The 62,500-nt window shown below is 44.8% G+C and overlaps 3 protein-coding genes and 1 long non-coding RNA gene across 4 annotated transcripts; 2 read left to right on the top strand and 2 right to left on the bottom strand.

Moving 5' to 3' along the window:
- Positions 1 to 6,970: 6,970 nt before the first annotated feature.
- Positions 6,971 to 30,973, top strand: LOC139394384 (interleukin-1 receptor-associated kinase 3-like). The gene is made up of 13 exons (XM_071142439.1): positions 6,971 to 7,111; positions 11,171 to 11,353; positions 11,659 to 11,735; positions 13,523 to 13,592; positions 15,126 to 15,277; positions 15,478 to 15,542; positions 16,560 to 16,674; positions 19,453 to 19,571; positions 23,041 to 23,236; positions 23,470 to 23,532; positions 23,663 to 23,830; positions 26,772 to 27,243; positions 30,613 to 30,973. The coding sequence occupies exons 1-13, from the start codon at positions 7,009 to 7,011 to the stop codon at positions 30,747 to 30,749; spliced, it is 1,920 nt and encodes a 639-aa protein (XP_070998540.1). The 5' UTR covers positions 6,971 to 7,008; the 3' UTR covers positions 30,750 to 30,973.
- Positions 27,988 to 29,527, bottom strand: LOC139394385 (uncharacterized). The gene is made up of 3 exons (XR_011629820.1): positions 29,500 to 29,527; positions 28,571 to 28,653; positions 27,988 to 28,025 (listed from the first exon to the last, which is right to left on the bottom strand). It is a non-coding gene; the product is annotated as an uncharacterized lncRNA (long non-coding RNA).
- Positions 30,974 to 32,587: 1,614 nt separating the features above from the next.
- LOC139394386 (DNA helicase B-like) lies at positions 32,588 to 50,933 on the top strand. The gene is made up of 14 exons (XM_071142440.1): positions 32,588 to 32,818; positions 33,603 to 33,962; positions 35,268 to 35,506; positions 35,812 to 36,030; positions 36,168 to 37,004; positions 38,374 to 38,551; positions 41,940 to 42,081; positions 42,363 to 42,508; positions 42,587 to 42,671; positions 46,714 to 46,773; positions 47,651 to 47,936; positions 48,045 to 48,203; positions 48,463 to 49,251; positions 50,748 to 50,933. The coding sequence occupies exons 1-14, from the start codon at positions 32,605 to 32,607 to the stop codon at positions 50,859 to 50,861; spliced, it is 3,828 nt and encodes a 1,275-aa protein (XP_070998541.1). The 5' UTR covers positions 32,588 to 32,604; the 3' UTR covers positions 50,862 to 50,933.
- A 6,238-nt stretch (positions 50,934 to 57,171) lies between these two features.
- On the bottom strand, positions 57,172 to 60,609 carry LOC139394387 (glutamate receptor-interacting protein 1-like). The gene is made up of 3 exons (XM_071142441.1): positions 60,382 to 60,609; positions 59,474 to 59,620; positions 57,172 to 58,285 (listed from the first exon to the last, which is right to left on the bottom strand). The coding sequence occupies exons 1-3, from the start codon at positions 60,604 to 60,606 to the stop codon at positions 57,968 to 57,970; spliced, it is 690 nt and encodes a 229-aa protein (XP_070998542.1). The 5' UTR covers positions 60,607 to 60,609; the 3' UTR covers positions 57,172 to 57,967.
- Between the last annotated feature and the right edge of the window lie 1,891 nt (positions 60,610 to 62,500).

Raw genomic sequence — 62,500 nt, 5'->3', positions numbered from 1 at the left:
AGAGTTGAAAGTTTTCAACTGAAGAGTCTCTCTCTGGACCTAAATGCTGCCGTTCCATATGGTCACCGTACCATGTCGTGAGACCACTGAGACCAGAGGCCATTTCAGAAACGACGAGTCATGATTAATTTCAACTTGTGTGGGGACAGTTGGTCAACTCCCTTGAATCAGGACAGGCCTGCTATTGCCACCCGGTGGCTGGATGATAGTACTACAGCTAGGACCTGCTTGAAATGCATAACAAACATAAACATGCTATTTATTGTTATTAAACCAAACCAACAGAAACAAACAGGTGGTCCTCACCCTGACTGCCTTCGCCAGCAGAGCTACAGACCAGAGTTACAGACCAGAGCTACAGACCAGATCTACAGACCAGAGTTACAGACCAGAGTTACAGAGCAGAGTTACAGACCAGAGCTACAGACCAGAGTTACAGACCAGAGCTACAGACCAGAGTTACAGACCAGAGTTACAGACCAGAGTTACAGAGCAGAGCTACAGAGCAGAGCTACAGACCAGAGTTACAGACAAGAGTTACAGACCAGAGCTACAGAGCAGAGTTACAGACCAGAGTTACAGACCAGAGATACAGACCAGAGTTACAGACCAGAGTTACAGACCAGAGCTACAGACCAGAGTTACAGACCAGAGCTAAAGACCAGAGCTACAGACCAGAGTTACAGACCAGAGCTACAGACCAGAGCTACAGACCAGAGTTACAGATCAGAGTTACAGACCAGAGTTACAGACCAGAGCTACAGACCAGTTACAGACCAGAGCTACAGACCAGAGCTACAGACCAGAGTTACAGAGCAGAGCTACAGACCAGAGTTACAGACCAGAGTTACAGACCAGAGCTACAGACCAGAGTTACAGACCAGAGCTACAGACCAGAGTTACAGACCAGAGTTACAGACCAGAGATACAGACCAGAGTTACAGACCCGAGCTACAGACCAGAGATACAGACCAGAGATACAGAGCAGAGTTACAGACCAGAGTTACAGACCAGAGCTACAGAGCAAAATTACAGACCAGAGTTACAGACCAGAGTTACAGAGCAGAGCTACAGAGCAGAGTTACAGACCAGAGTTACAGACTAGAGTTACAGACCAGAGTTACAGACCAGAGTTACAGACCAGAGCTACAGACCAGAGATACAGACCAGAGTTACAGACCAGAGTTACAGACCAGAGTTACAGACCAGAGATACAGACCAGAGTTACAGACCAGAGCTACAGACCAGAGATACAGACCAGAGTTACAGACCAGAGTTACAGACCAGAGTTACAGATCAGAGCTAGAGACCAGAGCTACAGACCAGAGTTACAGACCAGAGCACAGAGGACAGTGGAGAGCGGGCTATGGGCAACGCTACAGAGTAGTCAACCCCTGGGCTATGGGCAACGCTACAGAGTAGTCAACCCCTGGGCTATGGGCAACGCTATAGAGTAGTCAACCCCTGGGCTATGGGCAACGCTACAGAGTAGCCAACCCCTGGGCTATGGGCAACGCTACAGAGTAGCCAACCCCTGGGCTATGGGCAACGCTACAGAGTAGCCAACCCCTGGGCTATGGGCAACGCTACAGAGTAGTCAACCCCTGGGCTATGGCCCTATTCTCTTGTAGAGTAGTCAACCCCTGGGCTATGGCTGCATGAGGCGTGTCTCGCTGCATGAGGCGTGTTGTACTTCATGAAGCATGTTGTACTGCATGAGGCATGTTGTACTTCATGAGGCGTGTTGTACTGCATGAGGCGTGTTGTACTGCATGAGGCATGTTGTACTGCATGAGGCGTGTTGTGCTGCATGAGGCGTGTTGCGCTGCATGAGGCGTGTTGCGCTGCATGAGGCGTGCTGTACTGCATGAGGCGTGTTGTACTGCATGAGGCGTGTTGTACTGCATGAGGCGTGTTGTACTGCATGAGGCGTGTCTCGCTGCATGAGGTGTGTCTCGCTGCATGAGGCGTGTTGTACTGCATGAGGCGTGTCTCGCTGCATGAGGCGTTTTGTGCTGCATGAGGCGTGTCTCGCTGCATGAGGCGTGTCTCGCTGCATGAGGCGTGTTGTACTGTATGAGGCGTGTTGTGCTGCATGAGGCGTGTTGTACTGTATGAGGCGTGTTGTGCTGCATGAGGCGTGTTGTACTGTATGAGGCGTGTCTCGCTGCATGAGGCGTGTCTCGCTGTATGAGGCGTGTCTCGCTGTATGAGGCGTGTCTCGCTGCATGAGGCGTGTCTCGCTGTATGAGGCGTGTCTCGCTGCATGAGGCGTGTTTCGCTGCATGAGGCAAATGGTGGTCCCACCAGATACTGACTGGTTTTCTGATCCACACCAGATACTGACTGGCTTTCTGATCCACACCAGATACTGACTGGCTTTCTGATCCACACCAGATACTGACTGGTTTTCTGATCCACACCCCTACCTTTTATTTAAAGGTATCTGTGACCAACAGATGCATATCTGTATTCCCAGTCGTGAAAAGATTAGAGCCTCATTTATTAACTTACATTTACAGATGTCCTTATATGAACTAAAACTCTGTAAAATCTTTAGAAATGTTTCATGTTGCGTTTATATTTTTTGTTCAGTGTACATAGTTTAGTGTTGTTCGGCTGCCGTTGAGACAGATATGTGGGTTCAGACACAACTTGTATGTTCAGCCATTTCAAATAGTTATTCACAGGGGAAATGAGTCCCAGGCAGGCAGCATCAGTGTTGCTGGATGCTGATTTAGTCATGTAATATTCTGTCTCTGTACTGACATGTCAATCAACAGATATGCTACCGAACAGCAGTTACAACTGGCTCAAAAACACACACACACTCACACACACACACACACACACACACACACACACACACACACACACACACACACAGACACAGACACAGACACACACACACACACACACACACACACACACACACACACACACAGACACAGACACACACACACACACACACACACACAAATACACACCCTCTCTCTATATCTCTCTCTCTCGCTCTCTCTCTCTCTCTCTCTCTCTTTCTCTCACATAAGAGGGGGAAGAGGGGAGGAGGAAAATTAGGAGGATGAGGAGGATAATGAGGAAGAGGGAGGGAGGAAGAGTAGGTGTAATATTCCATATATTCAAGATGAATAACAGAGAAATGTCCAGACAGATTAAGTTGATGGCTGTTCATCTAGAGGCTTTGCATGGCTCACACACACTTTCACAGGTTGAGTAACTATCCTAAACTGCAGTACTATGGATCCACCATGGGGTGTGGTATTAGGTGACTAACTATCCTAAACTGCAGTACTATGGATCCACCATGGGGTGTGGCATTAGGTGACTAACTATTCTAAACTGCAGTACTATGGATCCACCATGTGGTGTGGTATTAGGTGACTAACTATCCTAAACTGCAGTACTATGGATCCACCATGGGGTGTGGTATTAGGTGACTAACTATTCTAAACTGCAGTACTATGGATCCACCATGTGGTGTGGTATTAGGTGACTAACTATCCTAAACTGCAGTACTATGGATCCACCATGGGGTGTGGTATTAGGTGACTATCTATCCTAAACTGCAGTACTATGGATCCACCATGGGGTGTGGTATTAGGTGACTAACTATCCTAAACTGCAGTACTATGGATCCACCATGGGGTGTGGTATTAGGTGACTAACTATCCTAAACTGCAGTACTATGGATCCACCATGGGGTGTGGTATTAGGTGACTAACTATCCTAAACTGCAGTACTATGGATCCACCATGGGGTGTGGTATTAGGTGACTAACTATCCTAAACTGCAGTACTATGGATCCACCATGGGGTGTGGTATTAGGTGACTAACTATCCTAAACTGCAGTACTATGGATCCACCATGGGGTGTGGTATTAGGTGACTAACTATCCTAAACTGCAGTACTATGGATCCACCATGTGGTGTGGTATTAGGTGACTAACTATCCTAAACTGCAGTACTATGGATCCACCATGTGGTGTGATATTAGGTGACTAACTATCCTAAACTGCAGTACTATGGATCCACCATGTGGTGTGGTATTAGGTGAGTGATGTCGTTAACAGTAGTCAATGCTACCGCACTGTCTAAACATCCCAGGGGAGTAATCCTGTAACCCTGGTAACAGATTGAATGTCTTGGGTCTGTTGTTCAAGGCTCCGAATTTGTTTTCTCCTGGTATGACGTCGCCATCCAGTGGACGTGCTTGAGTGTTACTGGTGACAGTGTTACGAGTAGTGGCCCGGCCCTGTCACCGTGAGTCACTATTCATAATGCTGAAGGGAGGAGAAAAAGTCAAAATGACCTTTGGGAAAAATGTGTAACTTTTTACGCCCTGGCTGAATAATGATTGGTGGTTTCTTGCAGCTGGTTGTCGGCCTCCTTCTCACGAGATAAACTACGAAAACCAGAATCAAGTAAAGTGGGGAAAAAAACTAATGTTACACACAGTAGCCACCTAATAAAATAGGTATGTAACCAACTGTGTTTCAGGTTAATGTCATAACTCCACTACAGTAGGCTGCAGTGGAGGCTGGTCGGACGGGCTCATTGTAATGGCTGGAATGGAATTCATGAAACGTTACCAAACACATCAAACATATAGAAACCCTGTTTGACTCCGTTCCATAAATTCCATTCCAGCCATTACACAGATCCTGTCTTCCTATATAACTCATCCCATCAGCCTCCACGGGTAGGCTGTCACCGCACCGTCACCACACCCCTTTTCAAATACCGTTTCAAGTTCTAGTCAGAACTAGGAACTCGAAAATGTCCCGACTTGCTAACTTGTTGTAGGTGTACACATGCCACATTCAACGAATCAGCAAGTCGGAAAATATCCGAGTTCCCTAAATCAGACAAGCATCTGAACGCGCCAGATGTCTCGGGAAGTCGGGGGCAGAAGTATGGAATTTCCCGAATTCTGCAACATGCGCCTCGGTCTGGTAGTCTACACTCAGTCAATACCTTTGGCGTTACATACGTAAAACTAGCCAAAATAAAGATTATCCACAACAGTGGAATTTGCCTTCAAAATAATAGTCCAGAATTGAAAGTGATGCAAACGAATACAAATAGTGGAATCATGCCATATTTATACTAGATAATGGAAGAGAAAAAAAGTTTGGAATATTGTTATATAAATTCAAAATCTGTTTGAATCGCACTGTGGGTGTATTAGACTTGAGAGTCGCACCGGGGACATCCTTCTATTTCACTGCGCAGGCTTACCTATGGATTGTGGATCAACGAAACGGGATATCAATCTACTCAGTGACACCCACAGAACTGTGAGTTTAAACAAATATTAGCGTTTTTAGCTCTTATTGCGTGACTTCCCTAGTCAGCTCATTGTACGTATTGATAGTTGGTGTTTTTACAAACATTTTCCAATCCTCCCTCGACCAGCAGCACGTGGCAGTGTTGTGGAAAAACTCAACAATTCTACCCACTCATAAAGCCTCTAATCCCTCTGTGCTGAATGAACTACCGCCCTGTTGCCTTGACATCCTTAGTAATGAAATGCCTTGAGAAACCTGTGAAAAGTCATATTCTCAGCGTCGCCCAGCAGTTCCTCGACCCATTAACACTTTGCCTATCAGCCTAGCAGAGGAGTTGATGATGCCCTTCTTACTCTGCTCAACATGGTCTATAGACATCTAGAGGGCGCCAAATCCCATGGCAGGGTTCGGTTGGTTGACTTTTCTTCTGCCTTCAACACAATCCAGCCTTACATTCTGGCACAGAGACTCATAAGGGACATCTCCTTAGGTGGGGGGCTGGTTTTGTGGCTGTTGGACTTCCTGAGTTAGAGGTCAAGGTGGGTCCCCACGTTGTCAGACAAACACACCACCAACACAGGCTCTCCACAGGGATGTGTTTAGTCTCCACTCCACCACCAACACAGGCTCTCCTCAGGGATGTGTTTAGTCTCCACTCCACCACCAACACAGGCTCTCCTCAGGGATGTGTTCTGTCTCCACTCCACCACCAACACAGGCTCTCCTCAGGGATGTGTTTAGTCTCCACTCCACCACCAACACAGGGATGTGTTTAGTCCCCACTCCACCACCAACACAGGCTCTCCTCAGGGATGTGTTTAGTCTCCACTCCACCACCAACACAGGTCTCTCCTCAGGGATGTGTTTAATCCCCACTCCACCACCAACACAGGCTCTCCTCAGGGATGTGTTTAGTCTCCACTCCACCACCAACACAGGCTCTCCTCAGGGATGTGTTTAGTCTCCACTCCACCACAAACACAGGCTCTCCTCAGGGATGTGTTTTTGGTCCAAGTTCAATGAGTCAGTCGTCAGCTCAATGTGGCTCATTTCACAGTGGTTTCAGAGTCCCGCAATCTTCAAGAGCTATGACGCTACTCTTTATGGAAACTCTTCACAGTTGTGTTCTCTGAGTGTCACTGAGTAGACAACACTGGTTGTTGGTCGAAGGAGGATTGGAAAATGTCTGTAAAAATACCAGCATTCAATATGTACAATAGGTTGACTGGGGAGGTGATTTCCCCACAGTCAAATCCCCACACCGCAATAAGAGCTACAACACTGATATTGGTGGAAACTCTTCATAGTTGTGTTCTGTGGGTGTCCCGGAGTAGACTGATACCTCTTTTAATCTATTCACAATACATAGCTAAGGCTGAGCAGTGAAAAATATGAGTATGCCCCCCAATGCAATTCTAATACATCTAACAGTGCTATTTCAACTGATTTTCTAATTAATTCAGTATTTATTATTTTTTATTTATTTTTATATAACAACATTCCAACCTTGTTTAGCATTTATCTAGTCAAAATATGTCATGATTCAACTATTTGTAACCATTTGAATCGCGTTCAATAATGAACTTTTATTTTGAAAGTGAAACCGCAAATTCAACTATCGTGGCTGATCTTTATTGTGGCTAGCTTCACATAGGTTAGATTCTTGACGATAATAAGGTTCCAGCTCAGTCGCAGTTGAGATGGACTCGTCTATGTACCTGTATGATGTCCCCCCAGTTTTGATGGAGAAGTTTTGTAAGATAATCGACAGCGGTGATGACAGCCTCGGATGGCGCGGGCTCGGTGAGTAATGTGAACAAAGTGTTACTTTCTGTGCGCGGTTTAAACCGAATGATTACGGGTTTACCTAAACGGAAGTGTTGTGTACACTGTGGTACATGTTGTGTAGATTACACGTTAACGATCTCTTCTGTGATAAATAAACATTCCGTTTTTTTCCCCACCGCACAATGTAACGCTGTTAGTGTATAGCACATAGTATAATGTCACTATAACATCGGAAGACTGGGTCAGAAATATACAGTAGCGCTGGTATTTTAGCAACTCACACCACATCACTGCTCCATAACCCCTTTTCGAGGACATGATACTACTATGATACTACTATGCTACTTTCATTAATACCATGATACTACTATGGTACTTTCATTAATACCATGGTACTACGATGGTACTTTCACTTAAACCATGGTACTACTGTGGTACTTTCATTAATACCATGGTACTACTATGTTACTTTCATTAATACCATGGTACTACTGTGGACTTTCATTAATACCATGGTACTACTGTGGTACTTTCATTAATACCATGATATAGTCTGTATCATGGAAAAGTACTGTGGTTTTAGCCCTGAAGTTTGATGGTACTACCATTGTACTGCCATTGTCCTTAATTATTACCATGGTACTGCATCATTGTTACCATGGTATAGACGTGGATCATGTTTTTAACCTGCATTTAACCTCACTCTACATTGGCTTCCGCGAGCCTGCATAGTCATTGAGTCAGTTGTCGTGTTTGTAGTTTTCTTGCCAAATTGGGCTACTTTGAAAACTATGTCATGGGTAAAAATGAGTGAGTGAGTGAGTGAGTGAGTGAGTGAGTGAGTGAGTGAGTGAGTGAGTGAGTGAGAAAACAAATCATGAGAAAACAAATAATTACAGTTTTTTTTTAATTCTATTTAATTCAATATAAAACCATCTGTGTTTGTCACAGAAAGATGGGACTAGTTTCTGTGGATGTGGACAGATTTCCAGCGGTGTGCTTCGTTTGAGACAAGCAGTGACGGGCCGTCCCGGTGAGGCAAATTACATTTCAGACGGGACTTTCCAGCCTCCAATGATGGTGGATGTGCAATGGAATCCGACACCGGAGTCCCTAGTCGCTACAGTTAAATGGAATCCGACACCGGACTCCCTAGTCACTACAGTTAAATGGAATCTGACACCGGACTCCCTAGTCACTACAGTTAAATGGAATCCGACACCGGAGTCCCTAGTCGCTACAGTTAAATGGAATCCGGCACCGGACTCCCTAGTCACTACAGTTAAATGGAATCTGACACCGGACTCCCTAGTCACTACAGTTAAATGGAATCTGACACCGGAGTCCCTAGTCACTACAGTTAAATGGAATCCGACACCGGACTCCCTAGTCACTACAGTTAAATGGAATCCGACACCGGACTCCATAGTCACTACAGTTAAATGGAATCCGACACCGGACTCCCTAGTCACTACAGTTAAATGGAATCCGACACCGGACTCCCTAGTCACTACAGTTAAATGGAATCTGACACCGGAGTCCCTAGTCACTACAGTTAAATGGAATCCGACACCGGACTCCCTAGTCACTACAGTTAAATGGAATCTGACACCGGAGTCCCTAGTCACTACAGTTAAATGGAATCCGACACCGGACTCCCTAGTCACTACAGTTAAATGGAATCTGACACCGGAGTCCCTAGTCACTACAGTTAAATGGAATCTGACACCGGAGTCCCTAGTCACTACAGTTAAATGGAATCTGACACCGGACTCCCTAGTCACTACAGTTAAATGGAATCTGACACCGGAGTCCCTAGTCACTACAGTTAAATGGAATCCGACACCGGACTCCCTAGTCACTACAGTTAAATGGAATCTGACACCGGAGTCCCTAGTCACTACAGTTAAATGGAATCTGACACCGGAGTCCCTAGTCACTACAGTTAAATGGAATCAGACACCGGACTCCCTAGTCACTACAGTTAAATGGAATCTGACACCGGAGTCCCTAGTCACTACAGTTAAATGGAATCTGACACCGGAGTCCCTAGTCACTACAGTTAAATGGAATCTAACACCGGAGTCCCTAGTCACTACAGTTAAATGGAATCTAACACCGGAGTCCCTAGTCACTACAGTTAAATGGAATCTGACACCGGAGTCCCTAGTCACTACTGTTAAATGTGATCTATTATATTGACGAGTCAAGCGGCCCGCTTTAACAATGGAAATACATACAGGTGTATCATCAAAGATGGAAGGCAGGCGTGTAACATGAGATAGGGTAGGACCCCTCTAGCCAATGAGGGGCCAGATACACGGCTCTTCCTCTCTGCTACTGATCAGAAACCCTCGTTGCCTTGCCGGGCTGAAGAGACTATTTTATACAATATACAGCCAACATATGAGGCCTAACAGGCAACAGTAGGATACAGGATCTGTGTCAGTGTGCGTGAGTCTTCCTCTGTATTCTGCCTGTCTCAACCACACCACTGTTGTCTGCTGCTCTCGGACCAGCACAACCAGAACTTTTAACAAATACCTGGGTTCATTTCAGACATTTAGAGACGTCAGCACCAAGATGCCTTCTTTTGGTCTCTTAACTGTTTCAGCGCCACCTTTCTGTTTTCATGATGCATGATTTCCTGTTCTGACAGATAGCTGGTCTCACTCTTTGATATGTGATCTCCTGTTCTGACAGAGAGCTGGTCTCACTCTTTGATATGTGATCTCCTGTTCTGACAGAGAGCTGGTCTCACTCTTTGATATGTGATCTCCTGTTCTGACAGAGAGCTGGTCTCACTCTTTGATATGTGATCTCCTGTTCTGACGGAGAGCTGGTCTCACTCTTTGATATGTGATCTTCTGTTCTGGTCTCACTGATAAGTGACTGACAGAGAACGGGTCTCACTGATAAGTGACTGACAGAGAGTAGGTCTCACTGATAAGTGACTGACAGAGAGTAGGTCTCACTGATAAGTGACTGACAGAGAGTGGGTCTCACTGATAAGTGACTGACAGAGAGTAGGTCTCACTGATAAGTGACTGACAGAGAGTGGGTCTCACTGATAAGTGACTGACAGAGAGTGGGTCTCACTGATAAGTGACTGACAGAGAACGGGTCTCACTGATAAGTGACTGACAGAGAGCGGGTCTCACTGATAAGTGACTGACAGAGAGTGGGTCTCACTGATAAGTGACTGACAGAGAGTAGGTCTCACTGATAAGTGACTGACAGAGAGTGGGTCTCACTGATAAGTGACTGACAGAGAGTGGGTCTCATTGATGATAAGTGACTGACAGAGAGCGGGTCTCACTGATAAGTGACTAACAGAGAGGGGGTCTCACTGATAAGTGACTGACAGAGAGTGGGTCTCACTGATAAGTGACTGACAGAGAGCAGGTCTCACTAATAAGTGACTGACAGAGAACGGGTCTCACTGATAAGTGACTGGCAGAGAGTGGGTCTCACTGATAAGTGACTGACTGAGAGCGGGTCTCACTGATAAGTGACTGACAGAGAACGGGTCTCACTGATAAGTGACTGACAGAGAACGGGTCTCACTGATAAGTGACTGACAGAGAGTGGGTCTCACTGATAAGTGACTGACAGAGAGGGGGTCTCACTGATAAGTGACTGACAGAGAATGGGTCTCACTGATAAGTGACTGACAGAGAGTGGGTCTCACTCTCTTTGATAATCTGCGTTTGACTTTGAATGTGAATTTGTTCCACCTCAGCTCAGCCAATCAGAAAACTGTCCTGACCCATCTTGGTAGGGGAGCCGGCCATTGCTCACTGGTCAGCAAAATGCTCAGTATAGATTATTATAACAACAGAGAAATTGAGCAAAAGTCATATAAAATCACCAGCCGTGACATTTCTTTAAATACATTTTTTTATATATATATATATTTTGGGATCAATTTCGACCAGCCCACCCTGTTAAAAGATGGTCCGGCCCTTCTGGCATTTGCCAGAATTGCCAGACGGCCAATACGCCCACGCACTATAAGAACGTGTATCCTGTTGTTAACGCGCTTATTTCTCTCCTTTATCTATCCCCCTTCAGCGGCGCGTATCGTGCCAAGTTGGACGGAGGTGCGACGCACCGAGAGGCTGGAGGCAATAGGCAAGAGCCCCACGCGAGAACTCATCTGGTCGTGGGCGCAACAGAACAAAACTGTTGGGGACCTTGTGAAGGTGTTGGAGGATATGGGTCACTACAGAGCTCTGCAGCTCTTTAGTCCTCAAGGTAAGGCGACTATTAATAGACCTATACCACACTGCAGTTTGTGTCCGTTTCGTATAGTATTCCACACGTTACGACTTCCAGAACTGTAGCTTGTTTTTCACTGAAGCAAATACCCTTTGGTTTCACTTCTGTAATGTCATTGTTGCGTAAACTTCCTCTATTCGTGTGGAAGCACTCAACAATGTCAACACAACATTTAGCAATCAGACAGACTGAACATTTTTAGTGTCCTGCTACACTAATGGTTGATAATGTAGGTCAGTGTTATTAGTGGTCAATAAAACTATGAAATGTTGTCCTTTCAGAAACACAGTATTCCTTCCCCAACAGTGGACCATCAAAGAGCAGCAGGGATAACCCCTCCCCTCCTCAGTCACCCGCGGTAGGCTACTAGTTATGTCCTGATGTATCTATTAATCAAACCCCTCCCCTCCTCAGTTACCCACGGTAGGCTACTAGTTATGTCCTGATGTATCTATTAATCAAACCCCTCCCCTCCTCAGTTACCCACGGTAGGCTACTAGTTATGTCCTGATGTATCTATTAATCAAACCCCTCCCCTCCTCAGTTACCCACGGTAGGCTACTAGTTATGTCCTGATATATCTATTAATCAAACCCCTCCCCTCCTCAGTTACCCGCGGTAGGCTACTAGTTATGTCCTGATGTATCTATTAATCAAACCCCTCCCCTCCTCAGTTACCCACGGTAGCTACTAGTCATGATCAACTTATAATGTTATGATCCATAACTGTTATCACCCTGTAATAACTTGTCTATGTAGACTAGTCCATGTGTCACCCTGTAATAACTTGTCTATGTAGGCTAGTCCATGTGTCGCCCTGTAATAACTGTTGTCTATGTAGGCTAGTCCATGTGTAACCCTGTAGTAACTGTTGTCTATGTAGGCTAGTCCATGTGTCACCCTGTAATAACTGTTGTCTATGTAGGCTAGTCCATGTGTCACCCTGTAGTAACTGTTGTCTATGTAGACTAGTCCATTTGTCACCCTGTAATAACTGTTGTCTATGTAGGCTAGTCCATGTGTCACCCTGTAATAACTGTTGTCTATGTAGACTAGTCCATGTGTCACCCTGTAATAACTGTTGTCTATGTAGGCTAGTCCATGTGTCACCCTGTAGTAACTGTTGTCTATGTAGGCTAGTCCATGTGTCACCCTGTATTAACTGTTGTCTATGTAGGATAGTCCATGTGTCACCCTGTAATAACTTGTCTATGTAGGCTAGTCCATGTGTCACCCTGTAATATCTGTTGTCTATGTAGGCTAGTCCATGTGTCACCCTGTAATAACTGTTGTCTATGTAGGCTAGTCCATGTGTCACCCTGTAGTAACTGTTGTCTATGTAGGCTAGTCCATGTGTCACCCTGTAATAACTGTTGTCTATGTAGGCTAGTCCATGTGTCACCCTGTAGTAACTGTTGTCTATGTAGGCTAGTCCATGTGTCACCCTGTAATAACTGTTGTCTATGTAGGCTAGTCCATGTGTCACCCTGTAGTAACTGTTGTCTATGTAGGCTAGTCCATGTGTCACCCTGTAGTAACTGTTGTCTATGTAGGCTAGTCCATGTGTCACCCTGTAATAACTGTTGTCTATGTAGGCTAGTCCATGTGTCACCCTGTAATAACTTGTCTATGTAGACTAGTCCATGTGTCACCCTGTAGTAACTGTTGTCTATGTAGGCTAGTCCATGTGTCACCCTGTAATAACTGTTGTCTATGTAGGCTAGTCCATGTGTCACCCTGTAATAACTTGTCTATGTAGGCTAGTCCATGTGTCACCCTGTAATAACTGTTGTCTATGTAGACTAGTCCATGTGTCACCCTGTAGTAACTGTTGTCTATGTAGACTAGTCCATGTGTCACCCTGTAGTAACTGTTGTCTATGTAGGCTAGTCCATGTGTCACCCTGTAATAACTGTTGTCTATGTAGGCTAGTCCATGTGTCACCCTGTAATAACTGTTGTCTATGTAGGCTAGTCCATGTGTCACCCTGTAATTCATCCTTAGTTACACTGTACTAACTGTTGTCTACGTAGACTAGTACATGTGTCACCCTGTAATTCATCCTTAGTTACACTGTACTAACTGTTGTCTGTTGTATGTTCCGTGTTGTGTGTGTGTTTTCGTCACCACGTCCTGTTTTCTCAGTCACCCCCACCTGCCTGCGAGTCGACCCGACCTGGTTGGAACCAGTCTAATGATCACGTGTCAAGTGAAGGTACATAACTGAAAGGCTGCTGAGCCGACAATGTGAAAAACTGAAATGAATACATTAGATTGCTGAGTCATTTCATTGTTTCACTAGGAATTGTATTCATCGTGCTATGTTGGTACAACTATCACACGTTCTTATGTTGGGTCAGAAAAACATCACACCTCTGGTCCACAACAGACTGATGTGTTCAGATGGTCCCTAGTTACAACAGACTGATGTGTTGAGATGGTCCCTAGTTACAACAGACTGATGTGTTGAGATGGTCCCTAGATACAACAGACTGATGTGTTGAGATGGTCCCTAGATACAACAGACTGATGCGTTGAGATGGTCCCTAGTTACAACAGACTGATGTGTTGAGATGGTCCCTAGATACAACAGACTGATGTGTTGAGATGGTCCCTAGATACAACAGACTGATGTGTTGAGATGGTCCCTAGATACAACAGACTGATGTGTTCAGATGGTCCCTAGATACAACAGACTGATGTGTTCAGATGGTCCCTAGTTACAACAGACGGATGTGCTGAGATGGTCCCTAGATACAACAGACTGATGTGTTCAGATGGTCCCTAGATACAACAGACTGATGTGTTCAGATGGTCCCTAGTTACAACAGACTGATGTGTTGAGATGGTCCCTAGATACAACAGACTGATGTGTTGAGATGGTCCCTAGTTACAACAGACTGATGTGTTGAGATGGTCCCTAGTTACAACAGACTGATGTGTTGAGATGGTCCCTAGATACAACAGACTGATGTGTTCAGATGGTCCCTAGTTACAACAGACTGATGTGTTCAGATGGTCCCTAGATACAACAGACTGATGTGTTCAGATGGTCCCTAGTTACAACAGACTGATGTGTTGAGATGGTCCCTAGTTACAACAGACTGATGATGTGTTGAGATGGTCCCTAGTTACAACAGACTGATGTGTTCAGATGGTCCCTAGATACAACAGACTGATGTGTTCAGATGGTCCCTAGTTACCACAGACGGTTGTGTTGAGATGGTCCCTAGTTACAACAGACCCATAAATAATATTGAGGGCATTATCCTATGAAACATCCTATGAGAGTAAGCTTCTGAGAGGTATTCAATTCCCTATTTCACTTCTCTTTTTATTTTGTCGTTTCATTGACGACCGGTTTCATAGGGTGCAACCCAAATGGGTACCCTATATTCCCTAAATAGTGCCCATGGGTCAAAAGTAGTCCACTACGTAGGGAATAGGGTGCTGTTTGGGATGTAGCCATACGACTCATTGTGTGTCAAAGTACTAGTGAGAATGCTGAGGTTTTTCCTCGTTACTCTGCGTATGTTCTAAATATTCTCACCTTGTAGAAACCACAGGCGTAGTGTTTTCACTCTGTTGCTAGGTAGAAACCACAGGCGTAGTGTTTTCACTCTGTTGCTAGGTAGAAACCACAGGCGTAGTGTTTTCACTCTGTTGCTCAGTAGAAACCACAGGCTTAGTGTTTTTTACTTATTGCTAGGTAGAAACCACAGGCTTAGTGTTTTCACTTTGTTGCTAGGTAGAAACCACAGGCTTGTGATCACCTACTCAGACGTCATAGAGGGAACTAGACATTTTCACCAGGACATGAAGATCTCCGAGGGCAGCTTCTCTGCTGTCTACAGAGTGGTGAAGGGAAATGAAACCTTCGCTGTCAAGCTCTTCAAGCAGGTACTGACACTCCTACTCCAAACAGTGCTCCATTTATAAAAGTCATCTTTTCAAAATGACCCTGGCTTGATGGAGATTAAATATAATACAGGTCATTATTCAACTAGAGAGACATTTATTTGGTCATGTGCTTCAAAAGGACTGGGGACATACGCAACACAGTTCAAGTGTTTGTTGGTCTTCTTCGTTGGTCTGTACAGGTGCAGAAAGCCTCATGGAGGAAGTTGTGGGATCTATTCAGGAGAGAGATGGAAGTTCATCATCTGTATGTCTAACTACTCCATTAATCCTCCATTTTAGATGGTTTCTGTATGTCTAACTACTCCATTAATCCTCCATTTTAGATGGTTTCTGTATGTCTAACTACTCCATTAATCCTACATTTTAGACGGTTTCTGTACGTCTAACTACTCCATTAATCCTCCATTTTAGATGGTTTCTGTATGTCTAACTACTCCAGTAACCCTCCATTTTAGATGGTTTCTGTATGTCTACCTACTCCATTAATCCTCCATTTTAGATGGTTTCTGTATGTCTAACTACTCCAGTAATCCTCAATTTTAGATGGTTTCTGTATGTCTAACTACTCCATTAATCCTCCATTTTAGATGGTTTCTGTATGTCTACCTACTCCATTAATCCTCCATTTTAGATGGTTTCTGTATGTCTACCTACTCCAGTAATCCTCCATTTAAGATGGCTTCTGTATGTCTAACTACTCCATTAATCCTCCATTTTAGATGGTTTCTGTATGTCTAACTACTCCATTAATCCTCCATTTTAGATGGTTTCTGTATGTCTAACTACTCCATTAATCCTCCATTTTAGATGGTTTCTGTATGTCTACCTACTCCATTAATCCTCCATTTTAGATGGTTTCTGTATGTCTAACTACTCCATTAATCCTCCATTTTAGATGGTTTCTGTATGTCTACCTACTCCACCTCCATTTTAGATGGTTTCTGTATGTCTACCTACTCCACCTCCATTTTAGATGGTTTCTGTATGTCTACCTACTCCATTAATCCTCCATTTTAGATGGTTTCTGTATGTCTACCTACTCCACCTCCATTTTAGATGGTTTCTCTATGTCTACCTACTCCATTAATCCTCCATTTTAGATGGTTTCTCTATGTCTACCTACTCCATTAATCCTCCATGCACACATCTTCTCCTAATTGTAAAAAAAAAAAAAAAAATCTGTTGTCAATGACTTACCTGGTTAAATAAAGATAAATATCTGCCTGTTACTAATCATCAAATCTGCCTGTTTATCTTTCAGCTACCAGCATCCTAACATCTTAGAGCTGTTGGGTTGTTACTCTGATGGTGATCGTTACTGGCTGGTATACCCTTACCTTCCCAACGGATCACTGTTCCACAGACTGCATGACCAGGTGAGATATTCTATTCTATACCCCTTACCTTCCCAACGGATCTCTGTTCCACAGACTGCATGACCAGGTGAGATATTCTATTCTATACCCCTTACCTTCCCAACGGATCACTGTTCCACAGACTGCATGACCAGGTGAGATATTCTATTCTATACCCCTTACCTTCCCAACGGATCTCTGTTCCACAGACTGCATGACCAGGTGAGATATTCTATTCTCTACCCCTTACCTTCCCAACGGATCTCTGTTCCACAGACTGCATGACCAGGTGAGATATTCTATTCTATACCCCTTACCTTCCCAACGGATCTCTGTTCCACAGTCTGCATGACCAGGTGAGATATTCTATTCTATACCCCTTACCTTCCCAACGGATCTCTGTTCCACAGACTGCATGACCAGGTGAGATATTCTATTCTCTACCCCTTACCTTCCCAATGGATCTCTGTTCCACAGACTGCATGACCAGGTGAGATATTCTATTCTATACCCCTTACCTTCCCAACGGATCACTGTTCCACAGACTGCATGACCAGGTGAGATATTCTATTCTATACCCCTTACCTTCCCAACGGATCTCTGTTCCACAGACTGCATGACCAGGTGAGATATTCTATTCTATACCCCTTACCTTCCCAACGGATCTCTGTTCCACAGACTGGATGACCAGGTGAGATATTCTATTCTATACCCCTTACCTTCCCAACGGATCTCTGTTCCACAGACTGCATGACCAGGTGAGATATTCTATTCTATACCCCTTACCTTCCCAACGGATCTCTGTTCCACAGACTGCATGACCAGGTGAGATATTCTATTCTATACCCCTTACCTTCCCAACGGATCACTGTTCCACAGACTGCATGACCAGGTGAGATATTCTATTCTATACCCCTTACCTTCCCAACGGATCTCTGTTCCACAGACTGCATGACCAGGTGAGATATTCTATTCTCTACCCCTTACCTTCCCAATGGATCTCTGTTCCACAGACTGCATGACCAGGTGAGATATTCTATTCTATACCCCTTACCTTCCCAACGGATCACTGTTCCACAGACTGCATGACCAGGTGAGATATTCTATTCTATACCCCTTACCTTCCCAACGGATCTCTGTTCCACAGACTGCATGACCAGGTGAGATATTCTATTCTATACCCCTTACCTTCCCAACGGATCTCTGTTCCACAGACTGGATGACCAGGTGAGATATTCTATTCTATACCCCTTACCTTCCCAACGGATCTCTGTTCCACAGACTGCATGACCAGGTGAGATATTCTATTCTATACCCCTTACCTTCCCAACGGATCTCTGTTCCACAGACTGCATGACCAGGTGAGATATTCTATTCTATACCCCTTACCTTCCCAACGGATCACTGTTCCACAGACTGCATGACCAGGTGAGATATTCTATTCTATACCCCTTACCTTCCCAACGGATCTCTGTTCCACAGACTGCATGACCAGGTGAGATCTACCTCTTCAGTTGAGACACCACTATGCACAAGCTCACACATTTTCTTCAACAAATACACCTATTCTAGTTGTAGGTTGTGTTACCTATTCTAGTTGTAGGTTGTGTTACCTATTCTAGTTGTAGGTTGTGTTACCTATTCTAGTTGTAGGTTGTGTTACCTATTCTAGTTGTAGGTTGTGTTACCTATTCTAGTTGTAGGTTGTGTTACCTATTCTAGTTGTAGGTTGTGTTACCTATTCTAGTTGTAGGTTGTGTTACCTATTCTAGTTGTAGGTTGTGTTACCTATTCTAGTTGTAGGTTGTGTTACCTATTCTAGTTGTAGGTTGTGTTACCTATTCTAGTTGTAGGTTGTGTTACCTATTCTAGTTGTAGGTTGTGTTACCTATTCTAGTTGTAGGTTGTGTTACCTATTCTAGTTGTAGGTTGTGTTACCTATTCTAGTTGTAGGTTGTGTTACCTATTCTAGTTGTAGGTTGTGTTACCTATTCTAGTTGTAGGTTGTGTTACCTATTCTAGTTGTAGGTTGTGTTACCTATTCTAGTTGTAGGTTGTGTTACCTATTCTAGTTGTAGGTTGTGTTACCTATTCTAGTTGTAGGTTGTGTTACCTATTCTAGTTGTAGGTTGTGTTACCTATTCTAGTTGTAGGTTGTGTTACCTATTCTAGTTGTAGGTTGTGTTACCTATTCTAGTTGTAGGTTGTGTTACTTATTCTAGTTGTAGGTTGTGTTACCTATTCTAGTTGTAGGTTGTGTTACCTATTCTAGTTGTAGGTTGTGTTACCTATTCTAGTTGTAGGTTGTGTTACCTATTCTAGTTGTAGGTTGTGTTACCTATTCTAGTTGTAGGTTGTGTTACCTATTCTAGTTGTAGGTTGTGTTACCTATTCTAGTTGTAGGTTGTGTTACCTATTCTAGTTGTAGGTTGTGTTACCTATTCTAGTTGTAGGTTGTGTTACCTATTCTAGTTGTAGGTTGTGTTACCTATTCTAGTTGTAGGTTGTGTTACCTATTCTAGTTGTAGGTTGTGTTACCTATTCTAGTTGTAGGTTGTGTTGCCTATTCTAGTTGTAGGTTGTGTTACCTATTCTAGTTGTAGGTTGTGTTACTGTAAAGGCAAATTTCCGTCCTCCGATGGACAATAATCTTCCATTTAATTCTACTAAACTACTATTCTATTCTATTTCAATGCCGAACATATCAGCGTATCTGTCTCTGCGGTGGACAGACTGTATGGTAGTAGGTGTATTGGTGTTTAAATGGTAACATGTTTCCCTTCCTGCATCTCTCTGTAGAACGCAGTGCCTCCTCTCTCATGGCAGGAGCGCCTGGACATCATCAAGGGGACGGCTAAGGCTGTACATCACCTACACATGGCCCAGCCCTGCACTGTGGTCTGTGGTAACATCACAAGGTACCGGCTCAAACCTCTAGTCTATAACATCACAAGGTACCGGCTCAAACCCCTAGTCTATAACATCACAAGGTACCGGCTCAAACCCCTAGTCTATAACATCACAAGGTACCGGCTCAAACCCCTAGTCTATAACATCACAAGGTAGCGGCTCAAACCTCTAGTCTATAACATCACAAGGTACCGGCTCAAACCCCTAGTCTATAACATCACAAGGTACCGGCTCAAACCCCTAGTCTATAACATCACAAGGTACCGGCTCAAACCCCTAGTCTATAACATCACAAGGTAGCGGCTCAAACCTCTAGTCTATAACATCACAAGGTACCGGCTCAAACCTCTAGTCTATAACATCACAAGGTACCGGCTCAAACCTCTAGTCTATAACATCACAAGGTACCGGCTCAAACCTCTAGTCTATAACATCACAAGGTACCGGCTCAAACCCCTAGTCTATAACATCACAAGGTACCGGCTCAAACCTCTAGTCTATAACATCACAAGGTACCGGCTCAAACCCCTAGTCTATAACATCACAAGGTACCGGCTCAAACCCCTAGTCTATAACATCACAAGGTACCGGCTCAAACCCCTAGTCTATAACATCACAAGGTACCGACTCAAACCCCTAGTCTATAACATCACAAGGTACCGGCTCAAACTTCTAGTCTATAACATCACAAGGTACCGGCTCAAACCCCTAGTCTATAACATCACAAGGTACCGGCTCAAACCCCTAGTCTATAACATCACAAAGTACCGGCTCAAACCTCTAGTCTATAACATCACAAGGTACCGGCTCAAACCTCTAGTCTATAACATCACAAGGTACCGGCTCAAACCCCTAGTCTATAACATCACAAGGTACCGGCTCAAACCTCTAGTCTATAACATCACAAGGTACCAGCTCAAACCTCTAGTCTATAACATCACAAGGTACCGGCTCAAACCCCTAGTCTATAACATCACAAGGTACCGACTCAAACCTCTAGTCTATAACATCACAAGGTACCGGCTCAAACCCCTAGTCTATAACATCACAAGGTACCGACTCAAACCCCTAGTCTATAACATCACAAGGTACCGACTCAAACCTCTAGTCTATAACATCACAAGGTACCGGCTCAAATCTCTAGTCTATAACATCACAAGGTACCGACTCAAACCTCTAGTCTATAACATCACAAGGTACAAGCTCAAACCCCTAGTCTAGTCACTCACCTCACCCCCTTTCACCCCCTAGCCTAGTGGTCAGTGGCAGGAGAGCCTTGTGGTTAGTGCATTGGACTAGTAACCGGAAGGTTGCAAGATCAAATCCCTGAGCTAACAAGGTAAAGAAATCTGTCGTTCTGCCCCTGAACAAGACAGTTAACCCACTGTTCCTAGACCAGTTAACCCACTGTTCCTAGACCAGTTAACCCACTGTTCCTAGACCAGTTAACCCACTGTTCCTAGACCAGTTAACCCACTGTTCCTAGACCAGTTAACCCACTGTTCCTAGACCAGTTAACCCACTGTTCCTAGACCAGTTAACCCACTGTTCCTAGACCAGTTAACCCACTGTTCCTAGGCCGTCATTGTAAATAAGAATTTGTTCTTAACTGACTCCCTGTCACACCTGAGTTCCAAAGCCTATTCTCTCTGTGTAGTTCTAAAGAACCCTGTCACACCTGAGTTCTAAAGAACCCTGTCACACCTGAGTTCCAAAGCCTATTCTCTCTGTGTAGTTCTAAAGAACCCTGTCACACCTGAGTTCTAAAGAACCCTGTCACACCTGAGTTCCAAAGCCTATTCTCTCTGTGTAGTTCTAAAGAACCCTGTCACACCTGAGTTCTAAAGAACCCTGTCACACCTGAGTTCTAAAGAACCCTGTCACACCTGAGTTCCAAAGCCTATTCTCTCTGTGTAGTTCTAAAGAACCCTGTCACACCTGAGTTCTAAAGCCTATTCTCTCTGTGTAGTTCTAAAGAACCCTGTCACACCTGAGTTCCAAAGCCTATTCTCTCTGTGTAGTTCTAAAGAACCCTGTCACACCTGAGTTCTAAAGAACCCTGTCACACCTGAGTTCTAAAGAACCCTGTCACACCTGAGTTCCAAAGCCTATTCTCTCTGTGTAGTTCTAAAGAACCCTGTCACACCTGAGTTCTAAAGCCTATTCTCTCTGTGTAGTTCTAAAGAACCCTGTCACACCTGAGTTCCAAAGCCTATTCTCTCTGTGTAGTTCTAAAGAACCCTGTCACACCTGAGTTCTAAAGAACCCTGTCACACCTGAGTTCTAAAGAACCCTGTCACACCTGAGTTCCAAAGCCTATTCTCTCTGTGTAGTTCTAAAGAACCCTGTCACACCTGAGTTCCAAAGCCTATTCTCTCTGTGTAGTTCTAAAGAACCCTGTCACTCCTGAGTTCTAAAGCCTATTCTCTCTGTGTAGTTCTAAAGAACCCTGTCACTCCTGAGTTCCAAAGCCTATTCTCTCTGTGTAGTTCTAAAGAACCCTGTCACACCTGAGTTCCAAAGCCTATTCTCTCTGTGTAGTTCTAAAGAACCCTGTCACTCCTGAGTTCTAAAGCCTATTCTCTCTGTGTAGTTCTAAAGAACCCTGTCACACCTGAGTTCCAAAGCCTATTCTCTCTGTGTAGTTCTAAAGAACCCTGTCACACCTGAGTTCTAAAGAACCCTGTCACACCTGAGTTCTAAAGCCTATTATCGCTGTGTAGTTCTAAAGAACCCTGTCACACCTGAGTTCTAAAGCCTATTCTCTCTGTGTAGTTCTAAAGAACCCTGTCACACCTGAGTTCTAAAGCTTATTCTCTCTGTGTAGTTCTAAAGAACCCTGTCACACCTGAGTTCTAAAGCCTATTCTCTCTGTGTAGTTCTAAAGAACCCTGTCACACCTGAGTTCTAAAGCCTATTCTCTCTGTGTAGTTCTAAAGAACCCTGTCACACCTGAGTTCTAAAGCCTATTGTCTCTGTGTAGTTCTAAAGATCCCTGTCACACCTGAGTTCTAAAGATCCCTGTCACACCTGAGTTCTAAAGATCCCTGTCACACCTGAGTTCTAAAGCCTATTCTCTCTGTGTAGTTCTAAAGAACCCTGTCACACCTGAGTTCTAAAGAACCCTGTCACACCTGAGTTCCAAAGCCTATTCTCTCTGTGTAGTTCTAAAGATCCCTGTCACACCTGAGTTCTAAATATCCCTGTCACACCTGAGTTCTAAAGATCCCTGTCACACCTGAGTTCTAAAGCCTATTCTCTCTGTGTAGTTCTAAAGAACCCTGTCACTCCTGATTTCTAAAGCCTATTCTCTCTGTGTAGTTCTAAAGAACCCTGTCACACCTGAGTTCTAAAGCCTATTCTCTCTGTGTAGTTCTAAAGAACCCTGTCACACCTGAGTTCCAAAGCCTATTCTCTCTGTGTAGTTCTAAAGAACCCTGTCACACCTGAGTTCTAAAGCCTATTCTCTCTGTGTAGTTCTAACATCCTGCTGGACGAGCGGCTGCAGCCCAAGCTGTCTGATTTTGGGACGGCCCGTCTCAGACCCCACTCAGTCAGTCAGAGCTGCACCGTTACCTTGGATACGACCTTCGGAACCCTGGGCTACCTGCCGGAGGAATACATACGAGACGGAAAGCTGTCCGTCAGTCTGGACGTGTTCAGCTTGGGAGTGGTGAGTTAGGGAGCGCGTGACACAACAATCCTCTTTCAACAGACGTGTTCAGCTTGGGAGTGGTGAGTTAGGGAGCGCGTGACACAACAATCCTCTTTCAACAGACGTGGTCTTTGTCAGCTACTTGCGACTAATACTAGATAAACTGATCTGAATGCCAGAACATAGCTGTTTGGGAATGGCTTGGATGTCCATGACCAGAACCTGTTAATAAGAAGCGATTTGTTCTTTAGGTTATAATGGAAATGATAACGGGACGGAAAGCTAGAGAGGAGACTCCTAAACACACCCTGCTGGTAAGACTAGAATGACATTTTGTTACTTACGGAAATTGCACATTGTATTAAAATGCTTGCTAAACACATGAAATAATGCTGTGTTGCTGGATACATGTGCTCTGGTTCATCCTCCCTCCCTCCCGTCCAGAGAAACGTCCTACGTGGAGAGGTGGAGGACACTGGCAGTGTAGACTCCTGTCTTCAGTATCTGGACCCGAGAGCTGGTCTTTGTCCCCACTCTATGTCCTTTACCTTGTTGCGTCTAGCCCTGGACTGCACCTCTACACGACCACGCAACAGACCCACCATGGAGAATGTGAGTCGACTCAATACAGTTCAATGCAATCCAGTTCAATTTACTTAATTTCAATTCAATTCTACTTTACTGAGTTGGGTAAATGTGAGAATAGGGACATGAACCTGACTTTTAGAGTCAAGGTTCAAGGTAGGACTGTTTGGTCGAAGATAGTTTAGGTAGAGTTTGAGCTAGTCGAAGATAGTTTAGGTAGAGTTTGAGCTAGTCGAAGATAGTTTAGGTTGAGTTTGAGCTAGTCGAAGATAGTTTAGGTAGAGTTTGAGCTAGTCGAAGATAGTTTAGGTAGAGTTTGAGCTAGTCGAAGACAGTTTAGGTAGAGTTATAGACTAACTACCTATAGACTGTAACTACCTATAGACTAACTACCTATAGACTGTACCACCCTGCATCCCACCCTGCATACCACCCAGCATACCACCCTGCATACCACCCAGCATATCACCCTACATACCACCCTGCATATCACCCTGCATGCCACCCTGCATACCACCCAGCATACCACCCTGCATACCACCCATTATATCACCCTACATACCACCCTGCATACCACCCTGTATACCACCCTGCATACCACCCAGTATACCACCCTGCATACCACCCTGCATACCACCCTGCATACCAACCTGCATACCAACCTGCATACCACCCTGCATACCACCCTGCATACCACCCAGCATACCACCCTGCATACCACCCAGCATATCACCCTACATACCACCCTGCATACCACCCTGCATATCACCCTGCATACCACCCTGTATACCACCCTGCATACCACCCAGCATATCACCCTGCATACCACCCTGCATACCACCCTGCATACCACCCAGCATATCACCCTGCATACCACCCTGCATACCACCCAGCATACCACCCTGCATACCACCCAGCATACAACCCTGCATACCACCCTGCATATCACCCTGCATACCAACCTGCATACCACCCTGCATACCACCCTGCACACCACCCAGCATATCACCCTGCATGTCACCCTGCATACCACCCAGCATATCACCCTGCATACCACCCTGCATAGCACCCAGCATACCACCCTGCATACCACCCTGCATCCCACTGCTGGCTTGCTTCTGAAGCTAAGCAGGGTTGGTCCTGGTCAGTCCCTGCATGGGAGACCAGATGCAGACCAGACCAGACCAGACTCTTTCCTCTGGTCTAAAAAAATAGCCCAATGCCCCAGGGCGGTGATTGGGGACACTGCCCTGTGTAGGGTGCTGTCTTTCGGATGGGACATTAAAGGTGTCCTGACTCTCTGAGGTCAGTAAAGATCACATGGCACATGGCTCCTCTCCCCTGTAACTATAACCCCAGGTTGTTGCTGTACATGAGAATGTGTTCTCAGTCAACCTACCTGGTAAAATAAATTAATAGCTATGCAATTACCAAATTATTATGTAACAAAATGCTAATACAAGGTAATTACAGTTGTTTTACTCCAGCACAAGAACAGTTTAATGTTAAACGTTACTTAGAATGCTAACAGTAACAAAATATGGCTATTAAGTGTCGAAAGCAAACAAAATATCCCAAAACTGCCTTCTCGAATCAACCACAGCCAAGGTAGGTGGAAAGTCATGTTCGTTTATATTCTGAGTAAAGTATCCCTTTAAAGATGGCGTAGTGTGTGTTTTAAACAAGAACACTTCCGAAATGTAGTCACTTCCTGAGATCTGTATTCAAATAGTTATTTTAAAGTAGTCATTTTTTGAGGATTCGTTTTCAAGTAGTTGTAGTTACCTCCAAAGTAACTCTTTGTTTCCCTGAAAGCATCGTTAGAACTAGAGTTCTCTTAGGTCTGGACTGAATACTGTAGCTAGGTGAATACTGTAGCTAGGTGAATACTGTAGCTATGTGAATACTGTAGCTAGGTGAATACTGTAGCTAGGTGAATACTGTAGCTATGTGAATACTGTAGCTAGGTGAATACTGTAGCTAGGTGAATACTGTAGCTAGGTGAACACTGTAGCTAGGTGAATACTGTAGCTAGGTGAATACTGAAGCTAGGTGAATACTGTAGCTAGGTGAATACCGTAGCTAGGTGAATAACGTAGCTAGGTGAATAACGTAGCTAGGTGAATACCGTAGCTAGGTGAATACCGTAGCTAGGTGAATACTGTAGCTAGGTGAATACTGAAGCTAGGTGAATACCGTAGCTAGGTGAATACTGTAGCTAGGTGAATACCGTAGCTAGGTGAATACTGTAGCTAGGTGAATACCGTAGCTAGGTGAATACCGTAGCTAGGTGAATACTGTAGCTAGGTGAATACTGTAGCTAGGTGAATACTGAAGCTAGGTGAATACCGTAGCTAGGTGAATACTGTAGCTAGGTGAATACCGTAGCTAGGTGAATACTGTAGCTAGGTGAATACCGTAGCTAGGTGAATACCGTAGCTAGGTGAATACTGTAGCTAGGTGAATACCGTAGCTAGGTGAATACCGTAGCTAGGTGAATACCGTAGCTAGGTGAATACCGTAGCTAGGTGAATACCATAGCTAGGTGAATACCGTAGCTAGGTGAATATTGTAGCTAGGTGAATACCGTAGCTAGGTGAATACCGTAGCTAGGTGAATATTGTAGCTAGGTGAATACCGTAGCTAGGTGAATACTGTAGCTAGGTGAATACTGTAGCTAGGTGAATACTGTAGCTAGGTGAATACTGTAGCTAGGTGAATACCGTAGCTAGGTGAATACCGTAGCTAGGTGAATACTGTAGCTAGGTGAATACTGTAGCTAGGTGAGGGGCTGACTAGACAAATGAGAACTGAAGTCATTTACAGCCTCTCGACATTTGTGGACTTAGTAAATATTGACTTTATGAGTCATACTCGATTACTGCTTTTATTTACAGGTAAATCATTGATAGCACATTGTCTTTTACAGTAATGAAATGGGTGTTTTCCCCCAACCTACCTGTTCCAGGTGTTACAGGTATTGAGCCAGCTGCTTCCCCTGCCGTGCCCACCTGAAGACCAGCCCCACACGCTGACCGACGAGGCCCCAGCTCCCCCTGCCTCTCCTGCCCAGATGGGACAGGGCCCCAGCTCCAACCCCAGCCCCAGTGTGCCTGTGGAGGATGATGAGCTGCACAGTTACCCCGTTGAGAACCCACAGCCAGCTCCAGCTCAGGGAGGGCCCTGTGAGTGTAGCCAGTCAGAGGTCACCTATCTGGGCAGTGGGGAGCGGAGCAGCCACCTGTCACAGGAGGGGGCTGGGGAAAGAGCAGGGCTAGGGGCTGATGAGGCTGACCAGAGCCTACAGACCAATGGAGAGCCAGTGGATCTTTACGGTAGCTGGCCAGTCCAATGTAGCTGTTCAGCTGAGGTGAATGGACTGGGCTGTGAAGACTGTAGAGCCAATGGGTTTACTCCCTGCCCCTCAGACCTCCCTCAAGGCAAGTATTATGTTTGGGACCAGGAGTTATACCTCACCACCTTACCTAACCAGGTTTAAGCCCAAGGCCCTACCTATAGACTAACTACCTATAGACTATAACTACCTATAGACTATAACTACCTATAGACTATAACTACCTATAGACTGTAACTACCTATAGACTGTAACTACCTATAGACTAACTACCTATAGACTATAACTACCTATAGACTAACTACCAATAGACTGTAACTACCTATAGACTGTAACTACCTATAGACTATAACTACCTATAGACTATAACTACCTATAGACTGACTACCTATAGACTGTAACTACCTACAGACTGTAAATCCCTATAGACTGTAAATCCCTATAGACTATAACTACCTATAGACTGTAACTACCTATAGACTGACTACCTATAGACTATAACTACCTATAGACTATAACTACCTATAGACTGACTACCTATAGACTATAACTACCTATAGGCTGTAACTACCTATAGACTATAACTACCTACAGACTATAACTACCTATAGACTGTAACTACCTATAGACTATAACTACCTATAGACTATAACTACCTATAGACTGACTACCTATAGACTGTAACTACCTATAGACTATAACTACCTATAAACTGACTACCTACAGACTATAACTCCCTATAGACTAACTACCTATAGACTATAACTACCTATAGACTGTAACTACCTATAGACTGACTACCTATAGACTGTAACTACCTACAGACTGTAACTACCTATAGACTAACTACCTATAGACTATAACTACCTATAGACTATAACTACCTATAGACTGACTACCTATAGACTGTAACTACCTACAGACTGTAACTACCTATAGACTGTAACTACCTATAGACTATAACTACCTATAGACTATAACTACCTATAGACTATAACTACCTATAAACTGTAACTACCTATAGACTGTAACTACCTATAGACTGTAACTACCTATAGACTAACTACCTATAGACTGTAACTACCTGTAGACTATAACTACCTATAGACTGTAACTACCTTTAGACTGTAACTACCTATAGACTGTAACTACCTATAGACTGTAACTACCTATAGACTGTAACTAACTATAGACTATAACTACCTATAGACTGTAACTCCCTATAGACTGTAACTACCTATAGACTAACTACCTATAGACTAACTACCTATAGACTCTAACTACCTATAGACTGTAACTACCTATAGACTGTAACTACCTATAGACTATAACTACCTATAGACTACCTATAGACTAACTACCTATAGACTATAACTACCTATAGACTGTAACTACCTATAGACTGTAACTACCTATAGACTAACTACCTATAGACTGTAACTACCTATAGACTATAACTACCTATAGACTATAACTACCTATAGACTATAACTACCTATAGACTATAACTACCTATAGACTAACTCCTTATAGTCTGTAACTACCTATAGACTGTAACTACCTGTAGACTAACTCCTTATAGTCTGTAACTACCTATAGACTAACTACCTATAGACTCTAACTCCCTATAGACTGTAACTACCTATAGACTAACTCCTTATAGTCTGTAACTACCTATAGACTAACTCCCTATAGACTGTAACTACCTATAGACTGTAACTACCTATAGACTAACTACCTATAGACTGTAACTCTCTATAGACTGTATCTCCCTATAGACTGTAACTCCCTATAGACTATAACTACCTATAGACTAACTACCTATAGACTGTAACTACCTATAGACTGTAACTACCTATAGACTAACTACCTATAGACTGTAACTACCTATAGACTGTAACTACCTATAGACTATAACTACCTATAGACTGTAACTACCTATAGACTGTAACTACCTAAAGACTAACTCCCTATAGACTGTAACTCCATATAGACTGTAACTACCTGTAGACTAACTACCTATAGACTGTAACTACCTATAGACTAACTACATATAGACTGTAACTCTATATACTGTATCTCCCTATAGACTGTAACTCCCTATAGACTGACTACCTATAGACTGACTACCTATAGACTGTAACTACCTATAGACTGTAACTACCTATAGACTATAACTACCTATAGACTGTAACTACCTATAGACTATAACTACCTATAGACTACCTATAGACTAACTACCTATAGACTATAACTACCTATAGACTGTAACTACCTATAGACTATAACTACCTATAGACTATAACTACCTATAGACTATAACTACCTATAGACTAACTACCTATAGACTGTAACTACCTATAGACTGTAACTGTAACTACCTATAGACTGTAACTACCTATAGACTGTAACTACCTATAGACTGTAACTAACTATAGACTATAACTAACTATAGACTGTAACTCCCTATAGACTATAACTACCTATAGACTAACTACCTATAGACTGTAACTCCCTATAGACTGTAACTACCTATAGACTAACTCCTTATAGACTGTAACTACCTATAGACTAACTCCCTATAAACTGTAACTCCCTATAGACTGTAACTACCTGTAGACTAACTACCTATAGACTGTAACTACCTATAGACTAACTACCTATAGACTGTAACTCTCTATAGACTGTATCTCCCTATAGACTGTAACTCCCTATAGACTATAACTACCTATAGACTAACTACCTATAGACTGTAACTACCTATAGACTGTAACTGCCTATAGACTAACTACCTATAGACTGTAACTACCTATAGACTGTAACTACCTATAGACTGTAACTACCTATAGACTATAACTCCCTATAGACTATAACTACCTATAGACTAACTACCTATAGACTGTAACTACCTATAGACTGTAACTGCCTATAGACTAACTACCTATAGACTGTAACTACCTATAGATTGTAACTACCTATAGACTGTAACTACCTATAGACTAACTACCTATAGACTATAACTACCTATAGACTATAACTACCTATAGACTATAACTACCTATAGACTAACTACCTATAGACTATAACTACCTATAGACTAACTCCCTATAGACTAACTACCTATAGACTAACTACCTATAGACTATAACTCCCTATAGACTATAACTCCCTATAGACTAACTACCTATAGACTAACTACCTATAGACTGTAACTACCTATAGACTGTAACTACCTATAGACTAACTACCTATAGACTAACTCCCTATAGACTGTAACGAGGACCTGGAGTTTATCCAGGTCTGGTCAAAGGATCAAGTAAAAACACTGTTTTAGCTTTAGAACCTGGTTGTATAAAAATTAAGATTTCAGAGATCATTTCTTCTTTACACAGCAGCCAATGTTGAGTCAGAGTCACATACTGGTTTAATTCAAATTGTTCTGTCTATGTTTCAGGTGACCTCAGCTTCTCTTCCCTCAGTATAGTGGACAACCCTGCCAAGCAGAGAATGATGAATAAGATTGATCTGTACAACAGAGGCCTCCTCAGAACAGAGGAACTCCTCTCTGTCTCCATGACCACCCAGGAGTGACAAAGCTACAGAGGAACTCCTCTCTGTCTCCATGACCACCCAGGAGTGACAAAGCTACAGAGGAACTCCTCTCTGTCTCCATGACCACCCAGGAGTGACAAAGCTAATCTAGGATCTGCTTGCCCTCCCGAATCCTAATCTTAATTAACCATTAGAGGTTAAAAACACAAAACAGACCCCAGACCAGCATCTAGGGCAACTTCACTACTCTAAATGACACATGCATACAGTATGTGGTTAACTTATCCATATATCTGACTTAGTCATTTCTGGTCCTGGTTAAATGACTTGGTCCTGGTTAAATGACCTGGTCCTGGTTAAATGACCTGGTCCTGGCTCTGGTTAAATGACCTGGTCCTGGTTAAATGACCTGGTCCTGGTTAAATGATCTGGCCCTGGTTAAATGACCTGGTCCTGGCTCTGGTTAAATGACCTGGTCCTGGTTAAATGACCTGGTCCTGGTTAAATGATCTGGCCCTGGTTAAATGACCTGGTCCTGGCTCTGGTTAAATGACCTGGTCCTGGTTAAATGACCTGGTCCTGGTTAAATGATCTGGTCCTGGTTAAATGACCTGGTCCTGGTTAAATGACCTGGTCCTGGTTAATTGACGTGGCCCTGGTTAAATGACCTGGTCCTGGCCCTGGTTAAATGACCTGGTCCTGGCCCTGGTTAAATGATCTGGCCCTGGTTAAATGACCTGGCCCTGGTTAAATGACCTGGTCCTGGCCCTGGTTAAATGATCTGGCCCTGGTTAAATGACCTGGCCCTGGTTAAATGACCTGGTCCTGGCCCTGATTAAATGACCTGGCCCTGGTTAAATGACCTGGCCCTGGTTAAATGATCTGGCCCTGGTTAAATGACCTGGCCCTGGTTAAATGACCTGGCTCTGGTTAAATGATCTGGCCCTGGTTAAATGACCTGGCCCTGGTTAAATGACCTGGCCCTGGTTAAATGACCTGGTCCTGGCCACTCAGCCACAGGATACTGTAGATGGTTTCAAATCTCCCTTTCTCTAAATGACTGTACGGATCTGGGCTGGTTTCCCAAAAAGCATCGTAGCACTATGATCATCTTTCGTCCATTTAGTTTCAATGGAATTAAAGTTAGTGCTACGATGCTTTTAGGAAATCCAGCCCTGGTATGTGACGAGACGTGATGTTCATATGGTTGAATGAAAGCAATCTATGTCCTTCGTTGTCAGTAAATTATGCTAAAAAATATATTCTTGTAGAAAGGTATTTATTATCTGCTGACAGATTCCATTTTATATTTCTTATTTATAAAATTAGGATATGATTTATACAGTACTTCTATAATAAAAAACATTTTATAAAGATAATTTAAAATGATGGGTTCATGCAAAAATGTTAGCGTGTAGAAACAGTGGGAAACTAAACCAAAGCATGAAGTGCTGTCATACCTTGTCCACAGGCCGCTGACAGGGTAAGGAAACCAATGTGTCATTTTGTAACTATCCCTTTACTTATGTTTTGTAAGATGACTTTACATTTTTTCATGCCTTTTATTAATAAAATAAGATTGACAATGTGGGATGAATTCGTTTGAATTATTTGTAGGTAAACAAACTATAGTCCGCTTTCACTGTAATTCACAACTATAACGGCGTTCATGATTTAAAATACGATGTTGTGGTATCTGGTAAGACTAATGATAACCAGATGAGACTCATCAAGCTGCACCTTACCCCCCAGGCCGGTAGGTGGCGCTCACACAATAGTTTTTTTTTAGGTTGCCTCGGAAAAAAGGCAAAAGCACTTCCGCTTTGCCACTTCCTTGTTTTTATGTCAGCTGTCAAATTCAATTGACGCGCGAAATAAGCAAAACAAAACAGAAATGTCACAGTCGGGGTGTCCTCTTGGTGACAGAATCCTAGTAGGTTACATTTTACCCGAAAAGAAGGTTAAAAACTACGAAAATGACGACTCTGATTGGGAAGATGATGAGGAGGAAGAAGATGCACAGCCGGATTTTCTGGATATGAAAGAGATGGACAGCGTTAGTTCAGGAGGACATGTGTTTAATTCCTCCGTACCGGGCCGAAACGAAGGTGAGTGGTCGTTGACAGATCATCGTAGTTTTGATAAATGCACATGTAGAAGTTAACCTAACTAGCTAATGGGGTTGTCACTTGCAACAAATTAGGCATATTTATCTAACAAGCAAGTTGCCAATCTTTCGGTGTAACGGGACAGCGACAGTGTCACTCTTGTCGGTCGAGCTTGTATTGATTGTAATTTCTCCTACTGTAGAGAGAGGAGCCTACTGTAATTGTATATAGTTTGTTCAATCTGGTTTATCTCTTGTTGGTGACACTAATACACCCACAGAAAGGTGGGTATAATTTGTGGGAAAGTTCCAACAGGAGGAATCTGTAACCAAAAACTTGTTAAAGTACAAGGTTGCCAACAAAACAACGTATACAAAGTTGTATAGCGGCAGAATAAGATACCGGGTAGAGAGGGTGGGCTATTTCATTACGTTTTTTTCCACTCAGCATGTTTATTCCGTAAAAATATCTGTCCTCTCTCTGGTAGCCTACGAACAAACATTAAGAATAAGCTACGTGGTGAGTTGATGCCTGTTCGGCATTTAGTTAGCAAGGTGAATTGATCATGCTACTTTTGTATGCGTTGTTTGTTGCCAACCTTGTACTTTACCAAGTTTTTGTTACAGATTCCTGTTGGAACGTTCCCACAAATTATACCCACCTCCCACAAAACACTATCATACAATCCACCACGATGAATGCATGCTGATGATCTAGCTACCTAACGTTAGTCAGCTCAATAACTAACTATCTTGTTTCATTTTCTATCCCATGTCCGTTCTAGTTGATTTCCTGGACAGCGTGTCTGGTAAGAGATGCAGAGTAATGGGCCGGTTCAGTCTGAAGGACCCGTGGTGGGAGGCTACCTGCACGACCCGCGCTGCCAAGGGCAAGCTGGTGCTACGGGGCTACCCTGCCTACCGCCTTCGCTCAGACCTCCAGGGAGACCCGGACCACTCTGTCCTGTCTCTGTTCCTCACAGCCTGCGGCGTGGACGCACAGTTTGTCGTCCCCTTCTTTGCTTGGCTGCCGATGGGAAGGAAGGTGGAGTTTGCTAACTTGCAGGAAGTTCTGGCTGAGTTTGAGGAAGGAGAGCAGCACAGGGCTTTGGCACAGCAGATTAAAGCCTTGGTCTCTGTTTCAGGTAGGTGGACGTGGGGGAGAGATACATCTTGACCCTGATCTATAGTGTTTTGGTAATATTAAGTGCTGTGAGTAAAGACCATAGCTGTGTTCGAATACTCCTACCATACCATTTTATACCATTCTATACCATACTAACCATACCATACCATTCTATACCATACTAACCATACCATACCATTCTATACTATACCATTCTATACTATACCATTCTATACTATACCATTCTTAACCATACTAACCATACCATTCTATACCATACTAACCATACCATACTATACCATTCTATACCATACTAACTTTACCATTCTATACCATACTAACCATACCATTCTATACCATACTAACCATACCATACTATACCATACTATACCAGGCTATACCATACTAACCATACCATACCATTCTATACCATTCCATACCATTCCATACCATTCTATACCATTCTATACCATTCTATACCATACTATACCATACTATACCATACTATACCATACTATACCATACTAACCATACCATTCTATACCATACTATACCATACTAACCATACTATACCATACTAACCATTCTATACCATACTAACCATACCATATGGTAGTACTAACCATACTATACCATACTAACCATACCATACTATACCATACCATACTATACCAGGCTATACCATACTATACTATACTAACCATACTATTTGTGACACAAATTGGGTATGTAGTATGCTTTTTAGTCATAGGGGTGCGTTCGTAAATTCGCTCTGGCTATCTACTCTGATTTCAGAGCACTCGCTGATGAATTTACAAACGCTCAATACCCGTGGAATGTTTCGGTCAATATCGGCAAAAAAAAACAACGTATTTCAATTGTTGCCAGCAGCACAGTTAGTTACCAGCAGCACAGTTAGTTGCCAGCAGCACAGTTAGTTGCCAGCAGCACAGTTAGTTGCCAGCAGCACAGTTAGTTGCCAGCAGCACAGTTAGTTGCCAGCAGCACAGTTAGTTACCAGCAGTACAGTTAGTTACCAACGCTCAACACCCGTTGAATCTGACAACGCCCTGAATTTACAAACGCCCAGAGCGCACTCTGACACTCCCAGATCGAAGTTACAAACACACCCGAAGTCTAGCTAGTAATTTGTTACACTAACAAGCTAGCAATAGGTTGCATAGCAACAGCATCAGCTTCCGGTATACGTGTGAAGCCCTAGCGCGCTCAACTGAAATGTTACCGTTGGTTTACAGTAGACTGACATACAGTATGTTAGTATGGGTATCTGGAACACAGCTCATGTCATCGGTATGTCTGTCAGTTGCAGGGATGCGCGTGACTGCTGCCTCTCTGTACCCCCATGTGATGAGATACCTGCCTACCCTACTGCCAGGGCGCTTCACAGAGCTCCTGAGTCGGGGAAAGAAAAGCCCAAAACATCCTGCGGCACAGGGTGCTACACAGATAGAGGAGGAGGAGGAGGAAGAGGAGGATCTCAGCTTGCTGGCCAAAATAGAGGAGATGATCAAGACGGACGTCTGGAAGCTGGGCTTTAACTATGTAAGCGTAACCTCCTGGCTGGTTGTGGACTGTGGTTGGTTAACATACTTTGTCAACAGTTTCTGTAGTCTTCGATCGGACCAATCCAGCAGTGAAGTATCACATCGCATCCCTCCAATCTGCCATGCACGCTTTGACATGAACTCAAATAAGAAACGCTTCTCACTTTTCCTCTCTCCCCCCTCCCTCCCTTTATCTCTCCTCCCTCCCTTTCTCTCCCCTCTACTCCCTCCTCCCTCTCTTTCTCTCCCCTCTCCTCCCTCTCCCCTACTCCCCCTCTCTCCCCTACTCCCCTCTCTCTCTAGGTTATGTACAAGGAGTTGAAGGTGGTCCATTGCGAGGCTCAGCTGAGATCCTTCCATGAGTGTAAACTCTTCCAAGAGATCCCTCTGAAGCAGCGTAACGCCCTGCGAGTCTACGACTCTCTGAAGAACCACTGCTGCAGGACGGGCAGTACCTACACGGAGCTCCCCACCCTGTGTGACGAGGTCAGGAGAGGGTGTATCTCCGTGATGGAGGTGGAGGTACGAGGAACACAGAATAAATCCGTCTGTCCACTTTGTGTTTTATGTATTGTTTGTTGGTTCGCTTGCTGAGGCAGCTCCATATGTATTTTTTTGAATTTTCAAATGTAGTTAATTCGGCTCGTTCTTTCATTCAGGTGTGGGACGCAGTCCACTTCCTCAAAGAGCTGGGCGTCGTGGTACGGGATCGCCAGAAGGTGGCGCTGCAGAACCTGCATTCTTATGAGACTGGGATAGCTGAGTGTCTACGCTGTCTGGTGCAGGAAGAGCCCTGGGTTATACCTCTGGATGTCATAGAGGTGCTGACTGCTTCAGCTCTGCAGAGGCTGAGGAAGACGGGAGGGGATGGAGGGAGTAGGGAGGATCAAGGTGAAGTGGACTCCGACGCAGAGCGGAAGGCTGATGAGCTGAATGAAAGGTGTGAAATGGATGGCAGCGCTGCAGAGACAGACCGTACTAGTGCTGCTGTTAGAACAGCCAGCGGATACTCTGTCCCAGACCACATCAAACCTGAACCAGCCCCTACAGACCAGGGCCCTCCAGTAGATTTAGACCCAGACCAGGGCCCTCCTCCAGTAGATTTAGACCCAGACCAGGTACGTGCAGCAGAGATGATCTGCTTCAATCCAGTGACGGTGATCAGCGGTAAGGGGGGCTGTGGTAAGACAACGGTGGTGAGTCTGGTGTTCAAGGCCGCCTTGCAGCAGAGCCCAGAGAAGGAGGTCAGGAAGGCATGCTGGGACTTTGAAAATGACTCCTTGGGGTCTGAGGCGTGGGAGGAAGCCGATGCGTGGGAGGAAGAAGCCCTGTCGAAGAGTCTCCTCTCTCAGTTAGAGGGGGAGGTAAAGGACGAGAAGAAGTCGTCGTCGTGGGTTTTACAGGGAGAGGACGAGGTGTTACTAACAGCACCCACAGGGAGAGCTGCGTCTCTGCTCACCAAGAGGACCTGCTTCAAGGCCTACACCCTGCACCAGGTTGGTACAGGAGACAGTTCTGCCCTTAGAATGACTTCTAGAATGGTTCTGACCCAGTTCTGACTATCTGCTATTAGCCGGGTACAGAACAGGTTTCTGAATGGCTAACATTAGCCTGGGTAAAGCTAGAAGTCACATTCTCTGTCCATGTAGGCTTTGTCTCTGTAATCGAAAGGTTTCGGTGAGACCAAAATAAACAGCTGACATGTTATATCATTTTCATGGTTTACAAAGGATTATTTGTGTAATTTGTAGGTCAAGTTTTCCACTTGTTTTCTGTAAGCAGTCATATTCACCGTGGGCGGCCACACTCACCGTGGGCGGCCACACTCACCGTGGGCGGCCACACTCACCGTGGGCGGCCATATTGTTCTAAATGAACCAGTTGAACATCAGTAGTCAGGTTAATGTGTTGTACAGTCGTGGCCAAAAATTGAGAATAACACAAATGCTTAATTTTCACAAAGTCTCCTGCCTCAGTTTGTATGATGGCAATTTGCATATACTCTAGAATGTTATGAAGAGTGATCAGATGAATTGCAATTAATTGCGAAGTCCCTCTTTGCCATGCAAATGAACTGAATCCCCAAAAAAACATTTCCACTGCATTTCAGCCCTGCCACAAAAGGACCAGCTGTCATGTCAGTCATTCTCTCGTTAACACAGGTGAGTGTTGACAAGACTGGAGATCACTCTGTCATGCTGATTGAGGTCAAATAACAGACTGGAAGCTTCAAAAGGAGGGTGGTGCTTGGAATCATTGTTCTTCCTCTGTCAACCATGGTTACCTGCAAGGAAACACGTGCCGTCATTATTGCTTTGCACAAATAGGGCTTCACAGGCAAAGATATTATTGCCAGTAAGATTGCACCTAAATCAACCATTTATCGAATCAATCATTTATCGAGTCAATCCTCAAGAGGCGGGTGGACAAAAAAAACCCCACAAAATCTGACAAACTCCAAGCATTGATTACGCAAGAATGGGCTGCCATCAGTCAGGATGTGGCCCAGAAGTTAATTGACAGCATGCCAGGGCAGATTGCAGAGGCCTTGAAAAAGAAGGGTCAACACTGCAAATATTGACTCTTTGCATCAACTTCATGTAATTGTCAATAAAAGCCTTTGACACTTGTGAAATGCTTGTAATTATACTTCAGTATTCCATAGTAACATCTGACAAAAATATCTAACGACACTGAGGCAGCAGACTTTGTGAAAATGTATATTTGTGTCATTCTCAACTTTTGGCCACGACTGTATATAGTGCCACTTCCAGAGGTCACAGATACCTAACCCCTCCCTCCTGTTCACTCTTCCCTGTCACCCCTCCCTCCTGTTCACTCTTCCCTGTCACCCCTCCCTCTCAGGTAGTGTGGAGTTTCATGCAGGCCAAGAAAGACCCCAACGGGGCTCCTGAGGAGTGGAAGTTTGCGTCTGTGCGCGTGTTGGTGGTGGACGAGGGCAGTCTGGTGTGTGTTCAGCTCCTCCACTCCGTCCTCACCATGCTCACCAAGCACGCACAGCTCAGGAAGTTCGTCATCTTGGGTACGTTCGTTTTTTAAGTTCAGGTTTAAGCTGTACATGTTCGACATGTAAAGTGTGATGCCAACACGTGTGTGTGTTTGTGTGTGTGTGGGGGGGGTGAAGGTGGAACAGAGTTAGGTAAGGTGAAGACTTCCTGTCCTATGCAATGGACTTCCTGTCCTACACAAGGGAAACACGATGTGGTCCACTAGACTGCTCGGAATCACTGATCTACAAATCACCTTGTATCCCAATAAACTCCTCCATTATCTGAATGACATTAAGACTACACTGCTTAATAACCCTGCAATGACTTAAGGGTTAGGACTTACTGACTGTTTGTCTAGGGGATGCTGTCAGCTAACCACTATCCAGCCAACTCCTTGTCAAATCAAAATCAAATCAAATGTTATTAATCACATACACGTGGTTAGCAGATGTTAATGCGAGTGTAGCGAAATGCTTGTGCTTCTAGTTCCGACAGTGCAGTAATATCTAACAATTAATCTAACAATTCCCCAACAACTACCTTCTATAGGGATGGAATGAGATTATGTACATATATGGAGGAGCGATGACATGATGCAATAGATGGTATAAAATACAGTATATACAGTTGAAGTTTACATACACTTAGGTTGGAGTCATTAACTCGTTTTTCAACCACTCCACACATTTCTTGTTAACAAACTATAGTTTTGGCAAGTCTGTTAGGACATCTACCTTGTGCATGACACAAGTCATTTTTCCAACAATTGTTTACAGACTTTCACTTATAATTCTCTGTATCACAATTCCAGTGGGTCAGAAGTTTAAAAACAATAAGTTGACTGTGCCTTTTAAATAGCTTGGAAAATTCCAGAAAATTATGTCTTGGCTTTAGAGGCTTCTGATAGGCTAATTGACATAATTTGAGTCAATTGGAGGTGTACCTGTGGATGTATTTCAAGGCCTACCTTCAAACTTTGCTTGACATCATGGGGAAATCAAAAGAAATCAGCCAAGACCTCAGAAAATAAATTGTAGACCTTCACAAGTCTAGTTCATCCTTGGGAGCAATTTCCAAACGCCTGAAGGTTCCACGTTCATCTGTACAAACAATAGTACACAAGTATAAACACCATGGGACCACGCAGCTGTCATACCGCTCAGGAATGAGATGCATTCTGTCTCCTAGAGATGAAAGTATTTTGGTGTGAAAAGTGCAAATCAATCCCAGAACAACAGCAAAGGACCTTGTAAAGATGCTGGAGGAAACAGGTACAAAAGTATCTTTATCCACAGTAAAACGAGTCCTATATCGACATAACCTGAAATGCTGCTCAGCAAAGAAGAAGCCACTGCTCCAAAACCGCCATAAAAAAGCCAGACTAGTATTTGGTAGCATTTCCTTTAAATGGTTTAACTTGGGCATCGATTTTGTGAAGTGCACCAGTCCCTCTTGCAGAAAAGCACATGGGGACAAAGATTGTACTTTTTGGAGAAATGTCCTCTGGTCTGATGAAACAAAAATAGAACTGTTTGGCCATAATGACCGTCGTTATGTTTGGAGGAAAAAGGGGGAGGCTTGCAAGCTGAAGAACACCATCCCAACCGTGAAGCACAGGGGTGGACCAGCATCATGATTTAAAAAAAATAATATTTTTTACCCCTTTTTCTCCCCTATTTCGTGGCAGTAGTTGTAGTAGTTACTATCTTGTCTCATCGCTACAATTCCCGTACGGGCTCGGGAGAGACTAAGGTTGAAAGTCATGTGTCCTCCGATACACAACCCAGCCAGCCGTACTGCTTCTTAACACAGCGCGCATCCAACCCGGAAGCCAGCCGCACCAATGTGTCGGAGGCTACACCGTACACCGTGCAACCTTGGTTAGCGCGCACTGCGCCCAGCCCGCCACAGGAGTCGCTGGTGCGCGATGAGACAAGGACATCCCTACCGACCAAGCCCTCCCTAACCCGGACGACGCTAGGCCAATTGTGCGTCGCCCCACGGACCTCCCGGTCGCGGCCGGTTACGACAGAGCCTGGGCGCGAACCCAGGGACTCTGAAGGCACAGCTGGCGCTGCAGTACAGCGCCCTTAACCACTACGCCACCCGGGAGGCCCGGCAGCATCATGTTGTGGGGGTGCTTTTCTGCAGGAGGGACTGGTGCACCTCACAAAATAGATGCCCAAGTTAAACCATTTAAAGGAAATGCTACCAAATACTAATTGAGTGTATGTAAACTTCTGACCCACTGAGAATGTGATGAAAGAAATAAAAGCTGAAATAAATCATTATCTCTACTATTATTCTGACATTTCACGTTCTTAAAATAAAGTGTTGATCCTAACTGACCTAAAACAGGGAAATTTTACTAGGATTAAATGCTTTGTGAATTGTGAAAAACTGAGTTTAAATGTATTTGGCTAAGGTGTATGTAAACTTCCGACTTCAACTGTACATATGAGATATGAGTAATGTAAGATATGTAAACATTATTAAAGTGACTAGTGATCCATTTATTAAAGTGGCCAGAGATTTGAGTCTGTATGTAGGCAGCAGCCTCTGAGTTAGTAACGGCTGTTTAACAGTCTGATGGCCTTGAGATAGGCTTTTTTTTCAGTCTCTCGGTCCCTGCTTTGATGCACCTGTACTGACCTCGCCTTCTGGATGATAGCGGGGTGAACAGGCAGTGGCTCAGGTGGTTATTGTTCATGATAATCCTTTTGGCCTTCCTGTGACACCGGGTGGTGTAGGTGTCCTGGAGGGCAGGGGATGTGTTGTGCCTTGCGGTTGAGGGTGGTGCAGTTACTGTACCTGGCAGTGATACAGCCCGACAGGATGCTCTCAATTGTGCATCTTTTAAAGTTTTGTCAGGGTTTTAGGTGACAAGCCACATTTTTTTTTTCAGCCTCCTGAGGTTGAAGAGGCGCTGCTGCGCCTTCTTCACCACACTGTCTGTGTGGGTGCACCATTTCAGTTTGTCTGTGATGTGTACGCCGAGGAACTTAAAACTTTCCACCTTCACCACTGCTGTCCTTTCGATGTGGATAGGGGGGTGAACCCTCTGCTTTTTCCTGAAGTCCACGATCATCTCCTTTGTTTTGTTGACGTTGAGTGAGAGGTTGTTTTCCTGACACGCCTATAGGGAGGAGCCCTCACCTCCTCCCTATAGGCTGTCTCGTTGTTGGTGGTGATCAAGCCCACTACTGTTGTGTCGTCTGCAAACTTGATGATCGAGTTGGAGGCGTGCATGGCCACTCAGTCATGGGTGAACAGGGAGTACAGGAAAGGGCTGAGCACGCACCCCTGTGGGGCCCCAGTGTTGAGGGTCAGCAAAGTGGAAATGTTGTTTCCTTACCTTCACCACCTGGGGGCAGCCCGTCAGGAAGTATGGCCTGTTCCACAGTCTGCCTGTTTGTCTAGGTGATGTGCGTCAGCTGCCCAGTATCCAGCCAGGAAACACCTTGTACGACCTGTTCCACAGTCTGGGCCGAGCCCATTGGGCCATCGAGATGAGGACCAATCACAGAGCTGAGTCTCAACTCATCGTCAACAACGCCGGACAGTAAATATGACATTGGTTTTTGTCTTTTAGTTTCCACACAAACGTAAAAATACCACAGTGACTATTTGAAAATATAAAATAAAAAGAACCATGAATTAATTCAGTATGTAGATAGAATAAACTTTAGATACAACTTTGCAAATTCAGATATATTAAACTAATTTTCTTGATTTAAAAAAAAATAATGGCTAATTCTGTAAGATTGTTTTTGTCATGTCCTGATGCCATGACCAACCATGAGAAAAGAAAAATCCTGCATCTGTCCTTTTAAAAAAAATCAGAATTGCAGAGATGGGGATGAATCGTAGTTTCAGACCGCTCCACTACGACGCCATCTTGGATCTGAATGGAAGTTACACCATGCCCTCTGAAGACAAGAGGTTCATCCTCATCCTGCTGCCCAACACCGACTCTGACTCTGACTATGGTGAGTACACCGTGGACTCCATCTGAAAACACAGAACACTACCAATATAATGCAACACAATGTGATGTTGTTTTTCAGACCTTCAGGTGGCTATCGAACTACTATTGAAAGCTGCTCCAGGACTGAGGAATGACGCCACGTCACAGTTCATTGCCTTCAGACGGTAAGACATGCATTACACAGTAGAGTGGTCAGACATGTAGAGGTTATCTACACCGTAGATACTATAGGGACAGTAGAGGGGTTCTCTATACTATAGGGACAGTAGAGGGGTTCTCTATACTATAGGGACAGTAGAGGGGTTATCTACACCGTTGATACTATAGGGACAGTAGAGGGGTTCTCTATACTATAGGGACAGTAGAGGGGTTCTCTATGCTATAGGGACAGTAGAGGGGTTCTCTATACTATAGGGACAGTAGAGGGGTTATCTACACCGTTGATACTATAGGGACAGTAGAGGGGTTCTCTATACTATAGGGACAGTAGAGGGGTTCTCTATACTATAGGGACAGTAGAGGGGTTCTCTACACCGTTGATACTATAGGGACAGTAGAGGGGTTCTCTATACTATAGGGACAGTAGAGGGGTTCTCTATACTATAGGGACAGTAGAGGGGTTCTCTACACCGTTGATACTATAGGGACAGTAGAGGGGTTCTCTATACTATAGGGCCAGTAGAGGGGTTCTCTATACCATCGATACTATAGGGACAGTAGAGGGGTTATCTACACCGTTGATACTATAGGGACAGTAGAGGGGTTCTCTATACTATAGGGACAGTAGAGGGGTTCTCTATACTATAGGGACAGTAGAGGGGTTCTCTACACCGTTGATACTATAGGGACAGTAGAGGGGTTCTCTATACTATAGGGACAGTAGAGGGGTTCTCTACACCGTTGATACTATAGGGACAGTAGAGGGGTTCTCTATACTATAGGGACAGTAGAGGGGTTCTCTATACTATAGGGACAGTAGAGGGGTTATCTACACCGTAGATACTATAGGGACAGTAGAGGGGTTCTCTATACTATAGGGACAGTAGAGGGGTTCTCTACACCGTTGATACTATAGGGCCAGTAGAGGGGTTCTCTATACTATAGGGACAGTAGAGGGGTTCTCTATACTATAGGGACAGTAGAGCTGTTCTCTATACTATAGGGACAGTAGAGGGGTTATCTACACCGTAGATACTATAGGGACAGTAGAGGGGTTCTCTATACTATAGGGACAGTAGAGGGGTTCTCTATACTATAGGGACAGTAGAGGGGTTCTCTACACCGTTGATACTATAGGGACAGTAGAGGGGTTCTCTATACTATAGGGCCAGTAGAGGGGTTCTCTATACCATCGATACTATAGGGACAGTAGAGGGGTTCTCTACACCGTTGATACTATAGGGACAGTAGAGGGGTTCTCTATACTATAGGGACAGTAGAGGGGTTCTCTATACTATAGGGACAGTAGAGGGGTTCTCTATACTATAGGGAGAGTAGAGGGGTTCTCTATACTATAGGGAGAGTAGAGGGGTTCTCTATACTATAGGGACAGTAGAGGGGTTCTCTATACTATAGGGACAGTAGAGGGGTTCTCTATACTATAGGGACAGTAGAGGGGTTCTCTATACTATAGGGACAGTAGAGGGGTTCTCTATACTATAGGGACAGTAGAGGGGTTCTCTATACTATAGGGACAGTAGAGGGGTTCTCTATACTATAGGGACAGTAGAGGGGTTCTCTATACTATAGGGACAGTAGAGGGGTTCTCTATACTATAGGGCCAGTAGAGGGGTTCTCTATACTATAGGGACAGTAGAGGGGTTCTCTATACTATAGGGACAGTAGAGAGGTTCTCTATACCATCAATACTATAAGGACAGTAGAGGGGTTCTCTATACTATAGGGCCAGTAGAGGGGTTCTCTATACTATAGGGACAGTAGAGGGGTTCTCTATACTATAGGGACAGTAGAGGGGTTCTCTACACCGTTGATACTATAGGGACAGTAGAGGGGTTCTCTATACTATAGGGACAGTAGAGGGGTTCTCTATACCATCGATACTATAGGGACAGTAGAGGGGTTCTCTATACCATCGATACTATAGGGACAGTAGAGGGGTTCTCTATACTATAAGGACAGTAGAGGGGTTCTCTATACTACAGGGACAGTAGAGGGGTTCTCTATACTACAGGGACAGTAGAGGGGTTCTCTATACTACAGGGACAGTAGAGGGGTTCTCTATACTACAGGGACAGTAGAGGGGTTCTCTATACTACAGGGACAGTAGAGGGGTTCTCTATACTACAGGGACAGTAGAGGGGTTCTCTATACTACAGGGACAGTAGAGGGGTTCTCTATACTACAGGGACAGTAGAGGGGTTCTCTATACTACAGGGACAGTAGAGGGGTTCTCTATACTACAGGGACAGTAGAGGGGTTCTCTATACTACAGGGACAGTAGAGGGGTTCTCTATACTACAGGGACAGTACTATAGGGACAGTAGAGGGGTTCTCTATACTACAGGGACAGTAGAGAGGTTCTCTATACTATAAGGACAGTAGAGGGGTTCTCTATACTATAGGGAGAGTAGAGGGGTTCTCTATACTATAGGGACAGTAGAGGGGTTCTCTATACTACAGGGACAGTAGAGGGGTTCTCTATACTACAGGGACAGTAGAGGGGTTCTCTATACTACAGGGACAGTAGAGGGGTTCTCTATACTACAGGGACAGTAGAGGGGTTCTCTATACTATAGGGACAGTAGAGGGGTTCTCTATACTATAAGGACAGTAGAGAGGTTCTCTATACTATAAGGACAGTAGAGGGGTTCTCTATACTATAGGGAGAGTAGAGGGGTTCTCTATACTATAGGGACAGTAGAGGGGTTCTCTATACTACAGGGACAGTAGAGGGGTTCTCTATACTACAGGGACAGTAGAGGGGTTCTCTATACTACAGGGACAGTAGAGGGGTTCTCTATACTACAGGGACAGTAGAGGGGTTCTCTATACTATAGGGACAGTAGAGGGGTTCTCTATACTATAAGGACAGTAGAGAGGTTCTCTATACTATAAGGACAGTAGAGGGGTTCTCTATACTATAGGGAGAGTAGAGGGGTTCTCTATACTATAGGGACAGTAGAGGGGTTCTCTATACTACAGGGACAGTAGAGGGGTTCTCTATACTACAGGGACAGTAGAGGGGTTCTCTATACTACAGGGACAGTAGAGGGGTTCTCTATACTATAGGGACAGTAGAGGGGTTCTCTATACTACAGGGACAGTAGAGGGGTTCTCTATACTACAGGGACAGTAGAGGGGTTCTCTATACTACAGGGACAGTAGAGGGGTTCTCTATACTACAGGGACAGTAGAGAGGTTCTCTATACTACAGGGACAGTAGAGGGGTTCTCTATACTATAGGGAGAGTAGAGGGGTTCTCTATACTATAGGGACAGTAGAGGGGTTCTCTATACTACAGGGACAGTAGAGGGGTTCTCTATACTATAGGGAGAGTAGAGGGGTTCTCTATACTATAGGGACAGTAGAGGGGTTCTCTATACTACAGGGACAGTAGAGGGGTTCTCTATACTACAGGGACAGTAGAGGGGTTCTCTATACTATAGGGACAGTAGAGGGGTTCTCTATACTACAGGGACAGTAGAGGGGTTCTCTATACTACAGGGACAGTAGGGGTTATCTATACTACAGGGACAGTAGAGGGGTTCTCTATACTACAGGGACAGTAGAGGGGTTCTCTATACTACAGGGACAGTAGAGGGGTTCTCTATACTATAGGGACAGTAGAGGGGTTCTCTATACTACAGGGACAGTAGAGGGGTTCTCTATACTATAGGGAGAGTAGAGGGGTTCTCTATACTATAGGGACAGTAGAGGGGTTCTCTATACTACAGGGACAGTAGAGGGGTTCTCTATACTACAGGGACAGTAGAGGGGTTCTCTATACTACAGGGACAGTAGAGGGGTTCTCTATACTACAGGGACAGTAGAGGGGTTCTCTATACTACAGGGACAGTAGAGGGGTTATCTATACTATAGGGACAGTAGAGGGGTTCTCTATACTACAGGGACAGTAGAGGGGTTCTCTATACTACAGGGACAGTAGAGGGGTTCTCTATACTACAGGGACAGTAGGGGTTTTCTATATTAAGACCTGTATCTTAACTGTAGCTGTTTGTTTTTCAGGAAGGAGTGTGTCTTGATCAATGAGCTTTGCTGCAAACATTACTGCGACCACCGCACCAAGTAAGTTACTGTACTGCTATAGGAAGTGATGCTGTTTCTACTGCTATAGGAAGTGATGCTGTTTCTACTGCTATAGGAAGTGATGCTGTTTCTACTGCTATAGGAAGTGATGCTGTTTCTACTGCTATAGGAAGTGATGCTGTGTCTACTGCTATAGGAAGATATGCTGTTTCTACTGCTATAGGAAGTGATGCTGTTTCTACTGCTATAGGAAGAGATGCTGTTTCTACTGCTATAGGAAGTGATGCTGTTTCTACTGCTATAGGAAGTGATGCTGTTTCTACTGCTATAGGAAGAGTTGCTATTTCTACTGCTATAGGAAGTGATGCTGTTTCTACTGCTATAGGAAGTGATGCTGTTTCTACTGCTATAGGAAGTGATGCTGTTTCTACTGCTATAGGAAGAGATGCTGTTTCTACTGCTATAGGAAGAGATGCTGTAGGGAGAGATGCTGTTTCTACTGCTATAGGAAGAGATGCTGTAGGGAGAGATGCTGTTTCTACTGCTATAGGAAGAGATGCTGTAGGGAGAGACGCTGTTTCTACTGCTATAGGAAGAGATGCTGTTTCTACTGCTATAGGAAGAGATGCTGTTTCTACTGCTATAGGAAGAGATGCTGTAGGGAGAGATGACGTTTCTGCCACTGGGGGGGGGGGGGGTTAAGAAGAGATATTGTTTCTACTGCTGTGTAATGAGTGGACCACCAGATAGAGCTGTTGTACCAGTTGTAAAAAGGAAGAATGTGCAATGTGAGGAGGCAGAGGAGACTTGCCTCGTCTCCTAGATCCCGTTTGTTTCTGTTAGAAATCCCAGCTGGCCTCCTTATCTGTTGATAGATAAATAATTTGTGTTTGATGTGTCGATCTTTTTACCTCAGAAACAACAAGAACCGACTAGATTTCCAGCCGAGAGATAAAGTCTGCTGTACAAAGAACGGCTACGTCACAGACAGGAACAAGGAAGTGTCTCCCGAAGAAGAGGACTTGGAGAACAGCTACGTATCTGACACGGACAGGACCAAGCGGAGACTTCCTGGTCTGGACGGAGGGGAGAGACGGAGAGGGAACGGGGCCACACAGAGAGACGGAAGTGGTGACAAAATGAAAACTAAAGAGAAGAATAAAGAGCGTCTGTGTAACGGAGAGATATTCTTCATTAAACATGTGAGAGACGAGAGGACCAATAGTTACACGTGTTTTAGGCTATTCTGTAAGCTGCTCAATTCTAATTGGCTGAGCCGTGCTCTTGGGTTGTGTCTCCTCCTATGACAGGACGTGACAGAGGAGGAGGCGGGCTCACAGCGGAGCAGGAAGCAGAGGTACTTGACTCTGGATGATGGTGACGGACGGGAGCTGTGTGTTTCCTTCAGGGAGCTGCAGAGAGAATGTAAACTGCAACACGCCTGGGCTAGGACCATACACACCTTCCAGGTGTGTGTGTGTGTTTTCTCTCTGTCTCCATTCATAAACTGATGAGAGAATGTAAACTGCAGTGTGTGTGTGTGTGTGTGTGTGTGTGTGTGTGTGTGTGTGTGTGTGTGTGTGTGTGTGTGTGTGTGTGTGTGTGTGTGTATTCTCTCTGTCTCCATTCATAAACTGATGAGAGAATGATTTAAACTAAGCAGTTCAGTAGACATTTTCTCTGATGGAATTCTTCAGTTGTACTGTGCCTTCCTTCTCTGTGCGTCAGGGGTCGGAGACCGAGACGATTGTGTACGTGCTGGGTAACGGTAGCGTCCAGACGTGGAAACACGTGTACACGGCTGTGACACGGGGACAGAAGCGTGTATATGTCATAGCTAAGCAGGAGGGCATGGCCTCGGCCATCAAGAGACGCATCATCCCACGTAACACCCGGCTGGGAACCCTGGTCAAAGAGCTGCTGGTCCAGCCTGGGGCTGAGGGGCAGGACCAACCAGACCAGAACCAACCACAGCCGGGCACACCTCGCAGGGCAGCCCCAGGCTTCGGGCCTACACAGACCACTCCTCTGGCCTCACAGACACCTAGCGGGTCTCTAAGGACCCCCTACAAAACCCCTATAGCAGCACCCAGACTCCTCTCTACGCCCAGCGTAGCAGTCCCACTTCACGCCAATCGTGTCCAGTCCCACTCTACGTCGGTCCTACCCAGGAAGCTGTGGAGAAATGAGCCTCCAACAGCTCCTCAGGCAGATGCCTCAGACACCTCTCTAATGGACGACATCACTTTCAGTCAGGCATATACCTGGTCGCCTATGAACAGCGGCTCTGAGGACCCCTCTCAGGAGCAGCCTGGGTCTTGTGAGGAGGAGGAGGAGGAGGAGGAGGAGGAGGAGGAAGGGATCGAGATGGAGGCTAGCAGCAGCGCTGTAGAGGATGGACACATGGGGAAGGGTTCACATTTAGCTGCTCGGTCTGGGGTTGAGAGCACCCCTTCCAAGAGGACGCTCAGTCCTGACAGTGACAAACAGAATGTAACTCCTCATAAACAGGTCAAGGTAAGAGGAGGAGGACGCTCAGTCCTGACAGTGACAAACAGAATGTAACTCTGGAGGAGGGGTTATTTTAGTAGAAGTGGTTGAGGTGAGGAGGAGGAGGGGGGGTTATTTTAGTAGAAGTGGTTGAGGTGAGGAGGAGGAGGAGGGGTTATTTTAGTAGAAGTGGTTGAGGTGTGGAGGAGGAGGAGGGGTTATTTTAGTAGAAGTGGTTGAGGTGAGGAGGAGGAGGAGGAGGGGTTATTTTAGTAGAAGTGGTTGAGGTGTGGAGGAGGAGGAGGGGTTATTTTAGTAGAAGTGGTTGAGGTGAGGAGGAGGAGGGGTTATTTTAGTAGAAGTGGTTGAGGTGTGGAGGAGGAGGAGGGGTTATTTTAGTAGAAGTGGTTGAGGTGAGGAGGAGGAGGAGGAGGAGGGGTTATTTTAGTAGAAGTGGTTGAGGTGAGGAGGAGGAGGAGGAGGAGGGGTTATTTTAGTAGAAGTGGTTGAGGTGAGGAGGAGGAGGAGGGGTTATTTTAGTAGAAGTGGTTGAGGTGAGGAGGAGGAGGGGTTATTTTAGTAGAAGTGGTTGAGGTGAGGAGGAGGAGGGGTTATTTTAGTAGAAGTGGTTGAGGTGAGGAGGAGGAGGGGTTATTTTAGTAGAAGTGGTTGAGGTGTGGAGGAGGAGGAGGAGGAGGGGTTATTTTAGTAGAAGTGGTTGAGGTGGGGAGGAGGAGGAGGAAGGGTTATTTTAGTAGAAGTGGTTGAGGTGGGGAGGAGGAGGGGTTATTTTAGTAGAAGTGGTTGAGGTGGGGAGGAGGAGGAAGGGTTATTTTAGTAGAAGTGGTTGAGGTGGGGAGGAGGAGGAGGGGTTATTTTAGTAGAAGTGGCTGAGGTGTGGAGGAGGAGGAGGAGGAGGGGTTATTTTAGTAGAAGTGGTTGAGGTGGGGAGGAGGAGGAGGAGGGGTTATTTTAGTAGAAGTGGTTGAGGTGGGGAGGAGGAGGAGGAGGAGGGGTTATTTTAGTAGAAGTGGTTGAGGTGGGGAGGAGGAGGAGGAGGGGTTATTTTAGTAGAAGTGGTTGAGGTGGGGAGGAGGAGGAGGAGGGGTTATTTTAGTAGAAGTGGTTGAGGTGGGGAGGAGGAGGAGGAGGGGTTATTTTAGTAGAAGTGGTTGAGGTGGGGAGGAGGAGGAGGAGGGGTTATTTTAGTAGAAGTGGTTGAGGTGTGGAGGAGGAGGAGGGGTTATTTTAGTAGAAGTGGCTGAGGTGGGGAGGAGGAGGAGGGGTTATTTTAGTAGAAGTGGTTGAGGTGGGGAGGAGGAGGAGGAGGGGTTATTTTAGTAGAAGTGGGTGAGGAGGAGGAGGAGGGGTTATTTTAGTAGAAGTGGTTGAGGTGGGGAGGAGGAGGAGGAAGGGGGGGGTTATTTTAGTAGAAGTGGTTGAGGTAGTTATTCTAAGAGAGTCAGTTGGGAAGAGTTATCACGTTTCTCTGACTCCATCTTGTTGTTGTGTCATCTGTGTAGGTGGAGCCATTCGAATCACCGCTGGGCTGTTCCAGACTGCAGCAGCTCGCCCTCTGCACGCCCACCTCCCACGGCAAACGGCTTTTCCAAGGTCCACCCTCCGATCAGGACTGAACGTCTTCTCTCCCTGACCCATTGATACCAGGATATCTTATGATTGATGGCCACTACTGCATTGATACCAGGATATCTTATGATTGATGGCCACTACTGCATTGATACCAGGATATTTGAATCAAATCATATTTTATACGTCACATGCACGGAATACAAGTGTAGACCTTACCATGAAATGCTTACTTACAAGCCCATAACCAATAATGCAATTTTAATTAAAAATAAGAGTTAAGAATGATATTTACTAAATAAACTCGTTTTTTTAAAAGTAACGCAATAAAATAAAAATAATGAGGTTATATACAGGGGGTAACGGTACCGAGACAATGTGTAGGGGGGTAGAGGTTAGTCGAGATGATTGAGGTAGGTAGGGGTAGAGTGACTGCATAGATAATAATGAGTATCAGTAGTGGGGGGGAAGGAGGGTTCAATGTAAATAGTCCGGTGGCCAGTTGATGAACTGTTCAGCAGTCTTATGGCTTCGGGGTGGGAGCTGTTCAGCAGTCTTATGGCTTCTGGGTGGAAGCTGTTAAGGAGCCTTTTGGACTTGGTGCTCCTGTACCGCTTGCCGTGCGGTAGCAGAGAGAACCGTCTATGACTTGGGTGGCTGGAGTCTATTTTTAGGCCCTTCCTCTGACACCGCCTGGTATAGAGGTCCTGGATGGCAGGAAGCTCGGCCCCAGTGATGTACTGGGCCGTACGCATTTCCCCCTGTGGCGCCTTGCGGTCGGATAGCGGTCCGGCGCCATCATTAGACAGGAAACTCTGCATTACTATCTGTTTATTTTAAATGTTTTAATTACAATCTGGGCTTGTTTCATTTTATTGATCAAGAGCCTCAGATGAGATTGTGATCATTTCATCAGTATGTTGCAATCACCTCAGCCATGTTGTTATTTTTCCACTCTGTAAATCATCTCAGCCATGTTGTTGTCTTTCCACTCTGTAAATCACCTCAGCCATGTTGTTGTCTTTCCACTCTGTAAATCATCTCAGCCATGTTGTTGTCTTTCCACTCTGTAAATCACCTCAGCCATGTTGTCTTTCCACTCTGTAAATCACCTCAGCCATGTTGTTGTCTTTCCACTCTGTAAATCACCTCAGCCATGTTGTCTTTCCACTCTGTAAATCACCTCAGCCATGTTGTTGTCTTTCCACTCTGTAAATCACCTCAGCCATGTTGTCTTTCCACTCTGTAAATCACCTCAGCCATGTTGTTGTCTTTCCACTCTGTAAATCACCTCAGCCATGTTGTTTATTTTTCCACTCTGTAAATCACCTCAGCCATGTTGTTTATTTTTCCACTCTGTAAATCACCTCAGCCATGTTGTTTATTTTTCCACTCTGTAAATCACCTCAGCCATGTTGTTGTTTTTTCCACTCTGTAAATCACCTCAGCCATGTTGTTATTTTTCCACTCTGTAAATCACCTCAGCCATGTTGTTGTCTTTCCACTCTGTAAATCACCTCAGCCATGTTGTTGTCTTTCCACTCTGTAAATCACCTCAGCCATGTTGTTGTTTTTTCCACTCTGTAAATCACCTCAGCCATGTTGTTGTTTTTTCCACTCTGTAAATCACCTCAGCCATGTTGTTGTCTTTCCACTCTGTAAATCACCTCAGCCATGTTGTTTATTTTTCCACTCTGTAAATCACCTCAGCCATGTTGTTTATTTTTCCACTCTGTAAATCACCTCAGCCATGTTGTTGTCTTTCCACTCTGTAAATCACCTCAGCCATGTTGTTGTCTTTCCACTCTGTAAATCACCTCAGCCATGTTGTTGTCTTTCCACTCTGTAAATCACCTCAGCCATGTTGTTGTCTTTCCACTCTGTAAATCACCTCAGCCATGTTGTTGTCTTTCCACTCTGTAAATCACCTCAGCCATGTTGTCTTTCCACTCTGTAAATCACCTCAGCCATGTTGTCTTTCCACTCTGTAAATCACCTCAGCCATGTTGTTGTCTTTCCACTCTGTAAATCACCTCAGCCATGTTGTTTATTTTTCCACTCTGTAAATCACCTCAGCCATGTTGTTGTCTTTCCACTCTGTAAATCACCTCAGCCATGTTGTTTATTTTTCCACTCTGTAAATCACCTCAGCCATGTTGTTTATTTTTCCACTCTGTAAATCACCTCAGCCATGTTGTTTATTTTCCCACTCTGTAAATCACCTCAGCCATGTTGTTTATTTTCCCACTCTGTAAATCACCTCAGCCATGTTGTTTATTTTCCCACTCTGTAAATCACCTCAGCCATGTTGTTATTGTTCCACTCTGTAAATCACCTCAGCCATGTTGTTTATTTTTCCACTCTGTAAATCACCTCAGCCATGTTGTTTATTTTTCCACTCTGTAAATCACCTCAGCCATGTTGTTTATTGTTCCCACTCTGTAAATCACCTCAGCCATGTTGTTTATTTTTCCACTCTGTAAATCATTTTTTATTGTTTCTCTTTTCTCGGCCATACAAAGGTTTACAGCTGGAGGAATTCCCCAAGTTATACATAGACGATAAATATCATGCTACCAAAGTATTAAATTTGTACAAAAATACTTTGACAGGTTATAATACCGGTCCGTTAGAAATAAAAAATACAATTTTTCAGGGACTTAAACAGTGAGTTTCTTTAACTGTATCATACATTGAATGATGGTTGACCCCACTATGGTAATTGGCAGTGTGTACTCCAGTATTAAGAACAGAAAAATGACCACTCCACCTGAGCTATTTAACTCAAAGGCTTCGTCTGCATAAGTCCAAAAGCTTGTTCTCTGTAGCGTTGAGGTGAATTGTAAAGAAACCTAAGGTGCAAATGTCTGCAATGAACTGTATCTGTGGTTAAATAAACCACTGGTTGTTTGTTTTTTTGACACAGCAAATGGCTTGAGATTCAACTGAACTCTTTAAAAGACAACAATAGTAGCAGTGACTGGAAGTAGTCAATTATTACTGTTGGGCTACTACGGTTGAACTGTGTGTAGTCATTTCCAGTAGTTGAGATGTCAGTCATTTCAGTAGCTGAGTATCCAGTGCATTTGATGTCAGCCATTTCAGTAGCTGAGATGTCAGTCATTTCAGTAGCTGAGATGTCAGTCATTTCAGTAGTTGAGATGTCAGTCATTTCAGTAGCTGAGATGTCAGCCATTTCAGTAGCTGACATGTCAGTCATTTCAGTAGCTGAGTATCCAGTGCATTTGATGTCAGCCATTTCAGTAGTTGAGATGTCAGTCATTTCAGTATACAGTGCATTTGATGTCAGCCATTTCAGTAGTTAAGTATTGGGAGTTGTCCATGTATAAATACAGCACTTGAAAGTGAACATTTTGAGACGACGTGGCTTTTCCAACAGTCTCTATGGCGCAAGTGAGAGAGATGGAGAGCGAGATCGTTGTCTAAATAAGAGATCGAGTGGTTGGTTATATAGTGGGAGGGATAATGCTGTCGTACGTGAGCCATTTCCACAACAACAACAACAACAACAAAATAGTGAGACCATAGAAATAGAAATCATAGAATGGGATTTTTTTCCCCCATTTCAAGTCTGATCTAGTTCTGTAAGCAAGAGACCGTGTTCTGTGAGCACTGAAGACAGAGAGGTGACGTCACTGAAGACAGAGAGGTGACGTCACTGAAGACAGAGAGGTGACGTCACTGAAGACAGAGAGGTGACGTCACTGAAGACAGAGAGGTGACGTCACTGAAGACAGAGAGGTGACATCACTCGTCCAGAAAAAAGCCACTAGTTTACATGAAGTACACGGTTCGGGAACGTCTGTTTCGTCACAGGTCAGCCTGCTTTTGAACAGACCTCTTTTTTCTGGTGTCATAGTTAGTTAGTTTTTTTTTTTTTTTATGAAGTGAAAATCTACTGGAATTACACCTTGTTGCCTTACCATTATAGGGTAAGACATTACACTGGACCCTTCAACATACATCTCTCATCATCATCATCATTAAACAAGTGTCATTTTCTATATTACAAATTCTTTGTTATTATTTGAAGCCTTTGGGGGGGAGGCAAACCTCAGAAAAACAATGAACCGTACAAAATAACATACTTTAAACAAAGCCAGTATCACACAGATTAGCATATTAGTTGATATTTACTCAAATAGGGTACAGGGATGGTGGGATATAAAATAGAAGAGCTGTTTTGAATTACTTGGGTTATTTTAGATTTTACCTCATGCTTTCCCCCCCTCCCCTTAAATCAATGGGTCATTTTGATTGGATGGTAGGAATTAAATGAGTAACGTTACTATTCCGGGTGGGATATTTAAGGTTGATTTGATATCTGGTTGGTTGGCGCTCTTTTCAGATCGTCGTTTTAAAAGGATAAAATGACTGCTATAATATGAGTGTCGTTTTTTTCTAAACCCAGTTTTATAGGTGCCTCTTCCTAAGTAGTAGTTTGTTTCAGTACCGATGAAACTACCTGCGATGTGCTGTCCAATGTTCTGAAGTAGTAGGACTTTCTCTCTGGGTTCTCCCGTAGCGGCTCAGCGGTCTAAAGTACTGCATCGCAGGGCTCGAGGCATCACTACAGCCCCGGTCTCCATCCCAGACTGTGTTTCAGCCGGGCCGAGACCAGGAGACCCATGAGGCGGCGCACAATTGGCCGAGCGTTGTCCTGGTTAGGGGAGGGTTTGGCCCGGCCGGGATTTCCTTGTCCCATTGCGCTCTAGCGACTCCTTGTGGCGGGTTGAGCGCCTGCAAGCTGACCCTCGGTCGCCAGTTGTACGGCGTTTCCTCCGACACATTGGTGCGGCTGGCTTCGGGGTTAAGCGAGCAGTGTGTCAAGAAGCAGTGTGGCTTGCCAGGGTCGTGTTTCGGAGGACGCATGGCTCTCGAACTTTACCTCTCCCTGTACGGGAGTTGCTGCGATGGGGCAAGATTGTAACTACTAATTGGATATCACAATTATTTTTGAACTATATCTCTGGTTCCTGTATCAGCACAGTGTTAGCATACCTATTTTACTCATACTGTATGCAGGCAAGTCAGACTCAGGACCACAGAGTCAGTTCTTCCTCCTTTACTAGTGCAGCTGTAAGGAAGCACATTGCATATATCACCTCCTCGTACAGTAAAAAAAACCCATCTCTTCTGCATCTATTTATGAAAATAGATCCATGTCCAAATGAAGGATAAGGTGCTTCAGGGAAATGGGCGATCCTGTATTCTAGGATTCAGAGAAGTCGCCATTTTGTTTTTGGGGAATTGCAGATTGTGTTTTGTTGTTTTGTTTCTTTCTAATTGGGCGTAGCCTAGATAAAGCTGCTTCTTCATTCTCCTCCCCAAAGCAAAGCTTTTTACATCCTTTTCTAAAAGGGTTTCATATATTATGCTTCTAGGTCAACCAGTGTGCTTGGTGACATGCATGGAGAGGAGACGTCACTTCTAGTCTCGTCTGCCAAACGCATTGTGATGAAGCCTAAGGGGACGACTGACTGTCCCGGTTCCATTTCAACATCCTCTTCCTCAGTCTTGTCTACGAGAGGCAGGACTACAGTACAGGCTTCAGAAAATAAATGGGGCTAACGTTTAAAATATTGTGCTATTTTCCAGATGTTTTTTTTCTTTCTTCCCCCAAGTCAAATAGTCTACTTAAAAATCATTGGGAAGAAGTGAGACACAGTACTGATATTTTCTCTGTAAAAACCATTAGAAATCACAGGGGGAGGGACAGAGAGCTAGTGAGACCTGGGTATGACAGATGAAGGAGGACAAGGAGGACAGAGAGCTAGTGAGACCCGGGTATGACAGATGAAGGAGGACAAGGAGGACAGAGAGCTAGTGAGACCCAGGTATGACAGATGAAGGAGGACAAGGAGGACAGAGAGCTAGTGAGACCCAGGTATGACAGATGAAGGAGGACAAGGAGGACAGAGAGCTAGTGAGACCCGGCTATGACAGATGAAGGAGGACAAGGAGGACAGAGAGCTAGTGAGACCCAGGTATGACAGATGAAGGAGGACAAGGAGGACAAGGAGGACAGAGAGCTAGTGAGACCCAGGTATGACAGATGAAGGAGGACAATGGGGGCAGGGAGCTAGTGAGACCCAGGTATGACAGATGAAGGAGGACAAGGAGGACAGAGAGCTAGTGAGACCCGGGTATGACAGATGAAGGAGGACAAGGAGGACAGAGAGCTAGTGAGACCCGGGTATGACAGATGAAGGAGGACAGAGCGAAGCCAAGTGTGAACGAGAGAGACCGAGAGAGAGAAGGAAGGAAGGAAGGAAGGACTCCCTAGAATAACTAGATAGAGGGTTTGTATCACTCTGGCCTTGTTTCCGTCACGAACGCTACACAGCAGTGGTGAAGCAACACAAACACACACGTACAGAGTGGCCAGTCCAGCATCACATGTAAACGTTTCAGCAAATGTTAGTGTGTTTTCTTTTGTCTTTTTTGTTTGTTTTAAACAACAGAACTGTGTTACTGTTTTATTGTCCAGCTGCAGTAATAAAAAGGAGAGGATCGGTCGGATGGCACTATTGTTTCAGTTCATCGCTGTTGTTATTTTTGTCTCAGGTATTTTCCAAGAGGTCAGTGTGGTCGACGTTGCCCTCCATCTTTGTAGTTCGCCTCCATCTTTGTAGTTCTTTGTAGTCCTTGGGTAGTGGTGCGTACCGTACTCAATAGTCCCCAGTGTGAGGGAGGAAGAGGAGGAAACCTCTTGTGATTGTGGCTCATGCTCTGGCTCAGAGGAAGGAGTTTAGTTTTGTCAGTGTGCTTTGACTTAGCGGCCCAGGACCCCACCATCCACCTAGGAACACTGTCTGTCTATCTGTGTCCTTAATAGCACCCTATTCCCTAGGTAGTGCACTACTTTTAGCCAGAGCTGAGAGGGGTTAGCCTGCAAAAGAGGTTCTGGACAGAAGTAGTGCCCTACACGTGCAATAAGGCTCCATTTTAGATTGACCCCCTGTCTCATCAGAGTGTTTTTCTAAAGTAGCACCAGGGGGAGGACAACTCACAGGGGAAGGGGAGAGAGAGAGAGCCTTGGGACTTCAGACCTCCAGTCTGCTATAAGGTCTTAGTGGGACAGATAGATAGACAGAAAGAGAGAGCCTTGGGCCTTCAGACCTCCAGTCTGCTATAAGGTCTTAGTGGGGTCTCTATCATCTAGCCCAGCCCCGGCCAGCGCCGCCCCGATCCCAGTCACCCCGATTCCAGCAGCCATCCTGGACAAGGAATGGTGGTTCTGGTTCGGTGGAGGGCCAGAGAGGCTGTCCCCCGGCTCGGTCCAGTTGATAACAGGCTCCTCGGCGGGTAGCTGGTTCAGTTCTGACTGGGACCCGGTTCTGGAGGAAGCAGGGTTCCTGCTGATCACCAGGTCCAATTTGTTTCCTGACTCGGCGATCAGAGGGACCACCAGACAGCAGTCGAAGTCTCTGGTCCTCACGTGGTTGATCTGAGAAACCAAAAGACAAGAGAGAGAGAGTTATTTAGATTTGGGTTTAAAAAGCTTTTGAGGTCCATTGAATGAATGTTAAAGAGGCAACAAAAGGAAGTGATTCCAGCCAGCACAGACTGAAGGTCCGTCGTGGCAAACCTCTGTTTGACCATCATCTGGTGAGCAGAGGTTTGCCACGACGCTGGTTTATATCTGGTTTAAAAGCTTTGGTTTAAAAGCCAAACAAATATGTCATATTTGTATTTCCTGAGACTGAAAGTTTAACTTCAGGCTTTGCCTCAGAGCGGTTTCCTTTCATTTCAGTTAGGAGCCGACAAGATCAATACATCTACTCTGTTTAAACCTTCAGGTGAACCGTTTGTAAAACCCAGTCCTGTTCTTCAAACAGGAAGTCAGAACACTTACGTTCTCTCTCTCTCTGCTCCTGTGTACGGCTGATTTAATATTTACTGATGTACCCGTCAATTACAACCACAGTAAACATACAAGCTGAATAACGTATCATCTTGGCTATCGGAATAAACTGCAGTTCATTTCCTTGAGCACCTTTTGTGTTTGTGCTTTTAGAAACAACTTTGTCAGCGACTTGGAAAAAAATAAAAGTTGAATAACGTCCCAGGTTGACGTTAACCTGTCAGAAGACTAAATTGTAGTTGAGTTCCTTGTTTGTGCTTTTAAAAAACAACAACAGTGACCTGAGGGAAGCTGATAAGGAAGACAGTCTCTCTCTCTCTGAGCAGCGAATAATGAGACAACCTTTCTTTTCTTTTCATATGCTAATGACACGTTCACTAGATTGACAGCTTCCTGGAGAGGGATTCATCTATCCATCAACACGACTCTCTCTGCCAAGTCAGCCTCACTTAGACCAGCGGGAAATTAGGCCAATGTTGTGTATCAATTTGGGACCCCCAAAAAAATTACAAAAAATCTTTTGACGTTGTATGAACTGTGTAGATCTGCTCTACTTTAGGGAGTTCTGTAACACCCATATCTACTTCCTGTCTTTAGCTACATGGAGGAAATAGAAACTATTGGAAAGTCAAATGATTTCTTATCTAAATGTTGAACGTGCTTATGGGCGACGGAGAGAAGCAAAATGGTGCAGTTTGAGGCCATGTGGCGGAGAGAGATGCGGGCGGGGGGTGATGGTGTGTGTGTGTGTGTGTGTGTGTGTGTGTGTACCTGTAGCAGCCTGTCGTAGGACTTCAGCCCCCCGACCTCTGCAGGTCCCCCTGGGCGGATGTTGTTGACATAGACACCTTTCTCCAGGAGGCCATCCGACACACTGAAGCCAAAGTCTTCAAGGTCCGACTCCTTCAACAGACTCACCTGCAATCAATCAATAATGTCCTCAACTATCAATGAATCATTTAACCTGGTGTAAATAATGCAGTTGATTGATAGACTGGATGACAGGCTGTGTCTGCTGACAGTCATAATGTGATTGATAGACTGGATGACAGGCTGTGTCTGCTGACAGTCATAATGTGATTGATAGACTGGATGACAGGCTGTGTCTGCTGACAGTCATAATGTGATTGATAGACTGGGTGACAGGCTGTGTCTGCTGACAGTCATAATGTGATTGATAGACTGGATGACAGGCTGTGTCTGCTGACAGTCATAACGTGATTGATAGACTGGATGACAGGCTGTGTCTGCTGACAGTCATAATGTGATTGATAGACTGGATGACAGGCTGTGTCTGCTGACAGTCATAACGTGATTGATAGACTGGATGACAGGCTGTGTCTGCTGACAGTCATAATGTGATTGATAGACTGGATGACAGGCTGTGTCTGCTGACAGTCATAACATGTCAATACCAGAGCTTCATCATAAATGAAGCTGTCAAAAAGCTCAAGTTGAAGACTCGCAGACACTTAAGATGCGTCAGCACGTTCTTACCTTCACAGGGTTTTTAACCCCTCTGACGTTCCATGAAATTAAGTAAACAGTGTAAAGAAAAGCAGCAGTACTCGGTCCCTAGAGGGCCTTGGAGGGCCCCGGAGGGCCCCGGGGGGCTTTGGAGGGCCCCGGAGGGCCTTGGATGGCCCCGGAGGGCCTTGGTGGTGGTTTATCATCGTTACCTTGTGCAGCTCCACGGGTGTGGGCGACATGACGTCATTCATCTCCTGCTTCATCTTCCTCATGGCGAAGGCCTTGCGCCCCCCGTCGCTGGGCAGGGTGTTGGAGCGCGAGGACTGGTTGTACTGCGGCCGGGCTGCGCTGCGCTCCTGGAAGCTGGCCTGCCGACCCAGGTGGCTCCTCAGAGGAGCAGGGTCATGGTTCAGACTCAGACTGCTGCCTGACATAATGGTGGCCTGGAGGGGGGGGGGGGGGGGGAGGAGACACCGGGGGAGGAGATGAGGGAGGGAACCGAGAGAAAAAGAGAGAGGGGGGAGAGGGAGAAGATGGGGGAGGGAGAGAGGAATGGGAGAGGGGGGAGATGGAGAGGAGAGAAGGGAGAGAGAGAGAAGGGAGAGGGAGGGAGGGAGGGAGAGAGAAGAGAGAGTGGGAGAGGGAGGAGATGGGGGAGGGAGAGAGGAAGGGGAGAGGGGGGAGATGGAGAGGAGAGAAGGGAGGGAGCGAGAAGAAAGAGTGGGAGAGGGAGGAGATGGGGGAGGGAGAGAGGAGGGGGAGATGGAGAGAAGGGAGGGAGAGAGAAGAGGGAGGGAGGAGAGGAGAAATGAGAGGAGAGAGAGGAGGGGGAGGAGAGGGGAAATGAGAGGAGAGAGAGGAGGGGGAGAGGCCAGAGAGGGAGAACAGGGGGTTATGGTGATGAACTTCCAAAGTGAGATATGAAGTACAAGGTCCGCTCATGGACATGAGAAGTGCTCCAGGTGTAGAATGTGTTCAAGCAGTGTGTCAAAGAGAAATGGTTTGATTGTAGAATAATAACATAGACAGTTCCTGTCAGAGGAGATGGTTGGTTCATCATCATCATCATCATCATCATGACCCAATGAACAAACAAGCAGAGACGGAAAAACTTCAAAACCCAAGACGCCTTGCAGCAACTGTCCCATCATGCTTTGCTCACACCGCCATGCCCATTGTCACGTCATCATCATCACTCTTCCCACTGATTGGACAGGAATGAGTGATGTCACTCAAACCACCAGACGTGGAGGTCTCATGTTTGTGACAAACTGAACACTGTTTCACCCAAGCTGATGCATAGAGGTGCTGCAGGAACCGAAACAGTTTGGCCAACAACACACTGTCACAGTCTCCATGCACCAAGACACAAGGTACAGCGCTTTGACTCTAAATGGAAGATGTGTGTGATTCATTCCAACATACAATTTGCCAGTTTTCATGTTGACAAATGCAACATGCTCTTCACTACTGACATGAATTAACAGACGTGTTCATTTAAAGCGAATGAGGAGCCGTAGGGTGTGTTCAATCCAAGTGGAGGTGGCATTTAATTCAGTCAAGCCTCCTTGATTTAATGTCTCCAAACCCGAAAGGATAATTATTTCTCTTTATTCCAAACTAACCTCTGTGATTCACACGGTGTCACTTACTTCCTGCATTGACACTTAATTTCAAGGTTCATTTACAATGTATTGCTGAGCGTCAACACACCTCCAGGCAGCACTACGGATGCATCCCAAATGGCCCACTATTCCCTTTATAGTACAGGGCCCATGTAGTATATAATGTAGGGAATAGGGCCCATGTAGTGTATAATATAGGGAATAGGGCCCATGTATTGTATAATATAGGGAATAGGGCCCATGTAGTGTATAACATAGGGAATAGGGCCCATGTAGTATATAATATAGGGAATAGGGCCCATGTAGTATATAATATAGGGAATGGGGCCCATGTAGTGTATAATATAGGGAATAGGGCCCATGTAGTGTATAATATAGGGAATAGGGCCCATGTAGTGTATAATATAGGGAATAGGGCCCATGTAGTGTATAATATAGGGAATAGGGCCCATGTAGTGTATAATATAGGGAATAGGGCCCATGTAGTGTATAATATAGGGAATAGGGCCCATGTAGTGTATAATATAGGGAATAGGGCCCATGTAGTGTATAAAATAGGGAATAGGGCCCATGTAGTGTATAATATAGGGAATAGGGTGATATGTAGTGTATAATATAGGGAATAGGGCCCATGTAGTGTATAATATAGGGAATAGGGCCCATGGGAATAGTGTAGTAAAATAGGGAATAGGGCCCATGTAGT

Source organism: Oncorhynchus clarkii, unplaced genomic scaffold (genome assembly GCF_045791955.1).
Source record: "Oncorhynchus clarkii lewisi isolate Uvic-CL-2024 unplaced genomic scaffold, UVic_Ocla_1.0 unplaced_contig_4000_pilon_pilon, whole genome shotgun sequence".
NCBI classification, from domain to species: domain Eukaryota; kingdom Metazoa; phylum Chordata; class Actinopteri; order Salmoniformes; family Salmonidae; genus Oncorhynchus; species Oncorhynchus clarkii.
This window is presented reverse-complemented; position numbering and strand designations above follow the sequence as displayed.

Bases quoted from the DNA above. Each gene is read 5' to 3' on its own strand.
- LOC139394387 (XM_071142441.1), bottom strand. From the start codon at position 60,606: ATGTCAGGCAGCAGTCTGAGTCTGAACCATGACCCTGCTCCTCTGAGG. The intron at 59,621-60,381 runs GTAACGATGATA...GATTGATTGCAG, and splicing joins CACCCGTGGAGCTGCACAAG to GTGAGTCTGTTGAAGGAGTC. The intron at 58,286-59,473 runs GTACACACACAC...TTGGTTTCTCAG, and splicing joins CCTACGACAGGCTGCTACAG to ATCAACCACGTGAGGACCAG.
- LOC139394384 (XM_071142439.1), top strand. From the start codon at position 7,009: ATGGACTCGTCTATGTACCTGTATGATGTCCCCCCAGTTTTGATGGAG. The intron at 11,736-13,522 runs GTAGGCTACTAG...CTGTTTTCTCAG, and splicing joins CCCCTCCTCAGTCACCCGCG to TCACCCCCACCTGCCTGCGA. The intron at 23,831-26,771 runs GTGAGTCGACTC...TACCTGTTCCAG, and splicing joins ACAGACCCACCATGGAGAAT to GTGTTACAGGTATTGAGCCA.
- LOC139394386 (XM_071142440.1), top strand. From the start codon at position 32,605: ATGTCACAGTCGGGGTGTCCTCTTGGTGACAGAATCCTAGTAGGTTAC. The intron at 35,507-35,811 runs GTAAGCGTAACC...CTCTCTCTCTAG, and splicing joins GGAAGCTGGGCTTTAACTAT to GTTATGTACAAGGAGTTGAA. The intron at 42,082-42,362 runs GTAAATATGACA...AAAAAAAATCAG, and splicing joins ATCGTCAACAACGCCGGACA to AATTGCAGAGATGGGGATGA.